This window comes from Quercus suber, unplaced genomic scaffold (assembly GCF_002906115.3).
Source record: "Quercus suber isolate HL8 unplaced genomic scaffold, Cork oak 2.0 scaffold_65, whole genome shotgun sequence".
Classification (NCBI taxonomy): Eukaryota; Viridiplantae; Streptophyta; class Magnoliopsida; order Fagales; family Fagaceae; genus Quercus; species Quercus suber.
The window spans coordinates 1,342,850-1,413,968 of record NW_027069530.1 but is presented as its reverse complement, the minus strand read 5'-3'; the positions used below and the strand labels follow the sequence as shown (position 1 = coordinate 1,413,968).

At 35.1% G+C, this 71,119-nt stretch overlaps 6 protein-coding genes across 20 annotated transcripts; all 6 read right to left on the bottom strand.

The window, feature by feature from the left end:
• Nucleotides 1–2,551: 2,551 nt before the first annotated feature.
• Nucleotides 2,552–7,284, bottom strand: LOC112022385 (myrcene synthase, chloroplastic). Of its 3 annotated transcripts, none has more exons than XM_065772845.1 (7): nucleotides 7,006–7,284; nucleotides 6,653–6,926; nucleotides 5,981–6,356; nucleotides 5,626–5,844; nucleotides 5,404–5,542; nucleotides 5,044–5,292; nucleotides 2,552–3,122 (listed from the first exon to the last, which is right to left on the bottom strand). In XM_065772845.1, the coding sequence occupies exons 1-7, from the start codon at nucleotides 7,237–7,239 to the stop codon at nucleotides 3,081–3,083; spliced, it is 1,533 nt and encodes a 510-aa protein (XP_065628917.1). In that variant the 5' UTR covers nucleotides 7,240–7,284; the 3' UTR covers nucleotides 2,552–3,080. The 3 variants fall into 3 exon arrangements, with proteins under 3 accessions (XP_065628917.1, XP_065628918.1, XP_023910743.1); XM_065772846.1 differs by lacking the exon at nucleotides 2,552–3,122 and adding an exon at nucleotides 3,139–3,222; XM_024054975.2 differs by lacking the exon at nucleotides 2,552–3,122 and adding an exon at nucleotides 4,296–4,799.
• A 3,985-nt stretch (nucleotides 7,285–11,269) lies between these two features.
• On the bottom strand, nucleotides 11,270–11,863 carry LOC136067273 (uncharacterized). Its single transcript, XM_065772875.1, has one exon. It carries the CDS (start codon nucleotides 11,861–11,863, stop codon nucleotides 11,270–11,272), a length of 594 nt encoding a protein of 197 aa, XP_065628947.1.
• A 5,639-nt stretch (nucleotides 11,864–17,502) lies between these two features.
• On the bottom strand, nucleotides 17,503–18,096 carry LOC136067272 (uncharacterized). The gene has a single exon (XM_065772874.1). The coding sequence runs from the start codon at nucleotides 18,094–18,096 to the stop codon at nucleotides 17,503–17,505; it is 594 nt and encodes a 197-aa protein (XP_065628946.1).
• Nucleotides 18,097–31,383: 13,287 nt separating this feature from the next.
• On the bottom strand, nucleotides 31,384–35,742 carry LOC136067271 (uncharacterized). The gene is made up of 7 exons (XM_065772873.1): nucleotides 35,689–35,742; nucleotides 34,444–34,465; nucleotides 34,248–34,336; nucleotides 33,144–33,283; nucleotides 32,320–33,084; nucleotides 31,531–31,900; nucleotides 31,384–31,392 (listed from the first exon to the last, which is right to left on the bottom strand). Exons 1-7 carry the CDS (start codon nucleotides 35,740–35,742, stop codon nucleotides 31,384–31,386), a joined length of 1,449 nt encoding a protein of 482 aa, XP_065628945.1.
• Nucleotides 35,743–38,778: 3,036 nt separating this feature from the next.
• Nucleotides 38,779–46,578, bottom strand: LOC112000243 (uncharacterized). Of its 4 annotated transcripts, none has more exons than XM_065772842.1 (8): nucleotides 46,427–46,578; nucleotides 45,993–46,096; nucleotides 43,485–43,893; nucleotides 43,255–43,331; nucleotides 43,129–43,165; nucleotides 41,346–41,553; nucleotides 39,928–40,393; nucleotides 38,779–39,271 (listed from the first exon to the last, which is right to left on the bottom strand). In XM_065772842.1, the coding sequence occupies exons 3-8, from the start codon at nucleotides 43,828–43,830 to the stop codon at nucleotides 39,128–39,130; spliced, it is 1,278 nt and encodes a 425-aa protein (XP_065628914.1). In that variant the 5' UTR covers nucleotides 43,831–43,893; nucleotides 45,993–46,096; nucleotides 46,427–46,578; the 3' UTR covers nucleotides 38,779–39,127. The 4 variants fall into 4 exon arrangements, with proteins under 4 accessions (XP_065628914.1, XP_065628915.1, XP_065628916.1 ...); XM_065772843.1 differs by having other exon boundaries at nucleotides 45,993–46,087; XM_065772844.1 differs by lacking the exon at nucleotides 45,993–46,096.
• A 15,962-nt stretch (nucleotides 46,579–62,540) lies between these two features.
• LOC112000265 (plant cysteine oxidase 4) lies at nucleotides 62,541–68,340 on the bottom strand. 10 transcript variants are annotated; one of them, XM_024032362.2, is made up of 7 exons: nucleotides 68,237–68,340; nucleotides 67,960–68,136; nucleotides 67,326–67,663; nucleotides 67,028–67,191; nucleotides 66,723–66,870; nucleotides 63,035–63,238; nucleotides 62,541–62,940 (listed from the first exon to the last, which is right to left on the bottom strand). In XM_024032362.2, the coding sequence occupies exons 3-7, from the start codon at nucleotides 67,423–67,425 to the stop codon at nucleotides 62,822–62,824; spliced, it is 735 nt and encodes a 244-aa protein (XP_023888130.1). In that variant the 5' UTR covers nucleotides 67,426–67,663; nucleotides 67,960–68,136; nucleotides 68,237–68,340; the 3' UTR covers nucleotides 62,541–62,821. The 10 variants fall into 10 exon arrangements, with proteins under 10 accessions (XP_023888130.1, XP_065628912.1, XP_065628911.1 ...); XM_065772840.1 differs by having other exon boundaries at nucleotides 68,063–68,136; XM_065772839.1 differs by having other exon boundaries at nucleotides 68,242–68,265.
• Between the last annotated feature and the right edge of the window lie 2,779 nt (nucleotides 68,341–71,119).

Here is a 71,119-nt window from a genome sequence, read left to right as displayed (position 1 = left end):
TCAGTAATTTTTTCATTAAAACTAGGTTCCACGACACTATTCACACATTTAAAAATTATTTTGTTACAGTATTTTTAGTTTTCAGTAAAATAAGTTCTAGTCAAACAGATCCTAAGTATAAGTTTTTTGAACCAAATTGCTAAAATTAATACCTATATATGCTAATATTTTAAAAAAAAAAAATTTGAGGGGGTGTTGGTTGTCCCCCAAAGCCTACAAATAGCTCTGCCCCTGAGCACATAAGTAAACATAATTAACTGCACATGATTTCATGATACGTTTAAGATTATGGGACAAAATTCTATATATCGAAAATCTATTAACAAAAAAGCAGTATACGTAACAATTACGTAAGTTATCTACTTGACATAACCGTGGCTGTAAGGACTTAATTTTTATTGCATGGTATATGATATAGATTATTAATAGTCTGTCCCACGCAATGTGTGTGCATGCTATAATTTCATTTTGAAAAATTCAATAAAAATTATTTTTATGACTCATGTATAATATTTAGTTTGTATTATAATATTTTGACAATTAATTTCAATTATATTACATATCATTGAAAATAAAAGAATATAAATTGTTAAGAATAATATGGTTAATATTCACTATAGTATATTGTCCTTTAAACGTGGGGGGTACGTGGACTCCACAAATATGGTACCCACTTAGTACTAAAGAGGCGCCTGCATGGCTGCATGCTTTTTTGTGTGTTGTGATTTTGTCTCAAATCAATCATATTTTTAATGAAGTAAATATTTACTTTTTAATTGTACAGAAATAAATCCGCCGTACTTTAGCAGCATATGATGTAATAGTGAGAACTGTGAAGTGTTCAAAAACAGTTAGCTTAACTAGTAAAGTTTTTTATGGTTTCAATCTCTACTTACATAAAAAATTGATTATTGTAATGGTCTGATGATGAAGATGTATCATTAGGAGTGAATGATATAGCTTAGAACTCTCTCTAAAAAAGAAAAATGAAAAAAGTAAAAAAGAGAAGAGTTCAATTGAGTGAACCAAATTGGACTGCATGGCACTGAAGTAGACCTAATTGGATGGAATGGGACCAACATAGACCTAATTAATTGGACCAAATAGAAATTGTTTAATTTTTAAGGAGAAAAAATTATATATTTTCAACAAATTTTAGAGAAAAAAATTATATATTATATTATAATTACAAAATAATTATTTATTCCTATACATTGCGTGGTTTTGTGACTAGTGTTCAAAAAATCGGGTTTCAGTTAGCTTAATTGGTAAAGTCTTTGATGGTTTCAATCCCTTCCTACACTAAAAACTGATTGTTGTCATGGTCTAAAAAAAAAAAAAAAAAAAGAAAAGAAAGGAGAAGTGTTCAATTGAGTGGACCAAATTGGACCACATGGCACTAAAGTAGACCTAATTGGATGGAATGGGACCAACGTAGGCCTAATTAATTGGACCAAATAGAAATTGTTTAATTTTTAAGGAGAACAAATTATTTTCAACAAAATTTAGAGAAAAAAAATTATACATTATATTATAATTACGAAATAATTTTTTATTCCCACGCATTGTGTGGTTCTGCAACTAGCTTTGATAAAATAAAGGGGGCATATCTTCGAAGTTGGACTTTAAGGGGAATCATCTGTTTCAAGGCAGCTTGACCTCCTATTCCTTGAATTCTTGGGGCAACAAACCATTCATTTCTTTGTTGACAATCATGTTCAACGAGTTCAAAGCCTCCTCACTGAGATCCGGATTAGAGGAACTGGAAATATTTCTGCAATATTTGTTGAATATGCTTGAATAGATACTGAAGAGAGAAACATAAAATAGGAACACAAGAACACCAAGGCTATGTGGTTCAGCCTTATGGCTTACATCTACAGAGAAAACCCTTAAAGGCTATATCTTTATTATATAAGAGTGTAGTACAAAACTTGTGTTACAATAAACCATAAGATGGTTATATATCGTAAATTAAACCATAAACTAATAAACTTCTAAGACAAGTAAAAGACTTGGCTTGCACGCAAAGTAAAATTAGACCTTGGACCTATGCTAATGGGATAATATATATATATATATATATATAACACCTCCTCTTAAACTCAAGATGGAACTTTGATGAAACCTTGAGAATTGATAAGGTTGAGAAGATCCCTTGAATGAAATTTGGCTTTGTGACGGTGGTCTAACGGAGGCAATGGTCTTGTAGTGTTAATGCGACTTCTAACGGTGGCCTGAATATACTAGAGAGTTTTGACAGCAATAGTGGGAAGATGAACGCAACAAAAAAACACCGAGGAAGACAAGGATTGCTCTTAAACACACTGTAGGGACACAAAACCATGCCACAAGAAGGTGGCTTTGATACTATGTTGAATATTAGCTATGATATATTCCATATTGAATATGCTTGAATAGATGCAGAAAAGAGAAGCATAAAATAGGAACACAAAAATATTAGGGTTACGTGGTTCAGCCTTATGGCATACATTCACTAAGGAAGCCCTTAAAGGCTAAATTTTTATTATATAAGAGTGTAGTACAAAACCTGTGTTATAATAAACCATAACATAGTTATATATAGTATACTAAATTTCAGACTAATAAACTTCTAGTATAAGTAGAAGACTTGACTTACAGACAAAGTAAAATTAGACATTGAGCCTATGCTAATAGGCTAATATATCTCAAAAATTTCATAAGAGCACTAGCAATCTCCACTGGATTTGAACACCAAGTGCTTGAGGAATTGAAAATTTACCAGAAGTTTTGTTTCTTGGTGACATTGAGTTGCTCTACTGTGAAAATATTTGGCGTTTTTATCTCCCCCGACATGCCAAAGAGATTTTGAACGCTGCTTCCATAACCAGTTTTCCTGGTCCATCAGCTCATTGACTTCAACACTTAGTTCCCTCACACAAAAATTACTGCAAGAGGAAATGGCAACTTGTTCAGCTTGAGCTAGTAATCTCTTTTTCTCCACCAAAATCTTCTAATATTCCCAAAGTTCCTCCTATTCCATTTCGTTAATTCCTTTGCACACTTGTCCACCTTTTTTTATCACCATGTGCTCGGGTTCAAGAGTTTCCTTCACTCTCCACACAGCTTCGACAGTAGCACTGCAACCATCATCAGACAACCAGACTTCTTCAAAACCAAAAGGTCTTTGAGGATGGGGAGGATCAATACCATCAGGAATTATCCAAAGGGAGAGGTGATCTGAAGAATTGTGGGATTTGATGTGCTTCAATATGTAGTAATTAGCTATTGTTAATTAAGGCTATGTTTCATGTGATAGTAAAGTGGGGAAATTGAAGATATTATTAACTAGGGTAGTCAACTAGAAAGAAGAAATAATATTTTCCTTTATATGTATTTTTTGTTTTCTTTGTTTTTAAATGATATTCTTTAAACTTTCATTCACAAAAGCACTGTATGAATTACATTATTTGGCAAAAATAGCCAAATAGCATCTTTTTGTAAACTATGTTACAATCTACTACTGTTTCGAAATATGTAGGGATTTACCACTTTTTGAGTACTCGAGGGTGGCGAAATCGAGTTGTCTATGGTACTCGAATTTATGGAACTCAAGTACCATGGAAAAATTTTGAAAAATTTTTGGAAAAAATTTTCAAAATTTTTCCGAGTACATTTTTTCAAAGAACTCAAGTTTTTGGAACTTGAGTTTCACGACAAACTCGAGTTTTAAAAAATGTGGTAGATCTCTACATATTTTCAAAATAGTGGTATATTGCTAATTTTTTCTGGAAACAGTGGTAGTGGGCCATTTTCGCCTACATTGTTTTGCATATAGGATGTTAGAAAAGTAGAAAGTAGACATGACAAAATTAGACTTGACCCAAATTCGAAGGAAAATACTTGGCTTGAACTCAAATTTTTTGACCTGAAGCAAAAATAGATTGATCTGTTTCCTAGGGTCAACCCGACTTTTTTTTTTTTAATTATTTTCTAAAAAAATTTATACCTGGCAGTGCACAGCTAAAAATTATATGTCATGCCACTGCCAGCCCTATTGTGCTAGCAGCATGGCTAGTCACAACATTATTCTAAAAAAATAAAAAAATAAATTAATAATAATAATAATAATAAAACTAAGCCAAAGCTACATGTAAACTCTGCCCTATCCCTGAAGTTCATATCTCACTCATTTTGAATATAAATTAGGTAAAATTTGTGTGCGTTTTGAAATTCTGGATATGTCTACTTTCAAATGAAGCAAGTCTCACTAAGAACTTCATTATTATAAAGAAAAAGATATTGACTTAAACTCAATTCCAACCCAATTTTATTGATGCAACCCTACTATAACATATTTTTACACTAAAATTTGACAACACATCTTTAAACTAGCAAATACATCATCCAAAGGAAAAGGGCAAAAAACATTAACAATACGTTCAGATAATATATAGTACAATTAATAGTTTAAACTTCAAATCTGTATCTTTATATATCAATAATTAAACTCATTGATCTTTATATGGTGGAATGGGCTGAATAAGTAATGAAAATACACGGTCCTTAGTTTCATGGTTCCCAGCACCATGTCCATCTCCATGTTGGTACATGCATTGAGCCATCCTTGCAAGGTTCAATGCAATTTCAATAAATGTTTCAGAGAAGGGAGAACTTGCAGCTCGGTCTTCGTTCATCTTTTTCCATGTTGCACTAATCAAAAACCTTATGTGCTCACGAGCTTCTTCTTCACTAGCACCAGTTTCATTCATGTAACATTGGATTGATTTGGGGACATCGCCTCTTTTTAGCTCATCCTAAGTTTCCATATATACATATATATATATATATATATATATAAATGGATGTTAGCCTATGAAGTATTCGGAGCATTCAAAATGAAATGTAGATGGTCCATTTTATGATCGAAATTTTATTTTTTGTATCTAATAATTTACATGCTACTGTGTTATTCAAAATTTGAAATGACCTGACATTGGATATAATTTTGTAATATTTAATTTGAAGTATGAAATGAATTCATTTAAAAAGTTTACATACCGTAGATGTTCCAAGATCATCTGCAAGTCGTAAAATCATTGATGACCAACGAATTATGTTGGGGTACTCTTCCAAACAATCCAAGGCCTCCTTTGTTATTGGATTTGTGACAAAAAAATAAGCATGCACCAGTATAGTTGGTGCTGATATCGAAATCCATGCATTCTCAATGTATTCTTGAAGGCTCGGTTTATATCCGCTATTGTACCACTTTGCCTCTAACAAATAAGATCTACATAGATCTGCCCACTGAAAAATTTATGATGGAAACAATGAATTAAAGTTAGTATAACACATCATGTGTTTAGGAAAAAAATGTTAGAGGATTAATATAGATGAATTTAGAAGTCAAGTCCATACTGCTTTTTTAAAATATCGAATGACATGGAATCCTTGTTCCTTGAGTGTATCAAACGCCATTTCATTAATTGAATTGTGTAGAGCAATGAAACATAGCTTCATATAATCTGGGAGTTCGTCTATTGCATTGATATCCCATCTGGAATTACAAAGAGTACCGTCACAAGTCTATATGTCAAAGATAGCTTGAAGTAGTTAAGGTGTAGTGTCATTAATACCAACCTCTCAACAGCACCTGTGAAGAGCTCAAGTTCATCCAAGGTGCCATACACATCGTAAACATCATCTATTGTTGTTATTAGTGCATTGACCTTTGTTAACATTCTCCTACAATATCCAAACTGAGGCTGAAATATTACTCCCACTGTCCATAAGAAATTCTCCATTAGTCTATCCCTCGCAAAGCTCAAATTCTCTGCAAGACCTGTGCTCTTCCACCACCTTTGTATGAATCAAAGAAGAATATACGAATGTTAGAATTACAGAAATTTCTGCACTTTGATCAAAAGTTTAAATTTTTAGACTATAGGCTATTTAATATTTATTTTCTCATGTTTCCTTGAGGTTTGGTTTTTACCTTGACACTTGCTTTAGATCTTCTTGGTGGGCTGCTTGTACAATGTTGAAATTCAATTCTGCAAGCTCAAGTAAGATAGGGTTCATGTCTTGTTTGCTTCTATATATGTCAATGAACCATCTTGCTTCCGACCTCAGCATCCTCCAATGCAGTGGGAGCTCCAAGGAATGACTTATTATAGTAGCAAAATTTTTATCTTTATTCTGCTTGACGTATTCTTCTAGATGTTTGGTTGAGAAATCTCTTACTTCGTCTAAGATATTTTCACCTTCTATTGAAAGGAATGAGGCTTCATACAAGGATAGCATACCCTTGGTATCCTCACAAAGGCATGCCTTGAACTTCCCTCTCTCATCCTTGAAACTATTGAAAACATCTACAATGAATAACACAAAACATGATAGTCGACAGTCATTAAATATATATGACATGTTTGTATATAGCAAAACTTAGGTACAATTCCTTATCTTAAGTTTTCCAATTAAGATAAGGAACTATGTAAACAATGTTACATAGTGATATGTAAACAATGTTACTTAATTATTAACCAACACAACTATTTGGTTGAATTAAATTGGAAAATCTAAGGAGTAAGGAAGTGTACTTGACTTTACCCTTAGATACAAATATCCACTAGTAAAATCCTACTTTTTTTTTTTTTTCATTTAATACCTTGAGACACACTGTATCCATGTTGTCTTAGTAGTCTAAATTTAAGAGCGGTGGCATATAAATTCTTCATCTTCCATGTATCAGTGTCACCACCATGATCATTGCTGTATAGAGCTTCTAATATTCTCTTCAGTTCTGCCTCGAAGTGATAAGATAATCCTAGCCTTTGCAAGACATCTATCAGCTCAAGTTGCACTAAAGGGTCCCCCACTTTGTGAAGCATCATCCTCACTTGTTCTACCAACACATTAACTTGTCTAGTGCACGATTCCTCCTGCGTCACAATTTTATGATTAAAAGGGTCTAATAGCGCTGGTAAAATTAACAAATGAAAACAATAACCAAAAATGTACCACATATTCACTCCTCAGTGACTGAATGTAATCATATTGCCAAATGGGAGGTTGGTAATTTGCCGATCGCCGTGAAATTTCGGGACTACTTGAAATTTTGCTGGCATGCATGCATTGGACAGAGAAAGGAACGGTACCACTTCTGGGTGTTACAAGTGAGAAAGGATCTTTACACGGGACAGGTACTCTAGCGAAATTGCGGATTGGGAGTGAGGAAAGTAGGGTATGAGCCATTGACAAAGGTATTTGGTAATTGAAACTACTAGTTTTAGAGTGGAATGAGTTACAACTTGGACAACATATGGGCCTTTATATAGATCTTTTGGAATGTTCATATCCAGCCACGTGAAATTCGTGATCATATTAAAGAAGAATATCTCAGACATTTTATTGTAATAATTCATGTCACTTTTTTTTCCCGTGACAAGGATGGGGCCAGTCGCTCGCATTATTAGACTTTATTTATTTATTTATTTTTAGAAGTGACATTTGACAAATGCTTTTATATTGGTAGTTTAGATTTTGGCTAAATTACATTATGGTAGATCTAGCTTGCGTCGAAGTTGCCGAAAAGGAAGCTTACCTGCCAATATTGGTGAGTTTGGGGGCTAAAATGGGCATTTATCCCTTTTGCTCAAAAGATGTAGCAAAATGCTAATATTTTGAAACTCAATTTTTAGAAAATCAAATTTCAATGTAAAACTCGATTTGATGAAAATCAAGTTATTTGGAAAATTCATATGGAACTCGAGTTCCAAAATTTATTTTATTTTTAAGTTTGATTGCCTATAACTCGATTTTCCAAAAATTGAGTTTTAGATTTTCCAAAAATCGAGTTTCAAAACAATGGTATTTTGCTAGATTGTTTCATAATAGGGGCATTTTGTTACATTTTTTGGGCGAAAGGGGCAAAAATCCATTTTTGCCTGAGTTTGGGCTTTGGATAAGATAATTTAATCTTCGAAAGCTAATTAAGAATAAATCTAGCTAGCTCCCAATCAAGCTCTATGATTAATTAATTAATTTGTTAGATTTGGTTTGTGATTTTTGGTGCGGATCCAGAAATGAGTGGCAGCCATGAAGCAGAACAATATAAATGTGAATAAATAGCTTTCATTAGCCGTGGGACCTATTTTTAATGAAAAAAGTTGCTGAAAAATGAAATTTGTGGGTCTCGTGCACTGTTCACGGGACCCACAGAACAGATAAAAATATTGAAAAGTCAACAAAATATGGCTACTGTTCATGAACAGTAGCCATTTGTCCCCCAAACTTATGTGCAGCAGTAGAACAAAAAAAAGAAATAAAAAAGAAATAAAAAGGAAGAAAACATGAAATAGAAAATGCAGATGCCAGATTAATTGCTATCCAAACACATACATAATGTTTTTTTTCCGGTTGATAAACGTGGCTTTTGAATTAAGGAACCTGTAGATTTGATTGAAGTTTCCTTACCAACCTTTAATTGTTCACCAAGATCTCTCTCTCTCTCTCTCTCTCTCTCTCTCTCACATATAATATTTTAAAATTTCAATGGTTAGAGTTGGAGTACAAGTTCTCTTTGTTCTTATAATACATATGCCAAATTTCCTTACAATTTGATGGTTTTTACGATTCGATTTATAAATTTATTTTTTATATTTTATACATGATTTTAAAATGCAAAATTTTAAAATTTAAATAGTTTATAGATGAGATATATCAATCTTAGATTATCTTGAAATTTTGCAAGTCTAGAGAGTTGAAAGTTCACATAGCGTTGAAAACACTATGAACGTTTAGACCCCCAAAATAGAAATTACCAATTCAAGTTTTATATCAAACAATGTATGTGCGGAAAATGATTATAAACTTATACAAGAATTGATAAACAATCTAAACCAAATAAAATCACATCCACAGCAGAAATTAAATAGCAAAGATTAAGGGAATAGAGATGCAAACACAAGGACAATACAGCGATGTGTTATCGAAGAGGAAACCGATGGTCAGACATTGCACTTTGCACCTTTTGCACACACCTTGCCACCCTTGTCATGCATTGGTCTATACCTTGTTTCTTCATCCTAACATGTCATGTTTACCTTATGCTTTGTAGCATTTTGTTTTGTCTTAGGTTTGAGCTTCATTTTCTCTTTCATCTCGCACCCCTTATGCATCATTGTCCTTGTTCATATCTCATCTCTTGCCTTCGTTTCTTCTTGACCCTTTGTCTATTTCTAACAAAAAGAGGGAGAGTATACTCTAATAAGTATACCGGAGAGTTTTTGTCATGACCCTTGTGCACATTCTTAGGAGGAGAAATTCTATTTCTCATGCACATTTGTAGGGGTAGAGATATTGCATAGGGGAGATGCATATACCAAAGGGGAGAAGACATTAAGTTAATAAGAAAAATTTGTTTTGTTTGTGCGTTGAACATGCTTACGTTCTTGCTATTGTGCTTCATTGGTTGCATGTTCGGATGATCTTTTGCTTTGCTTTATGATCATTGTAGTCATTTCCATATGACTGGCATTTGTTTGATCAAGTTGCTCATATGTTTCATAACTTGTTTACTAGATCGCTTTTTACTTGTTACATTATATTTGTCCTTTTATTACTTACTTTACCTTGAGGGTCTAATGTGTTTTGTGCAAGTGTTTCAGGTTACAGGTATATATGTTCCAAGTCCATCACAACTCCTATGATTCATGATAGGGGGAGTAATATGATAAGGGAAGTACTTTATAGTTTATACCTGTTGCTTTTGTACGCTTTTAAGGTTTATGTACTCATGCTTTGTAGCTTTAGTACTTACTATTAAATGTCATGCATTTTCTTTAAGTACGTCACTCTTGTGCACTTTGTTGGATTTTATATCCTTAATGCAATTTTCTAATGTTGTTGCATTGGTTGAGTGTAGGACATACAAACGATAATTTGCAATTTAGTTTATTAGCTTGCATGTCCGGATGTTCATTCCATGTGTGAATGAGCATTGTGATCACTGTTTATAGTGATTGTTCGTTTTTGGTCAAGCCTTGGTTTATTACTTATTTCCATTATGCTTAATCGCATTGTGCTTGCTCCATATGCATTCCAAGTTTTCTACATACAATGATCATAGTGTGTTGCTGTGTTTCAAGAGATACTTATGCTTATGGTTTAAGAGTTTCACAGATTCTAGAATTAGATGTGAGTGAGTTTTGATCAATTGTTCCCAACTCACATGTTAAGTCTAGAGTTTGTCGTAGGATTTTGTCACAGAATAGCCAAAGGGGGAGATTGTAAGGTTGAATTTAATCAACTATTGTATTGGCTTTATTTCGTGCCAAATTTGCTTGTAATTTAGCAATTAGTAACCCTGTATTTAGGTGGGAATGATGTAAGGGTAGTAAGTGAAAGAGTGTGAAGAAATGCTCAAGTTTGTGCAAGACGCAGGGATTCGCAGATGATTCGCGACTGGCAAGCTGCCAAATGCAGCACATGAGTGAAGCGTGTGAGAAGATAAATAGTCGTGCCAGCTGGAGCACTACAAGACAAAAAGTCCAGCTTGGCTGTTCTATTATCTTGCGGCTTGAACTCGCAACTCAGTCAAGTACCGAGACTAAGCCGCCAGACCACCCTGTTTGGGAAAAACTGACTTTTCGCATTCCCTTCTTACCCAAGTATAAATACCCCTTAAACCCATGAAATATAGAGAGGTTCCAGAGAGAATTTTGAGAGAGAAACCCTAGAGAAAAATAAGATTAATTCATCCACAATCTTCACATAGAAACTCTTCAAATTCCTTTACTCTCATCCTCTCCATTGTTACATCCTTGAGAGGCTCTTACCCAAATCCTTTTCTCACCATATCCATATCTGTGAGAAAGCTATTTGGTGCTTTGGGAAGCAGTTAAGAATGGACCAACGGTACTTGGAATCCGATAAGCTAGAAAAGACAAAGGTTCGGCGTAACCTCATTAGAGCAAGAAGCTTGGAGGGCTTAGGTATCTGGGTAGATTAGGCTTGGAGGGTCTATTGTTGCTCATGTATCCCAACTTCATTTTCTAATGGATTATTGGCCGCTTGGAGTGCGGTCGAGAGGTTTACGCGAAGGGTTTCGGTTTCCTCTTTGATAACACATTGTTGTGTTGTCCTTATGTTTGCATCTCTCTTTTCTTAATTTTTGCCATTTAATTTCTATTGTGGATGTGATTTAATTTGGTTTAGATTATTTATCAATTCTTATATAAGCTTATAATCATTTTCCACACATACATTGAAGAATCATTCTTGTCTAATCGTTGATAGTTCCCAATGGAGGCTTTGAAGAATCATTCCTCTGGGGTTCAGAGTTCATCTGACCTCCTCGGCCACTAGAGTGATGCAAGAGGTGCCTCAATTTACCTTCGCGGACCAGTTGGTCCAAATGATCCCACAAACTCCTGCAATCTTCTGTGGTATTCCCATGATCTTGGTGGTATTGGCAATAGAGATTATGGTTACGCCTTTCAGGGTTCCCTACCATCTTGTTCGGCCACTTGAAGAATGGTTCATTCTTAACTTTTTTCAAAACCTGGTGCACTGGCCCTTTGAATACAGTGTTAACTGTTTGAAGGTTTGTTGATCCTGACTGCCCAGTGAAATCTCTCCGTGGTTTGTTGTTATTGTAACGGTTCAACCTGAAATCCCTCCTCTCTTGGGGGATAACCTTATCCTTTCCTTTCCCTTGCTGTTGATCTTCTTCAACTCTTTTATATTTTTCGATACGGTCCATGAGCTGACGCATGTTAGTTACTGGTTTGCCAGTTAAGGACTTCCTCAAACCATGGTCAGTGGGGAGGCCGAGCTTAAACGTGCTAAGGGCCATGCCATCAAAATTTCCCTCCATATCATTACACATCTCCTAGTACCTATCTGAATACGTTTTCAAGGTCTCACCCACTTGCATGCTCAAGGATAAAAGTGAAGACAGGGGCCTGGCCACTCTTCTACATGTGATAAAACGGGAACCAAATGCCTGAGTAAGCCCTCTGAAGGAGTCGATAGATTCTGCTTCTAGGCTGTCAAACCATCTCATTGCAGCCAGTCCAAGACTGGAAGGGAAAACTTTGCACATCAGAGCCTCATCTCTAGAATAGACAGCCATCCTTTGATTAAAGTGACTCACATGTTCCACAGGGTCTGTTTTACCATTATAAATGGTGAAGGTTGGCTGGTTAAAACGCCGAAGAAGTCTCGCTCCTTCAATCCTGTGCATGAAGGGTGACTTGGAGATTTGATTCAAGGCTTTGCTCATAGCATCGTTCCCCACACCTCCACGTGATGGGCTTCGAGGTTTCCTCTTGCGATGGTGCTCCTCTTCATAGGAAAAGGATTCACTGATTGGTGTCCGAGATCTCTGCTCGTAAGTGACATCTTGCTCATCACCGAAATCTTCATCAGAATGCGAAGAAATCCATTTCCTCTTTGCATGGCGCAACTCCCTCTTTAGCCTCTCAATTTCCAGTTGCATGTTGTGGTTCTTCTCTACATGAGACACGTGACTTCCTCCATGTGGTTGGCTTCGCTCAAGGTGCATAGTATGCACACTGCCTTCACGATCTTGTCTCTGCTACAAATTGAGAAAATTGTCTATGTGTTGGGACGCCCTAGATTTTGCTGGTTGTTGCCTTGGTTCAGCCATTATCAACTATTGCTTCCGCTTTCGCTCAAGCTCTCCCCATAGACGGCGCCAATTGTAGGGTCTATTTTTGTGGCCTAAGCCCAAAAGGTTTGGAATATGAGCCCAATGAACCCAGAACAATGAATTTGTAGAGAATTGGTGAAAGAGCTAGGCTGATTGTGGACTAAACAATAGTTAATTATGGTGTACAAGAAGGAACTGATATAAAAAAACGCACTTCCAAGCTTTTTCAATTTGATGTCCGAAGAGGAATATTATTGAATGAAAAATCAATACAACTCTCCAGAACCTCCCTTTTTCCTCCAAAGGCTTTTCTTTTATATAGCATCCTCTCTCACCATCTTCATCGTCCACTTGTTCTTCATCTAAGTGTCCACTTAAGTATGTGTCACGTCAGATCTCTTCCTTAGCTTTTTGTGAGTGGTGGTAGCTGGATTGACACTGTTCAGGGGTCTTCTCCACATTAATGCGGCCAGAAAAGCAGATGCAATGTATTTAATATGGTGATGGTAGCTTTTCCCTTCAGATATTTCTCCATTCTTCTTATCTCCAGGCCTATCCAAAGCTTATCCAGATCGCTGAAGTCATTAGTAAGATCATTCGAACCCCCTAGATATTTGCTTGACCAAGAATCTTTACATCCGAGGAGAATGATCTCTTCGGAATGCTGGTGCTCTCTTCAGACTGATCTTCTTCACTCCCAGGCATCTTTCTTTCATGCGGACTCCTTCTCAACAATTTTCGCCTCTTTGGGTATACAGTAACCTTCAAATAGGGCTTTGGGCTCAATACATAAGCTTGAGTTTCTACCCCCCACAATAATCATTCAAATTTGTAACTCGTTCAATCCGTTACAAAAAAATAATCGTTAATTTCATTTTTTCTAAAAATAATGGATAACAAGAGAAATACCGTGGTCATGAGTTCTCCTTGACGAAGCTGGCAACTATGCTATTTTTAGTTTTGTAGTCGCAACAATTTTTCTCTCTTTAGTAGCTCGGGTCAATTGTAACAAGTATTATTTCTCTCTCTCGATCTCTCGATCTCTCTCTCCATTTTTTTCTTCTCCATTATCATTTCATACTCTCTCACTTCTCAATTTCCGTTTTATCTCTTATAAATCATTTTTTTCCTTCTTCTCTTTGTTAGTAGAAGGAAATTGTAATGGTTTATTTATTTGCATTCTTTTGTGACGTTAATAGATTTAAGTTATCTCTTTATTAAATTTTTTATCATTTAATTGTTTTAGTGACCATTCTAAAAAACATTTCTAGAGCTGCCACTAATTATAAAAAAAATTAAATTAGTATAAATTTTTTATAATTATTTTAAAACAATAAAATCATTTTTTGAAAAAATAAATTTAAATAAGGACGGAATATAAATTTAATTTTTAGAAAAAGAAACTAAACAGTTTTTTTTTCCTCAGTTTCTCTTACTTACCTACCAAAAAAATAAAATAAAATAAAATACACACCCAAAAAAAAAGAAAAAAAATTCTTATCACCAACCAAATAGAACAAATGATTAGAAAAACTAAAATAAAATTTTCTTTCACTTGCTTAGATTTTCTCCCTTACCATGGAAGTTCATGGCCATGGTAAAGGTGAAACTTGATTTTATGTGATACTTGAGGGTTTCAAACTTTTTTATAATTGTCGTGGAAAATTCATAGGGTGGTCAAACAAACTCAGCTAGAAAAACAACTTTACTGTCAACACAGAAAATGAAAATCACGCTTAAACTCACAAGTCACAACCATACCCTCAAATAATCCAAATTATTTGGGCTATAGACTATAGACTTAAAAGGCACATAAAATCAAGGTTCACCTTTACCATGGCCATGGAGTCATCTTCCTTGATCTGGCTTGTTTGGTTAAGGAGAAAATGTGACTAAGTGAAAGAAAACTTTATTTTGTTTCTAGTCATTTGTATCTATATATTGGTGAGAATAAAATTGTATAGGGTAATGTTCCATTCACAAAAAAATTTAGGTGGCAAGTTATTACTAATAAGTAAAAAAATGATTTTATTGGTGGGCTTAAATTAAAACTAATAACATTTTTTTTTAAGAAAAAAAAAAAAATCTATCCACTACGATTTGTTAAAAAAGAATTGTAGACGTAGTGTTACTAAATTATATATTATTTTTGGTGGTTTATTTGTTTTAATCAGTGAGCAAGTATGAGAAATTGGGGGAAAATTTGTATTTTTATCTGTTACTAAAAAGGACAAAAAAAGCTTAATGGAAGGACCAGCTAACAAGGTTGTAACGCCAAGGCTATGAGGTCATGTTTATGTTTTCTCTTTTTTGTAAATAAACAAACGTGTCCTACTGTCTTGAATTGATTAATACACACACACACACACACACACACATATATATATATATATAANCAAACAATGTATGTGCGGAAAATGATTATAAACTTATACAAGAATTGATAAACAATCTAAACCAAATAAAATCACATCCACAGCAGAAATTAAATAGCAAAGATTAAGGGAATAGAGATGCAAACACAAGGACAATACAGCGATGTGTTATCGAAGAGGAAACCGATGGTCAGACATTGCACTTTGCACCTTTTGCACACACCTTGCCACCCTTGTCATGCATTGGTCTATACCTTGTTTCTTCATCCTAACATGTCATGTTTACCTTATGCTTTGTAGCATTTTGTTTTGTCTTAGGTTTGAGCTTCATTTTCTCTTTCATCTCGCACCCCTTATGCATCATTGTCCTTGTTCATATCTCATCTCTTGCCTTCGTTTCTTCTTGACCCTTTGTCTATTTCTAACAAAAAGAGGGAGAGTATACTCTAATAAGTATACCGGAGAGTTTTTGTCATGACCCTTGTGCACATTCTTAGGAGGAGAAATTCTATTTCTCATGCACATTTGTAGGGGTAGAGATATTGCATAGGGGAGATGCATATACCAAAGGGGAGAAGACATTAAGTTAATAAGAAAAATTTGTTTTGTTTGTGCGTTGAACATGCTTACGTTCTTGCTATTGTGCTTCATTGGTTGCATGTTCGGATGATCTTTTGCTTTGCTTTATGATCATTGTAGTCATTTCCATATGACTGGCATTTGTTTGATCAAGTTGCTCATATGTTTCATAACTTGTTTACTAGATCGCTTTTTACTTGTTACATTATATTTGTCCTTTTATTACTTACTTTACCTTGAGGGTCTAATGTGTTTTGTGCAAGTGTTTCAGGTTACAGGTATATATGTTCCAAGTCCATCACAACTCCTATGATTCATGATAGGGGGAGTAATATGATAAGGGAAGTACTTTATAGTTTATACCTGTTGCTTTTGTACGCTTTTAAGGTTTATGTACTCATGCTTTGTAGCTTTAGTACTTACTATTAAATGTCATGCATTTTCTTTAAGTACGTCACTCTTGTGCACTTTGTTGGATTTTATATCCTTAATGCAATTTTCTAATGTTGTTGCATTGGTTGAGTGTAGGACATACAAACGATAATTTGCAATTTAGTTTATTAGCTTGCATGTCCGGATGTTCATTCCATGTGTGAATGAGCATTGTGATCACTGTTTATAGTGATTGTTCGTTTTTGGTCAAGCCTTGGTTTATTACTTATTTCCATTATGCTTAATCGCATTGTGCTTGCTCCATATGCATTCCAAGTTTTCTACATACAATGATCATAGTGTGTTGCTGTGTTTCAAGAGATACTTATGCTTATGGTTTAAGAGTTTCACAGATTCTAGAATTAGATGTGAGTGAGTTTTGATCAATTGTTCCCAACTCACATGTTAAGTCTAGAGTTTGTCGTAGGGTTTTGTCACAGAATAGCCAAAGGGGGAGATTGTAAGGTTGAATTTAATCAACTATTGTATTGGCTTTATTTCGTGCCAAATTTGCTTGTAATTTAGCAATTAGTAACCCTGTATTTAGGTGGGAATGATGTAAGGGTAGTAAGTGAAAGAGTGTGAAGAAATGCTCAAGTTTGTGCAAGACGCAGGGATTCGCAGATGATTCGCGACTGGCAAGCTGCCAAATGCAGCACATGAGTGAAGCGTGTGAGAAGATAAACAGTCGTGCCAGCTGGAGCACTACAAGACAAAAAGTCCAGCTTGGCTGTTCTATTATCTTGCGGCTTGAACTCGCAACTCAGTCAAGTACCGAGACTAAGCCGCCAGACCACCCTGTTTGGGAAAAACTGACTTTTCGCATTCCCTTCTTACCCAAGTATAAATACCCCTTAAACCCATGAAATATAGAGAGGTTCCAGAGAGAATTTTGAGAGAGAAACCCTAGAGAAAAATAAGATTAATTCATCCACAATCTTCACATAGAAACTCTTCAAATTCCTTTACTCTCATCCTCTCCATTGTTACATCCTTGAGAGGCTCTTACCCAAATCCTTTTCTCACCATATCCATATCTGTGAGAAGGCTATTTGGTGCTTTGGGAAGCAGTTAAGAATGGACCAACGGTACTTGGAATCCGATAAGCTAGAAAAGACAAAGGTTCGGCGTAACCTCATTAGAGCAAGAAGCTTGGAGGGCTTAGGTATCTGGGTAGATTAGGCTTGGAGGGTCTATTGTTGCTCATGTATCCCAACTTCATTTTCTAATGGATTATTGGCCGCTTGGAGTGCGGTCGAGAGGTTTACGCGAAGGGTTTCGGTTTCCTCTTTGATAACACATTGTTGTGTTGTCCTTATGTTTGCATCTCTCTTTTCTTAATTTTTGCCATTTAATTTCTATTGTGGATGTGATTTAATTTGGTTTAGATTATTTATCAATTCTTATATAAGCTTATAATCATTTTCCACACATACATTGAAGAATCATTCTTGTCTAATCGTTGATAGTTCCCAATGGAGGCTTTGAAGAATCATTCCTCTGGGGTTCAGAGTTCATCTGACCTCCTCGGCCACTAGAGTGATGCAAGAGGTGCCTCAATTTACCTTCGCGGACCAGTTGGTCCAAATGATCCCACAAACTCCTGCAATCTTCTGTGGTATTCCCATGATCTTGGTGGTATTGGCAATAGAGATTATGGTTACGCCTTTCAGGGTTCCCTACCATCTTGTTCGGCCACTTGAAGAATGGTTCATTCTTAACTTTTTTCAAAACCTGGTGCACTGGCCCTTTGAATACAGTGTTAACTGTTTGAAGGTTTGTTGATCCTGACTGCCCAGTGAAATCTCTCCGTGGTTTGTTGTTATTGTAACGGTTCAACCTGAAATCCCTCCTCTCTTGGGGGATAACCTTATCCTTTCCTTTCCCTTGCTGTTGATCTTCTTCAACTCTTTTATATTTTTCGATACGGTCCATGAGCTGACGCATGTTAGTTACTGGTTTGCCAGTTAAGGACTTCCTCAAACCATGGTCAGTGGGGAGGCCGAGCTTAAACGTGCTAAGGGCCATGCCATCAAAATTTCCCTCCATATCATTACACATCTCCTAGTACCTATCTGAATACGTTTTCAAGGTCTCACCCACTTGCATGCTCAAGGATAAAAGTGAAGACAGGGGCCTGGCCACTCTTCTACATGTGATAAAACGGGAACCAAATGCCTGAGTAAGCCCTCTGAAGGAGTCGATAGATTCTGCTTCTAGGCTGTCAAACCATCTCATTGCAGCCAGTCCAAGACTGGAAGGGAAAACTTTGCACATCAGAGCCTCATCTCTAGAATAGACAGCCATCCTTTGATTAAAGTGACTCACATGTTCCACAGGGTCTGTTTTACCATTATAAATGGTGAAGGTTGGCTGGTTAAAACGCCGAAGAAGTCTCGCTCCTTCAATCCTGTGCATGAAGGGTGACTTGGAGATTTGATTCAAGGCTTTGCTCATAGCATCGTTCCCCACACCTCCACGTGATGGGCTTCGAGGTTTCCTCTTGCGATGGTGCTCCTCTTCATAGGAAAAGGATTCACTGATTGGTGTCCGAGATCTCTGCTCGTAAGTGACATCTTGCTCATCACCGAAATCTTCATCAGAATGCGAAGAAATCCATTTCCTCTTTGCATGGCGCAACTCCCTCTTTAGCCTCTCAATTTCCAGTTGCATGTTGTGGTTCTTCTCTACATGAGACACGTGACTTCCTCCATGTGGTTGGCTTCGCTCAAGGTGCATAGTATGCACACTGCCTTCACGATCTTGTCTCTGCTACAAATTGAGAAAATTGTCTATGTGTTGGGACGCCCTAGATTTTGCTGGTTGTTGCCTTGGTTCAGCCATTATCAACTATTGCTTCCGCTTTCGCTCAAGCTCTCCCCATAGACGGCGCCAATTGTAGGGTCTATTTTTGTGGCCTAAGCCCAAAAGGTTTGGAATATGAGCCCAATGAACCCAGAACAATGAATTTGTAGAGAATTGGTGAAAGAGCTAGGCTGATTGTGGACTAAACAATAGTTAATTATGGTGTACAAGAAGGAACTGATATAAAAAAACGCACTTTCAAGCTTTTTCAATTTGATGTCCGAAGAGGAATATTATTGAATGAAAAATCAATACAACTCTCCAGAACCTCCCTTTTTCCTCCAAAGGCTTTTCTTTTATATAGCATCCTCTCTCACCATCTTCATCGTCCACTTGTTCTTCATCTAAGTGTCCACTTAAGTATGTGTCACGTCAGATCTCTTCCTTAGCTTTTTGTGAGTGGTGGTAGCTGGATTGACACTGTTCAGGGGTCTTCTCCACATTAATGCGGCCAGAAAAGCAGATGCAATGTATTTAATATGGTGATGGTAGCTTTTCCCTTCAGATATTTCTCCATTCTTCTTATCTCCAGGCCTATCCAAAGCTTATCCAGATCGCTGAAGTCATTAGTAAGATCATTCGAACCCCCTAGATATTTGCTTGACCAAGAATCTTTACATCCGAGGAGAATGATCTCTTCGGAATGCTGGTGCTCTCTTCGGACTGATCTTCTTCACTCCCAGGCATCTTTCTTTCATGCGGACTCCTTCTCAACAATTTTCGCCTCTTTGGGTATACAGTAACCTTCAAATAGGGCTTTGGGCTCAATACATAAGCTTGAGTTTCTACCCCCCACAATAATCATTCAAATTTGTAACTCGTTCAATCCGTTACAAAAAAATAATCGTTAATTTCATTTTTTCTAAAAATAATGGATAACAAGAGAAATACCGTGGTCATGAGTTCTCCTTGACGAAGCTGGCAACTATGCTATTTTTAGTTTTGTAGTCGCAACAATTTTTCTCTCTTTAGTAGCTCGGGTCAATTGTAACAAGTATTATTTCTCTCTCTCGATCTCTCGATCTCTCTCTCCATTTTTTTCTTCTCCATTATCATTTCATACTCTCTCACTTCTCAATTTCCGTTTTATCTCTTATAAATCATTTTTTTCCTTCTTCTCTTTGTTAGTAGAAGGAAATTGTAATGGTTTATTTATTTGCATTCTTTTGTGACGTTAATAGATTTAAGTTATCTCTTTATTAAATTTTTTATCATTTAATTGTTTTAGTGACCATTCTAAAAAACATTTCTAGAGCTGCCACTAATTATAAAAAAAATTAAATTAGTATAAATTTTTTATAATTATTTTAAAACAATAAAATCATTTTTTGAAAAAATAAATTTAAATAAGGACGGAATATAAATTTAATTTTTAGAAAAAGAAACTAAACAGTTTTTTTTTCCTCAGTTTCTCTTACTTACCTACCAAAAAAATAGAATAAAATAAAATACACACCCAAAAAAAAAGAAAAAAAATTCTTATCACCAACCAAATAGAACAAATGATTAGAAAAACTAAAATAAAATTTTCTTTCACTTGCTTAGATTTTCTCCCTTACCATGGAAGTTCATGGCCATGGTAAAGGTGAAACTTGATTTTATGTGATACTTGAGGGTTTCAAACTTTTTTATAATTGTCGTGGAAAATTCATAGGGTGGTCAAACAAACTCAGCTAGAAAAACAACTTTACTGTCAACACAGAAAATGAAAATCACGCTTAAACTCACAAGTCACAACCATACCCTCAAATAATCCAAATTATTTGGGCTATAGACTATAGACTTAAAAGGCACATAAAATCAAGGTTCACCTTTACCATGGCCATGGAGTCATCTTCCTTGATCTGGCTTGTTTGGTTAAGGAGAAAATGTGACTAAGTGAAAGAAAACTTTATTTTGTTTCTAGTCATTTGTATCTATATATTGGTGAGAATAAAATTGTATAGGGTAATGTTCCATTCACAAAAAAATTTAGGTGGCAAGTTATTACTAATAAGTAAAAAAATGATTTTATTGGTGGGCTTAAATTAAAACTAATAACATTTTTTTTTAAGAAAAAAAAAAAAATCTATCCACTACGATTTGTTAAAAAAGAATTGTAGACGTAGTGTTACTAAATTATATATTATTTTTGGTGGTTTATTTGTTTTAATCAGTGAGCAAGTATGAGAAATTGGGGGAAAATTTGTATTTTTATCTGTTACTAAAAAGGACAAAAAAAGCTTAATGGAAGGACCAGCTAACAAGGTTGTAACGCCAAGGCTATGAGGTCATGTTTATGTTTTCTCTTTTTTGTAAATAAACAAACGTGTCCTACTGTCTTGAATTGATTAATACACACACACACACACACACACATATATATATATATATATAAATAAATTTTGAGGGGATTCTAGCATTTTTCTCTTATTTTAAAAAAAAAAAAATTAGCAATATGTCCAAGTTTTGAAACTATTTAAGTCCATGCCCTTGTTTTGAAACTCAATTTGTAGAAAATCGAGTATGGGGCGATCAAACTTAATAATAATAATAATAATAATAATAATTTGCATAGAACTTGAGTTCATGAAGCTCAAGTTCCATTTAAAATGCCACTATAGGACTCCCTGAACGCAGCTAAAGGTATGGGACAATAAAAAATTTAAAAAATTAAAAAAAAAAATCTTGCATAAAACTCGAGTTCATTAAGCTTGAGTTCCATTTAAAACACCACTATAGCACTTCCTGAACGCAGTTATAGGTTTAGGGTGATCAAACTTAAATATATATATATATATATATATATATTGCATGGAAATCGAGTTCATAGAACTCAAGTTTCATCTAAAACGCCACTATAGGTCTCCCTGAACACAACTATAGATATGGAACTCGAGTTCCATACAAGTTTATTTATTTATTTATTTTTAAGTTTGATCAGGCATAACTCAATTTTAAACAATTGAAACTTGATTTTAATCAAGGTATTAACACCATCAGGAATACCTCGACCAATACGTTCCTCAAAAATAGGCAAACCTTCATCATTCTTTTTAATAGCATGTTTAATACAGTCTCTGGAATCTTCTATGAGATATGAATCCCACCATCCACGAAGAGTACCAGAAAAACCAGTAGCAAGCAAGTCAACAATTTCAGGTTGATCAAGATCATGATTATTTTGATAAGCAATACCAACCATGGACATATGTCCCATTTTGTTAATAATTTCTTGTTCAGAAAAACCATCAATATTCCATTCATAAATTTTATCAGCAGAAACAGAGAACTGAGTTTGAAAAGGTCTTTCTTCAAACTGAATATCAGGAGGAGTAGGTTTTGAATACCAATTTTTTGTAAGAAACATGGGTTTGGAAGAACTTCCGACAAATCTTTTAATTTCTGGAAAATCATTATCAAAACCTTTTTAGCAGAAACAGAAGAAACAGTATCAGAATCTGTATTTTCATCATAAACAATTTTTTTTTCATTTCTTCAAATAGTGCAAGCAGCATGAGTACTTGTAGAAGTACCCTCAGTTTTAACTTTTAAATCAGCAAGCATTTTTTCAACAGTGTCCAGAGTTTTGGATTGAGAAGTTTTAAACTTGAATTTGTTATCAAAAGTGGGTAAATTAATCAAAGGCTTCTCAGTTTTAATACAAATAGGTTTTTCAACAGAAGCAGACTTTTCAACAGTTTTTTCAACAATTTTTTCTTCAATACGGTCAAGCTGTTGACCGATAACATGCAAAGATTCATTAGTAAAATTGTTTTGTTCAATAAGACTAACAATAGGAGTTTGATCATCAGCAATTTTGAAAGAAGAAGCTTTAACATCAGTTTTGCCAGTATTTATCAAAATAGTTTCAAGAGGAGGATGGCTAGTCCTAACAATGGTCTTGTCACTTTTAACAAAATTTGACTTTTTTATTACATTCAAATGATTTTTTGAAACTTCATCTTTTGAAACATAATAATTTTCAAGAAAATCAAAAAATAAAATATGCTTTTTCAATTGAAGCATTTTTTTCTTCCATTTTCTTTTAACACAGTCTTTTTCAGACTGAGCAAAATTATTTTGGAAATATTTCCTTTTAGGTCTATTTTTTGAAAGCATGAACTCATTGAACAAAGAAACCATATCAATTTCAAAATCTTCATTTAAAACAGTCAAAACTCTTAATTGGTTAACATTATTTTCAATAGGAGGAAAATTAGAATCAGATGGACAAACAGATCTAGTATCATCATCTTCTTCATTGGCAGGTTTGCCATATGAAGAGGAAGGTTCAGGTTTAGTAGAATAGTAAACAGAGCTGATTTGAGATTTATCACTTGAAACACTTTTTAATTTTAAATCAAAGGGTTTTTCAAAATTCTTTTGTAAAAAATCATTGAGATCTTGATCTCTTTTCGAAATACTTTCAGATCCAGCAAAGGAATGTCTTCCTTCGTTGATCCTCAAAGGTGGTTGAATATTTTGAAAACTTATTTTAACAGTACCATCAAGATATTGTTGAATATTTGTGAGATTTAGCTCATCAAAAACAGGTTTAGAAATAGGGGATTCTTGTTCCAACAACCATTCAGTGGGAAGCTTGACATCTTGCCATTGAATCATTTTTGGAACTTGAACTTTAGCATCAGGAGTTGAACATTGAATTAACATAGTTTTACCAGAAGGTTCTCGGTGATTTAAACAACCAGGATTTAACTGAGTACCCAACAATCTATAATAAATACGGTAAATCAAAGCAAAAGGTTTACTACCTTCATCCATGATATAACCAGAAGAAGCAATATTCAGAGTCAGAGCTTTAAGAATATTTGGATCATCCAAAGCAAGAGTAAGATTAGGATAACAATTGAAATAAACAGGACCATCATACAAGGAAGCAGTAATCATACCAAGAATGCTATCTTTAAAGTACTTAAATCTAGCATCTCAAAAACACATGAGAATAGAAGCATTGATACCCTTTCGGGTGAGTGGTTTAATAGTAACTTGAACCATACCAATATGCAAATAACTTTGTTTTTTAGCAATAAAATCATTAATATTTCTTTTGGAAAACAAGCAACATTTTGCATGAATTTTTGAAATAGAAAATATTTGTTCAACAGTTCTCACTTTGTAAATGGGATGAAAAGTGGTTTCAGCCCAACTAGTTTTGTAAATGGTTTTAGTATCAACTTTGGGAATGTTCCATTTTCGAAAATCTGGAAGCTCATTATCTTCAACAGTTGATAATAATTTGAGATGTCCTACTATGTCTGATTATAGATGGTATCAAGATGTTTTCCTTTCCAGAGTAATGCAGCGGAAAGACTGTTACAAACCTTATTGGAAAGAAAAGTTTATTGACGATCTGCCTCCTATCTTTGCTCATAAGGTAAAACAAGAATTAATTGGTAAAAATGATTCTATTGATTATGATAATTTAACCTATGGTGATATTTTAAGTACTATTAAAAAAACTTGGTATTAATATGTGCAATGATGAAAAACTGTTAAAATACCAATTAAAAAATAAAAGAAAAGCTAAATATGGAATGGGTAATTTTTGTGAACAATATGGTTTGCCCCCGATTGCTCCTTCTCGGCAAAAGGGCAAAAAACATGATAAAAGTCACAAAAAATATAAAAAATACAAAACTAATTTCGATAATTTCTATGCTAAAAAGAAAAATGTTTCTAATAAACATGTTAACCAAAAATCAGGTAAATGTAAATGTTTCAACTGTGGAAAACCTGGTCATTTTAGTAAAGACTGTACACAAAAACTTGGTAAGTTAAAAAATAAGTTTAGCATGTTAAAAATTGATAATAATGATCAAGAAGAATTATTCAGAATCCTTGAATCAAACAATTCATCTGATTCCTTGGAAGATGATTTTTCTTCTTCAACTAATTCTTGCTACCATTTTGCTGATGAATCTTCTGATTCTCTTAATATTAAACTTGGTTGCAAAGATTCTTGTTGCAATGTTGTTAAATCTGTTAATACTCTCACTAAAAGTGAAGAAAATGAAAATTTGTTGATTAAATTGATAAGTCAAATTGAAAACCTTGATTTACAAAAAGATTATTTGGATAAATTTAAGAAAAGTTTGTTAAAAGAAGAAACTTGTAAAAAACTTAAATCAACTATAAGTTTTGAAGAAACTTTGCAAAGATTTAATAAAACGAAATCCAAAGATTTAACTGTTAATGATCTTCAACATGAAATTAATATTGTTAAACAAGAGATAAGTGAATTAAAAAATGAATTTACAAAAATGAAAAGTGATAACCATAATCTTAAACAAGAATTGTTAATGTTAAAAATTGATCAAAATATTGATCAAAATAAATCTGATAATGAACAAGATGAGCACATAGATGGAGATGAATCCAGTCAACAGACTCTTCTTTCTGATAAAGGTAATATTAATGATTCTCAACTTGGTCTTGTTAATGATATACTTCCTCCAAAATGGTTCACAAAAGTGAAAATTGTTGTTTCCAATGATTATTGTTTCACTGTTATTGCTATGATTGATTCTGGTGTTGATAAGAATTGTATTTAGGAAGGATTGATTCCTCCTAAATATTTTGAAAAATCAACCGAAAGAATGGTTTCTGCTAATGGTTCTCAAATGAAGATAAAATATGAACTGAATGAGACTCATATTTGTCATAATGATGTTTGTTTCAAAATTCCTTCTGTTCTCGTCAAAAATATGACTGACAAAGTGATTCTTGGTTTGTCATTTATAAATGCTTTGTATCCCTTTCTTGTTGAACATGATAGAATTACTGCTGATCCTTTTGGACAGAAAGTAAAATTCAAATTTGTTTCGAAACTTGAAATTGACATTAATAATGCTTTAGATTTGTCTTATGATAAACCTGTTCATGAACCACAGATGAGTTTGTATTTCACAGAATATTTTCAAGGTAATACTAGTGGTGCCAAATTATCAACCATTGCTGATCACCCTAATATTCTTAATGATTCTTTGCAGGAATCAGGCAATGTTGCGTGGATAAATACCACTAATAAGTGGGATAATAATTATATTTATACCACTATAAGTGGATTATTATGGCTCCCTCATCCTCCAAGAGAAAAAACAAGGGAAAAGCTCCTATACAGGACTATTCCCAAAGTAAAAGGCTCCCAGTGGGACGACCTTTTAAAATGCATGAAGGCGCATCTTCTGGGGTAAAATCCAGCCGATCAACATCCCTTCAGGGATTTGTCCCGGCAACGGTGACATATTCCAGTGGTGATATAATAATTGCTTTGCAGGAAGTTTTATCTAAAAGATCACAATTCCACAATGGAATCTATTCAGGACTTCCTGAGCCTATTAAATTTATTCTTGATAATCTTCAAGCCTCCTTTATCGGAAACCACCATAACCTGTTTAAATGAACCCTTCAAGCCCTCGAAATTCACCTTGTTAACCTTGCTGTCCAAAATGAGGCTTGTGTAAGATACCATGCCGACCCTATTTCAGAAATTGACCTTATTACAAAAAGTACTCCTGTTTCAGAAAATAAGGCTCTTAGGATTCGCCTTGAAGCCTACATTAGTCAACTCTTTGGCAAAGAGGATATCCATTCAAAGGATAAAATGACTTTAATGGGCACTAATTATGCTAGATTGAGTATTAAAACCCAATCTCTATTAAGAAGTTCTGTTGCCAACTTGGCAACAGATATACAATCTCGTATTCTGGAAAGCAAGGCAATGTTTGGGTCTTTTGACCTATGGTTGAAATATTTCGAAAAACTTGTTACTGCCACTATTCCTGATTCTGATGATGATAATGATAATGTCCTTATCCAGCCAGAATGGAAAGAACACTTTGGAAACAGTCTCAGAGTGTATGAGCAAATGCATCCATTTCCAAGACTTCTTGTTAATTATGGGAATGGAACAGAAGATGATAATGATGACAGAGACCCTAGTTGGCTATCCCAGATGTTTGAATTTGGTTTTATTAGGCTCATCAAGTTAACAAGTCATAATCAAATTAGCCAGTTCCCACAAATAATTCAAAAAGCTGTTAAAAAACTTGCTAGCCCTTTTGTTTCCATCAGATGTTGGAGCACTTTACCAAACTGGGTCCGAGATGATTGGATGGAAGTCCAACCCTCAAAACATCTCATTCTCATTAACGGTTTCACTCATCAAGGGCAATGGTATGAAGGAAATTCTTTCCTTTCATTCGAAAATCCTATTGCTCTTGCAACATGCTTGAGAAGTTATTTCAATAATCAAATTCTTGATGTTATCCAAGAATTATGGAGAGACTACCATTTCATAGGAAATACAAATAGAATTCATGTTTTTGGTATTAAACCTTATGTCTCTGCTATCCGTCATTTAGAAAGAGCTGGTCATATTGATCCAAGAAAGTTCCTTACTAAAAATCCTGTTTTCGAGCCACTTCTATACTGTGGATTTTGTAACCAGTATGCTATCTACCATGAGCATGAATATGTTGAGGATTCTTCACAAGATGATTGATTTCTCTATTTGTCTAGCCTGCACAATGGCTAAAAATGTTACAATATTCAAGTGCTTCTGCTATGAAATCACTGTGTATTCCCATGCGCCTATGGCAAATCACTGTGTATTCCCATGCGCCTGCAATAAAGCCCCATGCGTACCATATTCCCTTTTTTATATTTTGTCTTGCCATGCTCTTTCTGACAATATCTACTCTCTTAAATCTTCACAATATTCTTGGAGGATTCTTTATGTACCTTTTGGACTAAAGTTTCAAGTGTTCCAAGACTGTTTTGGACTAGAGTTTAAAGTGTTTCAAAGCTATTTTCTGCATGATTTGGACAAGCAAAGGACAAGCTCCTTGCTACGGAAGATTGGAAGACAATAATGAGAATTTTACTATTCACCTGTCACTATTCACCTGTTACTGTTCATGACACTGTTCACTCCGAATTTTGCCTATTTAAGGGGGGTTGTCCCTTAAGTTAAAATCAGAATTTTCTTGTTAGAATTCTCCTCAGAATTTTCTTGAGGATTCTCATAATTTTCTTGAGAGAACTTCCCTTCTAGAGAGAGTTTTCCTCCTTAGAAGCTTTCTTTGAGAAAATTCCTTATTTCCACTACTACCTTGTTTATTACTTTGTTCCTACTACTATACCGGGTAGCCCCCGTGGTCAGAGTTCTCACGTCCCTGACGGAGATTAAGGAACGGCTCTTGTATGACCAGCGCTTTTACGCGTGATATAGTAGGGTATTAGGTTAGATCCTCCATTGGCATGAGCCCCAAAGGCAGTGTTGCAAAACAGGGTCATGGACCTAAATAGTTTCAAAACAGGAACATATTGCTAAATTTTTTTTTAAAATAAGGGCAAAATGCTAGAATCCCCTATATTCTGGACACAGACTAGGCCTTTTTTTTACTGTCCTCTTCCATAATTGCTTCACGTCTATCAATTCTCAACCTTATATATTCAGAGTGAAAACGCCTTGCTTGCCACCTTCATTGTGGTTGAATTATGATGATGAATATAATTAAAACTCAATAAATACAAGAATTTGAAATGCAATTACTATTAGGTTAAAATGTTATTTTTTAAATAGAATTAAAATGATGGAGTTCAATTAATATTGAGTATGTTTGATAGAGTTGACTTTTTTTTTTTTTTAAATAGAATTTCGACCTATGACACCCTCTTCTGATAACTGTGTTCTTCATCATTAAATTAAGACACCAATCAATTTTTGGTGTAGATAGAAGTTGAACTCCAAATCTCTTATTCAACCATTAAAGATTTTACCAATTGATACAATCGAATTGAATGCACTAGTATATGTCCACTTGTTTCAACAAAATAAATAAGAGCAAAACTTAGACCCGGTACCTCTCATATATGTACTGAATTAATTGCAATGATGACAAATCTAGCCACCAAGGACAATGGAAATATCAGATGTCGGTTTGAGTAGTAGCAAATGGCATCCAGCAAATGAGATGATTTAAATTGTATCTTTGATCTTGACTTTAAAGGTCCAAGTCCTTGGAGATATATATATATATATATATATTTGTCTTCTTATTTTTTCGTATCCTAATTCATTAGATATGATTTGTTGGGTTTTAAGGAGAAATGAGTGACAACCTTGGATAGCATTGCAATTAACTGTCAATGTTAGTGAGTCCTTAAGAGCAAATTATCCTTGATGAATAGTTTGCAGGACAGGGTCCTTAAAAGAAAAGAAGTACCCTAATAAATAATATATCCTTACAAAAGAACTAAAAGGCTTAATGGACAGACCAGCTACCAAGGTTGTGACGCCAAGGCTATGCAATCTGATCAAAACTAAAATTGTCATTTTTTTGTTAATAAACATACGTGTTGAAAATTAGATACAAACAAACGAAATTGTAATGCTTTATGTTTTCTCTTACTTTCTTACTAACCTATAAGAAAATACAAACCACTAAAACAAACAAAATTTCTTCTCACCAATCAATTGGATACAAATGATTATATATATTTTACATTCTTAGATTTCTTCCCAACCAAGGAAGATGATTCCATGGCCATGTTAAGGTGAAACTAGATTTTATATGCAACCTAAGTCCAAACTTGATTTTTCCATAACAGTTTTTTATGGTTGTTATGGGAGAGAGGCGTTGAGTAAGAGTAATCACCTTTATGTTGTAGGAAGAACATGAAATAAATGGGAGAGAGTTGCAGAGGAAATGGTAAGAAATTTATAAGGAAAAGAAGAAGAAAAAGAAGTTTTAGAAAAGGGAGATGAAAATTTGGAGAAAGACTAACAGAAAGGTGAAGAATTATAGAGAAGAAGATGAGTTAAAAAATGGTGAAGAATGGTTGGAAGAATTACGAGGGGAAGAAAAGCCATGAAATTAAAATTGATTACTAAACCTCCATTATTATATATTTTATAGATATTATTATTTCTTTATATATAGTATTAAAAAATATGTTAGGAAAAAAAATTGATGTGGCTAAAGATGTGTCACAATAGGATTTTTGCAAAATTTAATGCAACCTTCTATTATTATAAAGAAAAATAAAAAATGATAGGAAAAATAAGTGAGGTGACTAAAAAGTCCAAATCTTCTAATTGACTATAACTATAAGTAACTATCTATCACTTTCAAATAAAGTCATATTTTTTTTTCCACCATTCACAGTTATGTCAAGACAAAAATTATGTCCACAAGTAAAGATTTCTGTTTCGAAGGTTAGAAATAGCCAAATAGGTAGGTTCATGGCGAACTAGGAGATAGATACATTGAATCAAATTGTGCACTTAGGCTGCGTTTGAATCGGGTGAAAAGCATTTCCGGAAATGCTTTTCAGTATTTACGGGTGTTTGGTTGCGCACGGAAAATCAATTTTCCGGAAATTAATTTCCGTTGACCAGTGGTCAAGGGTGAAAATGAATTCAGCTTCTATTTTCACTTCAAATCTTATTTTTCGGAAAACTGAGAATCAGAGAGCACGAAGGGAGAAAGGGAGAAAGAAAGAGAGAGCCCAGCGCCATCGCCAATCCAAGCCCAGCGCCTATCGCCGGCGGCCACGAACCCACAAACTGCTGATCCAAGTCGAAAGACCATCGCCGGTGACCATGAACCCACGAACCCAGTCCCCATCCCCTCACCGCAATGAGCAGATCCAGTCGCACCTTCGATCGCACCGCGCCACGCCGTCGACCGTCGATCTCCTTCGAACCCAGAACCCAACGCTCTTCGCACCGGCGAGTCGATCGCTTCCTCTTCCTCGATCGCTTCCTCTTCCTCGATCTCTCCGTTTTTTTTTTTAAGTTTGATTGTTGTTGTTGTTGAAAAAAAAAAAAAAATTTTTTGATGAGCTGATTTTTGTTGTTGTTGTTGTTGTTGTTGTTGTTGTGTTGTTGTTGCCGGAATTTGCTGTTGTTGTTGTGTTATTGTTGCCAGAATTTGTTGCCGAAAATTGTGAAAAAATTTAGGAAAATAGCATTTTCCTAATAGAACCAAACACATGAAAATATTTTCCACAACAATTTTCATAATACAACCAAACACTTAAAAATATTTTCCTTTTCCGGAAAATAGCATTTCCAGAAAATACTTATTTTCCGGAAAATATTTTACGGGAACCAAACGGACCCTTAGACTCAGTTGATATTTTACTAAAGCACATGGCATAATCAGAGGACGGGTGTTTCTTTCACACAAATTGTACACACTGTATTAAAGAGTTTCAACAACTAGCTAGCTTTCATGTACAGTACTACAGTGGATCACAACCAATGAAAGTCACCACCACCTCTGGACTGATATAAAGTTAATGTGAATGGTGCTATTTTTTCACTAGAACGTCAGGTGTGGGGTTAGTCATTTGCAATATATAAGGATAATTGGGGATGAGCAGAGTACTTTTTCAAGGATGTGGCTTTCAGTGGCAGCTCCAGGAAATTTTTTCAGGGTGTTCCTCAACAAACATAAATTACACAATCTAATAAAAAGAAAATTTTATATATTAACAACAACAATCAAAAAATACGCAAATACATAAAATTTACAATTGCCTTCTACGAGTTTTCATATTTTGAAATCGTTGCATAATAGTCTCATTATCAATGGTACAAGCTACATCTTTTTCAATATACACAACTAAGCAATCATTCATCCATTGATCTCCCATTCGATTGCGCAGTTCATTCTTTACATATTTCATTGCTGAAAAACTTCTTTCTACTGTTGCAGTAGCAACTGGAAGGGTCAAAGCTAGCTTCACAAGTAAGTAGACTAATGGATAAGTCTCGTGTTTCCTTGTGCTCACTAACTTCTCAGCAAGTTCACTAACTCCTTGAAGCTCTAAAAAGAAGTCATTGCTGCGCATATCAAAAATGTAATTCTGCAGTTGAGAGTCAAGTGCCAAAATATCTGTCCCAAGAAAATCAGAAGGATAGAACTTAGCTAGACGTATCAACTTTTCCTTATCGAAAGCCACAAATGAATTACTTGGATTCAAGCAAGCCATACAAAGTAGCAAATCGGTATTCGCCTCAGAAAAGCGATTGTTAAGCTCTTGAAGTTGCATATCTATGACTGTGTAAAATAGCTCAACATGATAATGATGTAAATTTAATTTTTTTGGGTGTTGCGTCGCGGCCTCCCACTAACTACAAATATCGCTTCCATGTCCAAGATAGGAATATCATGTGAGGTACAAAATAAAGATACTTCAGCTAATAAAGATGCCCATTCATCATCTCTCATCACTTGCAACCGTTGCTTAGACACTTTAACAAGATCCATAGCATTTACTATATCTTGATTTTTTTTTTTTTTTTGTAATGCTATTGATAACTCATTTGTGATCCCTAAAATATTTTTCATCAAGTGTAAAGCAAAGACAAATTCAAAAGAGAGAATTGACCTCATAATAGATCGAGCTTCAACTTTTTGGTCGGAGAGGCCATCTTCTTCAATAATCTCTAATACATCAACAACAGCAGAGAACATCAAAATCAAGTTGAGAATAGTCCCATAATATGATCCCCAACGTGTATCACCAGGACGTTTAAGATTTGTCTCTTGATTCAAACCTTGCCCACTTCTACATACACCATTTTCTAAATCTTCTTTAATTTTGGCAAATTGTATATCTCGAAGAGCATCTCGTCTCTTACAAGAGCCTCCAATAACAGTTACTAAATTACTAACCACATAAAAAAATTCAGCAATGTTAATGTGATTTTTAGCAATAGCAACAAGTGTCAATTGAAGTTGATGAGCAAAACAATGGACATAAAATGCTGACTTGTTCTCTTTCAAAATCAAAGTTTTGAGACCATTAATATCACCTTGCATATTACTAGCCCCGTCATAACCTTGCCCACATAGATTCGATAAACTCAAATTATGTTCACAAAGTAAACATTCAATAGCATGTTTGAGTGACAAAGCGGTAGTACTTGCTACATGTACAATACCAAGGAATCGCTCTATAATAATTCCTTCTTTGTTCACATAACGAAGAACGAGGGCCATTTGTTCTTTCACTGAGATATCACGTGACTCATCAACTAATATTGAAAAGAACCCATTGTCAAGATCCTTGATGATGGCTTTGGATGTTTCACGTGCAATTGCATTCACAATGTCCTTTTGAATATCATGGTGGGTAAGCTTGCAATTTTTCGGAGCTTTTTGCAACACTTCATTGATAGATTCATTGTGATCCCCCAAAATTGTACAAGCTCAAGGAAATTTCCTTTATCACTTGAACCTTGAGATATATCGTGACCACGAAATGCTAATCCTCGGCATAAAAGGAATCTTATGCAATCAACTATTGCATTTAATTGAACCCGATATTCAATTTTATCTTGACTTGATTGCTTAACAAAAACACTTTGAATGTGTTGCTTTTCCTTCAATAAATCTACACTCTTCTGGACAGCTTGGTTATGAGCACTATTAACTCCTCCAACATGGGAATGCAACTTATCTTANGAATCCCTTCGTTACAAAAGTCTCACCTCTTCTTTACTTACCAACATCTTGCCGCCCAAATAGGTAGCAATAAAAACAAAATGCCGCATCCTTGTCTATACTATATTCCAACCACTTTCTATTTACATACCATTCGGATCTAAATCGATGGGGCTTTTCAGGAAAATATGATACAGGGTAATCATGAAGAACAGGTTGACAAGAGCCTTTTGTTAAATAATGTCTTCTTATTCAATCATGATTATTAGGATGATAAGATGATATCTTTTGTCGTAGCCCAGGATCTAAAGGAAGATTTTCTAAGTTAAAGTCAACATGAATTCGCTTAAAAGATGAAGATGAATCTTGCACAGGAGATGAATCTTGCATAGGAGATGAATCTTGAGTATGTGGTTTTCTTATCAAATATTTGTCCATAATTCTAGCAAAAGAATAAACAATAAACTATAAGTTTATTTGAAATATTAATAAAATTATTAATTATTGTTGTTTAGTTGTTTCATTAATTTGTTTGTCTTTTATAAACTATAATTTATTATATTGTTATTTCATTAATTATAAAATTATTAATTATTATTTAGCCTAACATAATTTAATTTATTTGTCTTTTATAATGTACTGGTTAATTATACAGCTTTAGTTATTGTTGTTTAGCGTAACAATAAACTATATTGTTTTAATTTGTTTGTCATTAATTATACTATTAATTATACTGCTTTAATTTGTTATATTGTTTAGCCTCTTATGCAAATTACACTAAAAAAGCCTGACATTACACATCCCATGTGCAGCACAATAATTAAAGCAGTGTAATGTGCAGCACATTACACTGCTTTAATTATTGTTTACCCAGCCCCATGTGCTTATCAGCCCATCTACCCCCACCTCACTCAATAGACAAGGATAAGCCTCATGCTTAATGCCCCAATCACAATAGCCTGCCAATCAGAAAATTTCACAATCATAGATTCACAAATCACAATACACATTATATTAAAAGACAATTAATATCTCACCAACACTAACACAGTGAACACACACTGACCAACACCAACGAATAAGATAAACTGATAAAGCCAAATTCAAAAAGATAAAAAACAGGAAAAAGCAAAATATAAAATAAAGCCCATTCATTCGGCCAGCCAATCAGAGAGAGAGAGAGAGAGAGAGAGAGAGAGAGAGAGAGTTATTGAGTTAATTTAGTCTTAAAGAATAAAGACTAAAGAGAGAGAGAGACATTCATTATTTTAGTTTTCATTTCAGACTTTCAGTGAGATAAAGAGAGAGAGACTGAGAGAAAGTCAAAGAGAAAAAGAGAGAGAAATACCTTGAGGGAGGGAGCACCGAGCATTGAGCACTAAGCATTGGAGCAAAGCGATTTGCGATCTGCGATGAGGGCGCGAGTGATGAGCAATAAGCGACGAGCGACGAGGACAAGGGGCGAGTGAGCAAGCGAGCGAGGACAACGAGGAGCAAGCTACGGTGACGACGAGCGAGTATTGGGTTTTTTTGGTTTGGTTTTGGTACATAGGCTCTATATCGGGTTTTTTTTTTTTTTTTTTTTTTTTGATAAACACAATATTGGAGTTTGTTTTGGGGTTTGGTTTTCTCTGTATAGACTGTATTAGGGTTTGGTTTTATCTGCTTTCTCTGCCAATGATGTGACTGTGGGTACATTGGGTTTGATTTTTGATTCTCTGTGTTTTTTTTTTTCTTTTTTTTTGGAGAATTCGTGTGTAGGTTTGCTCTGTTGGGCTCGCTGTGGGCTTGGCTCTGTTACAATTTTTTTTTTTTTTTTTACTTGAAAGTTAAACAGATAATTTTGGCTCGGCTCTGATACAATTTATTTATTTATTTATTTTTCTTCAGATTTTAGTTCAAATTTTTTTTAGGCTTTTTTTTTTTTTTTTTTTTTGCTTCAAACTTGAACATATATATATATATATATATATATTAATTTGAGGGTGTTCCTAATACAGCTTAAATATATATATTTTTTTATTTTTTTTTTTTAGGTCAGGGTGATCCTGGGAACACCCTGACTTGTACATGGCATCGCCACTGTTACCTACATTAATTGCTTGATTTCCATGTTGATAAATCTCCACACATTGATGCAATTTTGAAATGTTTTGTTATAATATATATCATGGGTATGCTACCTATGAATGAAAATTCCATAAGAAAAATCATCAAGAACTTGGTAAATTAATATAATGAAATTTAGATCAAACGCAAAGGTATAGGGGTAACTTATAATAAGTCCTCTCTGAGAGTCTCCCAAACTCACCATTAAAGTCTCTCTTGGAGTCTCCACAAGCTGTTTCCTCCCTAATATGTTCATCGCAAACTGAAAATTGAAAACACTATAGTAAAATAATTTTTAAATGTGTAAATAGTATTATGGGACCCATTTTTAATTAAGATTTGGTGAAAAAATATGTTTATGGGTCCCGTGAATAATGCATGGGACCCACTGACAGTGCCTTTCCAGTGAAATGTGTGGATGTTCAAAAGGGTAGTGGGTCCCGTGCACAATGTACGGGACCCACTAGCAAGTCTGTGTCCCGCGTGAAATCAACTTTTGGTAAAAAAAAAAAAAAAAAAAGGAAACATGAAAAAACGTAGACGTGAAACTTCTGAATCCAAACGCTCACTACATGACAGCTCAATGACTTATAAAACCGTTCACATGTATCATTTAAAAAGAAGTAACGTATTTGACTTATTAAATAGTTTAAAGTACACGTAGATGGTTTTATAAATCACCATATATTAAGTTTGAGGAATATTTTTCTCTAAACTGGTTAGAAATTCCAAATTTTAGTATCCATTTATAAACTGTTATTATTTATGGCTCTCTTACTCGCATATAACTAGTAACCCTCCTTTCTCCAAAAAAAAAAAAAAAAAAACTAGTAACCCTCCGTTTATAATCCAGCTACAATCCGTATACTTATATTGTTATTATTTATGGCTCTCTTAATCGCAAATAACTAGTAACCCTCCGTCTTCTAAAAAAAAAAAACCTAGTAACCCTCCGTTTAATCCAGCTACTTAACAGGTGACGTCGTCATGGGATCATAATTCCAGTATTCAACTATAACTCGTACACTTCACGGTAGGCTTTTATGGCTTGATATCCTTGCCATTAAATTACCATTAATTCTTACCTAGCTAGAGCTATACATCTATAATTCTCCAGCTCAAGAAGTTATGTCCGTCGGATTTTGTAGCATACACTTGCATCTATTGGTTAATATTCATTTGTATTTCAAAAATGAACACAAAAGTCAAGGACAAAATGGGCTTTTGTCCTTTTCGGACAAATTAATTAGTTTTATATTCTTTTTCTCAAACTAAATAGAGAAATGCTACTCTTTTAAAACTCGATTTATGATAAATCGGGTTAGGCCCTATAGTGGTGTTTTAATAAGCCTATAGTGACGTTTTTTAAGATCTATAGTGACGTTTTTTAACTCGACTTCAATGAAATCGAGTTATAGGTAAAAAAATTGCCTATAACTTGATTTTATTGAAGTCGAGTTAAAAAACGCCACTATAAGTTTTAAAAACGTCACTATAGGTTCATTAAAATGCCACTATAAGGCTTCAGATTTTTTTGCTCCTAGCTCGATTTATCATAAATCAAGTTTTAAAAGATGGGCATTTCCTGCTTAGTTTGGAAAATGAGATATAAAACTAATTAATTTGTCCAAAAATGGCAAAAGCTCATGTTATCCCAAAAGTCAGGGATAAACTAAGAAAGGCTTGGTTTATAGTGTACACTTGGCACTAGCAAATCCAATTTCCATTTTAGAATCTATTTGAAGGTGACCTCACACATTCATTATATGCACCTTGTAGGTGTTATCAAAAAAAGAAAAAGCGCAGAGAGAGAGAGAGAGAGAGAGAGAGAGAGAGAGAGAGAGAGAGAGAGAGAGAGAGAGAGAGAGAGAGAGAGAGAGAGAGAGAGAGAGAGAGAGAGAGAGAGAGAGAGAGAGAGAGAGAGAGAGAGAGAGAGCAAAAATAAATCATATAATTTGATCAATTTATCCTTATCTATTTTTTAAGGTGACCTGACACATTCATTATATGCACCTTGTAGTTACCAAAAAAAGAAAAAGCACCTAGTAGGCCTGAGAGAGAAAATCATATAATTTGATCAATTTTTCCTCATCTATTTGAAGGTGACCTCACACGTTCATTATATGCACCTTGTAGGTGTTACCAAAAAAAGAAAAAGCACCTAGTAGGCCTGAGAGAGAGGGGGGGTGCAAAAATAAATCATATAATTTGATCAATTTATCCTTACTAATCTTTAATTATTAACAGTACTCTTATAGTTCAATTGGCATAATTGAAACTTCCAAATAGTTCAAATCTTTCTTCCTCCAACTATTAAATTAATTTTTTTTAAATTCTTTAATTAATATTTAGATGTATAATGATAATGCAATACAAAATAAAGGATGGAAAATTAAATAAGAAGAAATAGTTCCTACCTTTTATCCTTTCATTTCTCTGACCTTCTTACCAAACACCTAGAATGGAAATTTAGTATTCTTTGCACCTTCTCATTTTTCTCTCTCTCTTCATTGTTCACCCTTCCCCCACCAAATGGTGTCTAGAATGCATTAGACCTTTGAAACCTTCAGATGCTCGGTTATAGGTCAAAAACAGAACTATTTCTGCTTTGTGCTTTGTGCTTGCTTGTGTCCTAATTTAGGAGCTCATATCTCCTTATCAGGACTTCAAAATCATTAGTTGAGATAAAATTTTCTTCATAAACGGATGATACTAATTGAAGTAAACAAAGTCCAAATTTTTTATTCTATATTATAGAATATAAATATAGATATGCATATAAATATCACAAACTGGCATGGGAAGATAAACCTTATACACAAGATTTATGCAAGTAAGTTTTCTTGTAATTTATTTAAGTCATTCATTTTTTATTTATTTTTTAATCTGAAAGTTATAATAGAAGGGGAAAGATTTGAGCCATACAGGATATCTCAATTTGAAATATATCTCAATTTGAAATATCACGAGGTGTTAGTTAAGTTACAAAACCCTTAACAATTATTCAATTTTGATTAAAAATGATTTCTCACTAGAAAATTAAATAGACTCTCAAAAGTCTTATTACTTTAATAAAAAGACTTTTATTGGTTAGTAAAGGCCATGCAATCTTTGCTAATTATATTGATCTCCCAAATATGAATACTACTATACTAAATTGAGTCCTTAGATCTTTGCCTGACACAGTTGGGGTCATTCAAGATGCAATCTGTTGCCTTTTCCTGTTATCCTGTGAACATTTTCTAAATATTCTTTTTCCTTCTTCCTTTTTTCTTTGAAGAGGAGAGAAAAATAAAAACAAAACAAAACAAACAATCTCGTAGCACACAAGTCAGAGCACTTTTTACACCAAACTTAGTCATCAAAAAACATGACTAGACAAAGACTCATTGTCCTTTACAATTTGATGTTGAGTTTACCTTTATGCAAAACTGATATAGACCAAGGAATCAACAAAAGCATTAGTATGCTTGTAATGGCTTTAAGACAAGCACTTAGAACGATCTAACTCTAAGGTGGTTTTCCTTTTTCTTTTTACATATTCAGATCCTTAGTACTCAGCCTCAAGTTTGGCCTTGTTATGTGTCTGAATCTGTATGAATTTGTAACTAGATTGTGCAAGTTTCCTCGATGAATATGAGCTAAGAAAGAGAAAGCTTGGTGCTAATTTCATGCGTGCTTTTGCCTTTGTCATGAGCGTCTTCATCCTCCTTCCCGACTCTATGGCTAAGTCTAAGTTGCAAATCAGGCAACCGTTCTTTGTCCAACATTTTCTCTTGATTCAACTGCATTTTAAAGATAAATAAGTTATATAGAAGCAATGCCTAAAATAAAAATATAATATACACAAATAGGATTAGGAGTAAGTTAAACTTAGTGTAATTACATAAGTTCATAAAGTTTTTATATGATTAAAATTTTGAAACTATTGAATTATATATATTTTCATTGCTCTTAATATTTACACCAAATGTCTTATTAATTAGATATTATTTATTCTCTAATCCACAAACTTAATTATATTTTGTGTATAAGTTTGTGGATTAAAATTTAATTACCAAATGTCTTATTACAATGTTTTGGTAATTATTTTAACATTTTACAAGCAAGTAAGCTATGCAATCTAATGGTTAATTCTCGTCAATATATTCTTTCAATGAAAAGCAATAGAATGATGTAATATTGCTAAGTTGTTTTAGGACAACAAACTTAGTCACACTCTTTTCTACAACTATCCTATATGGTAAAATGTGACTAATTGCTTACCAGTTTTATATGGCCTCATAACTTTTTCTCTACTATTCATAGTCAGTCACATGAGATAGCTGTGGCTAAGTTTATTGTCCTAAAATTTTTGAATATCACAGAGTTACTGTAGATATGTAACTTGATCCTGTCAGTCAACATATGTCAAACAATATTTCTTAAATTAAGAAGTTACCTCAAGCCGAAATGGGGGTGCAAACTCTGGTTTAAAGCTATTGGAATTGCTGACAAGATCATCTGAAGTTGATAGGAGTTGCCTAACTCTCGTGTTATTTCCAAGGTTCCATTCAGTAGGCCTTGTAGCACTGTAGGTTTCCCCAATAAACTTGCCGCCAGTAGTACGATGCCCTAGTGACTGGGTGCTAGTACTGTCCCACGTATTGGAAGTTCTGTTTACTTTCCATTGACTATTATTAATCATATCGATTGGAGGCCATCTCTTTTCCTCAAGAAATCGGCTTGGTCTCATGGGTCCAATTCGCATGTTAATATCCATTGCATGAATTTGGTTTGAAGCTGTTGTCTTGGCTTGAGTTTGGAAGGTTGTGGAACTCATCAAACCCTTTTCTCGTCCAAGATCATTGTTTGTTAGATAAAATGGCCTTGTTATGACATGCTGATTAGTAGGCCACTGCTGCTGTCTGGAGAGAGAGAGAGAGAGAGAGAGAGAGATATAATTAAAATTAACAATAAAATTAGAGACAATAACTCTTTATGATACATAATAAAAATAATGAAAGACTTACATACAATACTTAAGTATTATTTTTTAAGTTTCTATTATAAAATTCTGTCATGTGAATTTTTTCTCATTGGATGAAAGAGTTTTTTTTTAATTAAGTAACCATATGACTGAATCTTAAAAGGAGAATTTAAGGAACAACACCTAAGGTATTGTACTTAAGTTTTGTTCATAAAAATAATGTTAGTGCTAAATTATATTGTTTTAATCACAATTTACCACCATAAGAGTACTCGCATCAGTACTTGTATAATAGAAAAAGTAACATATTTTAGCTAATTAAGACCAAAAATCACTCATATAAGATAATGCAAAGTTATGTAATAATAAATGATTGTTGTAGTAATCACGTAAAATTACACTGACATTATTCATTTTACATTTAGTTTCTTATTCTTTCTTTACGTATCTCAAGAGTGAAATAGAAGAATTGATGGTGATTATTGTGTAAGAAAAAAGATAAAAATTTATTAAAAAAATATAAAAATTTGATATTTAATAAAATGTAAAAATTAATAATTTAATGTGGGGTGTTTTGAAAAATAAGTGTGTAAAATAAATAAAAAAAGTAGGGTCTTCTATAATAACATAAATAGGAATTTTTGTAAAAACTTATGTACATTGCTCTAAAATCAATTCATTCCTTTCCTAGTATGCCACTAGCAAATGTCAGAAAATTTATTAGGTATAATTAATATTATGCCAATGGAAAGTTTTTCTTTAATTTCAAAAGGTAAAGATGATCACCAACTTTTAACCCTTAATCATCATATCATACTATATCAGTAATTAAAGGGGAGCAGGTAAACATATGTATTAATTCTAAGAACTTTTGTAGTGATATTAGTTACCTTGGGAAGCCAGCTTTGAAATCTACTGGCAGCTTTTGGGAGTGTAGAGATGGCAAAAGACCATGAGCAACATTGTAGTCGTCAGAATGTCTCGCCAGAACTATTCCACCATTCGCCATTCTGAAGTGTCGATGAGTACTGCTTGTATGGTTGGACATTACATGAACACTATTTCTTCCATGAAATGGTCTGTAGATTTGACCTAGTACTGTAATAAGAATAAACACAATTCATCATTTATGAGTTATATAACTAGGCTTGATTTTCATAACCTAAATCATTAGTAACTTTTTCTTTTTCTTTTTTTTGAATTGAACAAAAGTAATACATAGAGTTTTTAAAAAGTAATATATAGAATTTTTTAAATAGGCTTATAATACATTACATAATTAGAGTACTACTACAAAATGACCTAACTTTTGTAGTAATAGCCTAGAGTTATAAAGACTGAAACTCAAATACACACAATCGATGTGGGATAGACATCCTTTTATATATATATATATATATTTTGTTGAGGAATTTACTTGTAACTATGTATACATAGTTACATGTAAAATGTGTCATGCTTGATTATATATGATCTTTTAGAGTTCTTATAATAACTCCCCAATAGAGTTATTAAATCCTATTAATCCATTCGGAGATTAATACATAAAATTAATTTTGTCAAAGCATCAATAACTTAAAAATAAAAAAATACTATTTTAGTATCTATTTAAATTATTAATTATATAAAAAAAAAATCCATTTTACTCATTTCCTTATAAATTTATAAGATTTAAAGAATGTAATAATAATGTTAATCTAAAAACATTAAAGGATCTTAATCTGTTATTTGTAAAATTATTTTTAATGTTTTTTTGACAAAAGATGATGAGCACATTGGAGGATGAATTATACAGGAAGTGACACAGTTTCGCCATCATCTTAGTAAGAAAAATTAAGCATAGAAATTAACCCGTGAAAACGGTTTACATTGCAGTTTTCTCATGTCAATGATTTTGAATCCTTTATAATATATGTTGGCGTTTTCAATTTGAGGGTCATTTGATTCTTTTTAGTTATCTGATAACTTTTAAATGCCTGTGAACAAGTTCTTTAAATGCCAACCAACAAGCTGGAAACTACTGAAATGTGCACATGCAAGGAATTGAAACATCACAACACTTATAACAAAAATCATATTGCATCCGTTACAACATGAAGCTGGAAGGTTTTCTTAGTTTTGATTGATATCATTTTATTCTTATTCTAGATTTATCAAGAACAACTAATTTACAAATTTTACATATACTATTTATATAATTATAACATGATAATTACCCTAGTAATAAGGTTCAGTAATTTGTGCTCATCTAGTTTTTTTCCTTTGCCACTCTATTATTTCTCTTCTTCTTCTTTTTTTCTCCTCTCTTAGTTCTACCAACAAGTTATAGAGGGCCTTCAAACCAAGTGGTTCACATAAAGAGAATTGCAGAATACCATTAAGTCAAAGGCTCTTTGCTTGCCACTCTCCATTTCAATATTAAACTTCACATCTTTTTTGATTATTTTGAAACTAATGTAGGTGAATTATTAGTGTATATAGCGTCTTCAAGGCTGAATATAGAAATATTCTAACATAGCACTCAGAGAAGCACCTGATTAGTTATGCATTATTTCTTTTATTTTAGCCAATGTTATTCTTCAAGGTTGAAGGATCTTTATTTAATTCCCCTAGACCATTACAACTTACAACTATGTCATAATATATCATTAGTTAAATATCATAAAACTTTACCTTGCCCGGCCTCGTCAAGCTTCTTACTTCTGTACATCTGAAATAGAAACATTTATGATTAGTATAAGAGAACTAGCAAAAGAAAATTACCAAGATAATCATAAATCGCTGCATGTTTCACAGTACCTGCAAGTGACTCTTTACATGGGCAATACTAAGTCCTCTCACGTTCATTAGCTGAAGAACTAACTTGGGAGTTGCTCCTGCACCAATTGAAGAAGAGTACTAAGTAAATGGATTAGGAAAAACATATATCATATCCTTTATCAACATCATATAGAGGAAAAGAAAAGAGGTATTATGAATATCATTGTTGAAATAATAAAAATCTTGTTATCTATATAATTGAAACTCACTCTCTTGTCCTCCAAGCCTTTCAACAGCATGAACAAAAGACAGATGGAGGTCAGGAGTCCATCGAAGCCGAGGCATTTTGGATCTAACGTACTGCCTAACTCTAGCCCTCTTTTCATTTCCTTCACCGGAGGTATCATTATTGGCTGAATTCCCATCTGTTCCATTCACATCATCTTCAATGCTGAGTTCACCTACCTTGGCAATATTATCATCATCTTGACTACTGGCTTCTTCATTTAAGTCAAAAGATGAACACATTTGTGAAGACACTACAGATGTGTTTTCGGCATGTTCCTCGCTTCTATCACTCTTTTCTTCCTCATAAGCTTCTAATCCTTCTGTCATGGCTACTTCAATGTTCTCTATATCACTTTCCAGAATTGAGTTTCTTCTTCAGTTGTTCTATTGCTGAAAGAAAAGAGAGAAGAAAGAGGGTTTCAAGTGATGTAAACTTGCTTGAGGCCATAAATATTTAGGATAATTTCATGATGCAAAAGAATAAAGAATTACTCCTAATGATTGTTTTATGTATTTGCTTTAAACAAATTTGCTTTAAACTTAAAGATCTCATCTTTTTTATAATCTACTATAATATTATACGCAGGAACATAACAATTAATTGCAACTTAATTATGACTAGTGAGATTAGTTATTGCCAGATGTTTGATTAACATCATTGTCTTTCAGTATTTCTCCCTAACATACACACTGATTTAAAATGTTTTAAATATTACACCAAGGATTTGGTTTTAGAGGACATTATTTTAGGTGATGGCTAACTGTGGAAACTTATTGCAGAAATCATTTAATAGTGAATTCTTAGACAAGCTGTTTCATCCACCTTTATAAATGCAAAGTAGTTTTGAATTTAAAGAATTTCAATTTTTAGAGAATGGTGTCAATTTAAGATTTTGCTTGCACAAAAAAAAAAAACACAATTCTTCTTTCTTTTTTTTTAGTCCAGATCATCCAGAAATAGAATGAATAAAAGTTTGCACCAAACATCCATAAAGAAATACGCACTGATGTACATGCATTCGTACTTACTAAAAGAGTTGACTATTGTGAGGACGTGTTCATGAGAGGAAAAAAAGGAAAAGAAACTTTCGTTAAGAAGATTGGAAATAAAAATGGACCAAAGGTCCAAACAAATTGAAAAAACTGGGACGCTAAAATGAGATAATTTAACATGTTTATCTCATTGCTACAAGAGAGACTAGGTCCCAACCACTCCTTAACATACTAATAATCTCTAGTTATTTTGCAAAGTTGGTCAGATGCCTTAAAAAAATTTAGAGTTGAAAACAGTATTAAGTTTATTAAGAAGTTACTTTTAAAAGGGTACTATATGGTAATCGAAAATTTAATATTTGCCAATCATATGAGTATTTTAAGAAACATGATGAATGGAAAGAGAGAAGATAATACCTCTGATCTAGCTTTGTACGGATAGGTATATAATAGGTATCATAGATGAATACAACGAGAATAGGTATTCATAGATGAATAGGTATCATAGATTGAATGAGATATATACATAAGAATACAACGAGAAAACATAATAGTTATCATAGATTGATGTTCTTCCAATGCTCATCAGTGCATGATAATTCCATTTTATGACCTAATCAATATTTGGAGGACATGTGATCAAATTAAAAACAATCGAGGCTATATGAAAATCTCGGTCAGTGGATGCAGTGAGAGAGAGAGAGAGAGAGAGAGAGAGAGAGAGAGAGACAGATCATCTCTTTCTTTTTCTTCTTATAGCATCTTAATAATTAGCATAATATCTGTAATTCCATGCACATGGTGAACATTAATTTGTATCTTTTTAGTTGATAGGCATATAAATATGAGTAAGTAATGGTAATTAAAGAAAATATTTGTCCATTTAAGATACACAGCTGTGTCCATTGAGTTGTTCTTCAACAAGATGACCAATTAAAGGAGAAAAAAGCAATATTAATGGCGTAGCTATATATAATTATATGCTTATTGTCTAACTTCATGATTTTCTTAACTTTCTCTCAGATTATGGATTTTAGGTCAAGCGAGAAAAAAAAAAAAAAAAAAGAATTACAAAAGAACAGTAATTACGGGTTTTTTCAAGAATCATAAGATGCTGTATGAGTTGGCAAACTAGTCATGTTGGGAAAACAAAAAATAATTACAAAATAACAGTAATTAAGGGTTTTTTCAAGAATCATGAGAAGTTGTATATATGAGAGTCCGCAAACTAACTAGTCTTGTTTCATACTTCCCAAACCTCTGGAAAAACCATTCAGAATCATAAGAAGCTAGGAAAACCCCAGAAAAGGAAGAAGTACATCCAAAGTGACAGACTCAATATTGAAAGCATAAGATCTTGAGTTCATCTATAGCATATAAACTACCAAAAAGACAGTAACTACACACACACACACACACACATACATATATATATATATATCATAGAAAGAAGACCACCTTTATTTGATTTTTCATTTTCCTAATTAAATACAAACCATTGATGATGGAGGTGCCTCAATCCTCCCCCTTCCATGTAGCCGATCATTGAAATACTCTAACATGTCTCTGAGATGATCCTCACAGAAGCCTCCTATATAAACTGTATACTTTTAAGGAACATATTGAAGAGGACCTAGCTAGTCCTTGAACACTGATCATATGAGAGAAAGAGAGATTAAAGTTGAAGTGGACTTAGTCCATGGACGCTTTGATCATATGTGAACAAAGATAGAGAGAGAGAGAGAGAGAGAGAGAGGAACAAAGGTTTGTTTAGGGATGTTTTTGTTTCATCCGGCATTGGAATTAAAGTGATCAAAGTTATAATATTCTAATACTTTCATGGGATTTATTTTTTTAATTTTTAATTTTATAAATCAATGATATTTCAGACACACACCAGTTGTTCTCTTTAAATTGCAATAATACTCACATTATGGATACAGATGCGTCTGGTCCCTTGGGCTGTTGGAAATCATGTGACTGCTCCCAACCTTTTCTATTTCCCCTCTTCTTTGACAGTTGTCTTTCTCTCTCTCTCTCGCTCTCTCGTGATTATCTTAATTGTTGACCTGTGTTAGAGACTCCACCCATTTCTATTATGATTTACAATTTTTGTTTTTCTCATTAAGTTTATTTAATCTCAACATGGGTGTAAGAAAAGTGTGGGCCATTTCCTTCATCAACCTTTCAATTTCTCCCACCTAAACTAAGACTTTCTTCCCCATATATAAACACCTGTTTTCCTGATACCCTGTGTTGTTGTTGTTGTTGTTGTTGTTGTTAGTTTTCCACGGCTATATTTTATTTTGCATATGCGGCTATGACTTTTAATTTATTGATCCAATTCAAAAAAATAATAAAATTTTATAAGAAAAAATAATATGGGCCCTTGAATAACCAAGCCTGAATTATGTGGGGGAGAGTAAGATCTAGAAGTACTGGTCAATATTAGTGGGTCAATTAGGAACTAAAACAATTGACATGGATCATTTTCCGAACCGTGTTTATTAAAAATATATTATATTGTTTTCACACATGCACATTTGAGTGAACAAGCTGGGACTGAAACCTCAACTTCAACTTCGAGACTTACTGGGGAAGAACATTAAAAAATACTATATATTAAACTCTTTATCGTTACATTCCAATGATACATAATCCAAATAGAAATGAAATTCCAGGCGTTATATATGTAGTCAAATTAATATTGGTGATACTTAATGCAGACTAGACTCGCTAATAATGGAAGCAAGAATTTCGTTTTTTTGACCCTTAAGATGCTGAATTAGAGGGGAGCTAGCTAGGGAGATTTAATCACCTACCTATTTGACTAAAGTGCACTTTCTTCTATAAGCAGCTTTAGGGGCCCAAAGTTCATTTTCAACGTTGACAACTTTATCCAACCCAGTTTGGTTTTTCAAGTAGCTTTAATTGATTTTTAATTTCTCACAATATCTTCAATCTGTGGGATGGTATCCAAGAAAAGATACGTCCCATATAGCTAGTTGGGAAATGCTCAATTATACATCATTGTGGCATCATTATATAGCATCGTTATCATCCTCTTAATTTGGAGGAATTTAATTAGTACAATTAGTAAGTTGGAACAATATTAAGTCTCAAAAGAAGAATCTAACCTATATATGTCTCCAATATCGGTATAATCTATAGATTAGAAGTGAACAAGGTTAATCATTAATTATCGTTGCCATTATAACCACCTTGTGGGGAACCAAGACAGTGGTGAAAGTAAAACACACATCAAGTGCATTCCCTCATGGTTAATTAAGAAATCAGAATGCATTTTGTATATTAAAATATTTTTACTAGAAAAACAAAAGAGAGAATACATATGGATAGAACTTGGAGATAGAGAAGGGTGGGGATGGTGGAAGCAAGATTAGAGACACTTGTCCCCCATATCATATTCTCAAATTGCACCTATATATTTAACTTTTTCCGCACCATATACTTGTAAAGGTTTGCTTTCCAGGAAAGCCAAGGGAGAATTTGGCTTGTCCTCACATGACAATCAAGGCCTCCTCATATATAGTCTTTGGGAAAGAAGAGGAATCATAACTTCAAGGATTAGGTCTGGCTAAAAGACACCCAAAACTGGCTCGTTATGCGTGACATGTGCATATTTTGTTGCTATAGAGACAGAAAGAAAGGTGAGATATATTCGAAGGATTAAACTAAGAAAGTAGCAGAGAAAACTATGTGGAAGAGAAGATAATTGGGGTATATTAAGCATAAGAAAATGGGGGACTCCCAACCCTACGTACCTAGAAAATGCTTGGAAGTTTTGTCTTCTCGTGTGCATGGGAGTTGACATTTTATTATTTTTATAGCTCCTAGGAATCTTTCAAAGAATTACTTGTTTTTTTATGTATTATTTGATGGATGCAAACGTCCAAGTTAGCATCACAATATCATGGTCTTCAACATTTCGTAGTGGGAACATTTTTTTTTTCTTCTTATTTTAAATTAAGCATAAAGGAGAATCATGTCTGATTACTGTATTAAGATAATTCAACACCAATCTGAGCCTGCTATTGCTTTGTTTGTTTCTTATTATTCTTGCAGATCATCCAAACTCTTTTCATTTTCTACTGATTTGGACCATAGTGTTAAATTCATCGGATTGGAGTTATATATATATATATATATAAAAGCCTTAGGATTTAATCGGCTGACCAAAACGTTATTGTCTTTAGATGCCTGTTTCCCACACAATTCTTCATATAAGGATGGCGGTGTGTCTAAACTCTAAATGTGGACACAAGAATAAAAGTTTTTAAGAAACTATAAGAAAGACATTATTAAGGCATTTTTTTTTTTTTTTGCCTAGCGTTTTACACATGTTGTGATTTATAACTGCAATATAGCTGAAAAGGTGATTTAAAGTCATGTTTTTAAGTTATAAAAACATAGTGTATGTAAAACAAATACCGCACTTATTTTTTTTTTCTTTTTTTTGTTTTTGTTTTTGGAGAGGGGAGGGGGAGTTTATTATAATCCTTTTTTTAGCAAGGTTTTTATGTAACATGGGTTGCGGGAATTTTTATGCAACCAATTAAGTGATAGATTAAAAAAGCATCTATGTGTATTTGTAATTACGTGACATTTATAATGAGTTATGTAACTTACTTAAATAATACACATTGATAATTTTTTCAACTACTACTAAGTGGTTTGCATAAAAATTCATGCAACCTAGGTTGTATAAAAACCTTGTCTCCCCCCCCCCCCCCTTTTTTTTTTTTGTTAAAAGTCTTATAACTTAACAATTTTTTTTTAGTAAAAGTTTTGTAGCCAAGTGGCATTGTTTGATTTCTCTCTTTGAGATAAAGAAATCTATGATCAAATCTTGCCCTCCACTTAAATGATAAAGCTTGGCTACAATTCTCACTAAAAAAATTAACATGACTACATATATATGTATGTTCCTAATGTTCTTAACACGCATATTAAATTTTGTGTCAATCAGATGTTATTTATTATTCTATCCATAAACTTATTTTTTTATACTTAATTTTATACTAAAAAATCTTGAAATTTAAACATTTGATCATTGATATTAAAAAGAAAATGTAATCCTATAATAAATTTCTTAAAATTTACATCTAATAAAAAGATATTGAATAGAGTTATAACCAAAGTTTGAAAAAAAAAATCAAATTTGGAATCTTCTCTCATTTGTTGTAAAATAAATAAATAAGGATAAATTGCAAAGTACATCCCTAACGTTTGGGAGTGATTGAATTTTATACCTCAACGTTTTGAAACTTTGATTTTACACCCTAACATTTGATTCCGTTAGCAAATCACTCCCCCAAAAACAAAGACAATCACAAGTAACACCAAAGGCATTTTGATACTGTTGATTGGGACAAATTTTTTAAAAGATTGGAACTCAGAGTGTGCTTTAGGATTTTGAGATTTTTTGTTTGGTGGGGAACGGTGAAGCTGCATTTTTTTTTCTCTATCTCTTTGTTCAAACGGCACCGTTGGAGTATAAAATCCAATAACCCTCAAACGTTTGGAGTATACTTTGCAATTTATCCAATAAATAAAGCATCATTTTCCCTCTCTCAAATACTCAGATTAAGTTATTCAATAAATAAATAAATAAATAAAACCCTCATATTCGAGTTCAAGCCCAACCAATATCTAAGAGGATCGAATATGTTACGAAGGCTTCAGCCCAGTTATGACGAGATTCATGCTATGGGCTAGCACCGATGGATGTAGAGGCCATTGAACAGCGAGAAGCGATCAAGTACTGGACTCATCTTTAAATCAGAGGCTGGATTATATAAAGAACCATTTTTTTTTTTTTTTAATAGAAGAATAAAGAATTTAAACTTTAAAGGAATAAAAAGCTCAAACAACCCCAAGGGCCCAGACAGACCTTGCTGCAAACCTCTAAATTGGTCCCTTTGATATGCATTATTAAGTTAGATCCGAACCCATCAATAAAATATTTGTTTTACTGCAAGATTACATATAAAAAAAGAGAATAAAATAATCGAAAATGTATATGAAAACAATAAGTATAAGACAGAATCTATCTCTTTATATCTGTGAAGTCCGCAAACATAGGCACCTTATGCTATCTTTGAGAGAGGGAGAAAGAGAGATTGCCAGAGAGAGACAGAATTGACTGCTGACGCTCAAGTTGCAAATACTTGTTTTCTGGTTTTCATTTTCAATAAGTTAATGACAATTTTTTATTTATTACAATATATATATATATATATAATATAAGTGATAATAGTCATAAGAATGTGAAAGAAAACTTTAAAATTTTGTATTTATAGCATAACATTGCTAATTCTTGCTTGGGTCAAGTTAACAAGTGTCCAAGCGCATTAGTTAAGATTGAGTTCTTTCTTGTAGCCTGAAGAGGAAAAATATAGGTAGACAGATCCTAGTGAAGTGGGCCGGACGATTCCTTATCCATAGGCCAAAGAAGGATGGGTCCATTGTGTGCAAGACCTGTTGAGGATGGATCCATTATGAACGGATACAACATAGATGGATCAATTGGCCATGTTTCAGAAAGAAACCCTAGATGAGAATACTTGCAGTGCGCACCATAGAGTCTTAAGGTAAATAGAATCCTAGCGCAAAGAGGATTCCAGAATCTGCGCGCATTAGTGAAGATTTTCTTTATAAGGAAAAGACTTGTCCATCACGTTTAGGACTTCTCAAGAAGATTCCTATAAGGAAAGGACTTCGACTCCAAGGAAAAGAGGTCAACCTTCGACTACTATAAAAGTCTCAATACCCTCACAAACCGAGGTACGCATAATTAACCCTCTCTAGCATTCTAGAGTTGTAACAGTTCTAACTTGACCTTCGGAGGGTATTTGGCCGGCACCACACTGGTGCTCTCTCAGAAGGTCTTTCTTTTTCTTGCTGTGCAGGTATTGTTCCGAGTGCGCGAGTACCACGTGGCTCACTGCTGATTTTTTCGGCTTCATTAGTTGGCGCCGTTTGTGGGAATAGGTCATTTTCTGCGATTTATAAGCCACATTATCGCTTCTCGGATGAAAGAGTTGCATGGTGCTTACTCGTTCAATGGCAACCACCAATGACATCCAAGGAGAGGAACCACCCACAACTGCCTCGAGAGACAGGTCCAAACTCACGCTGCAGCTGTGGAGCATCTCACCAAACAAAACCGTGACCTAGAAGAGCAGCTGCGCCAGAAAAATGCAGCACCGAACAATCAGAAAAAGGACCAAGAAGGTACTAGCGCCATACGAAGAGATCGAGAGGGGCCTGAAGGTAGCAACGCCCTAAGCAGACCAGAAAGGCAAAACATGAGCCTCTCATCCCTCATGGATACGGTCCACCTCCTATTGTTGCAGAGATGCAGGCGATGAAGGAACAAATGGAGGTCATGATGAACGCTCTCAAGGGACGAGTGTCCAACGATCTTGACGAACTAGTCAATCGGACTGACTCCCCGTTTACTGCCCCCGTCAATTCCTTTCCCTTACCACATAAGTTCTGCATGCCACAAATAGAAAGCTATGATGAAGTCAATGACCCTCTAGATCACCTAGAGACCTTTAAAACCTTGATGCAACTTCAAGGGGTAGTAGACGAAATCATGTGTAGGGCCTTCCCTACAACGCTGAAGGGCCCGGCCAGGATATGGTTCAGTCGACTGACGCCAAACTACATCAACACTTTCAAGGAACTAAGCGCTCAGTTTACTTTGCACTTTATCAAGGGACACAGGTATAAGAAGTCCATGGTGTGCTTGATAAGCATAAAGCAGCGAGAGGAAGAGACGTTAAGATCCTACATAACTCGCTTCAATAAGAAAGCACTTTCGATCGATGAAGCCAACGATAAAATATTGGTAGCAACCTTCACGAATGGGTTGCGAAAGGGTAAATTTTTGTTCTCTCTATACAAAACGACCTAAGACCATATCAGAAGTACTCTACAGGGCCACCAAGTATATGAATGCGGAAGACGCACTACTGGCTCGGGAAGAAAAGCCCAGGAAGAGAGAGAGACAAGAAAGCTGAAGAGTGGTCCAAACAAGCAATCTAGAGACAAGTATTGCTGCTTCCACCGTGATCATAGTCACGACACCGCCAATTGCTACGACTTAAAGTAACAGATTAAAGCCCTCATCAGACAAGGAAAGTTGCAGAAATTCGTCAGTAAGGAGAAAACGGATCCAAATCCTCAAGAGTAGGCCCCTCTACGGGATAATGAGCGTCAAAGACCCCATTGGAGACATAAGGATGATTGTAGGGGGAATTGCGACTACTGGCTCATCCACAAAGGCTCGAAAGACCTACTTTAGGATGATCTAGAGCGTCCAACTAATAAGCTCTATACCGAAGATAGCGCGAAGGGAAAGCCTCATCATTGGGTTCTCGGAAGAAGATGCAAGACGTCTTCGCTACCCTCACGACAACGCACTTGTTGTCAGCATATGTGTGGGGGACTACAATGTGCACTGAGTGTTGGTCGACAACGGCAGCTCAGCTGACATCCTATACTACCCAACGTTCCAATAAATAGGGATTAACAGAACACGATTGATGCCAATGAATGCTCTGCTGGTCAGTTTTGGAGGAACAAGGGTATTCCCGTTAGGCGCGGTCACGCTCTCGGTGGCGGCGAGAGATTATCCTCAGCAGATAACGAAGGATGTAACATTTCTTGTGGTCGATTGCTCGTCCGCTTATAATGGTATCCTTAAATGACCCACACTTAACTCGTGGAAAGTAGTAACATCAACATTCCACATAATGATCAAGTTCCCTACAAATTATGAGATTGGGGAGTTGCGAGGGGACCAGGTGGCCGCCCACGAATGCTACATTGCCATGCTAGAGATGGAGGATCACCAGCAGACCATGTGTATAGAATAGCAACGGACTATAGCGGAGTCGGTTAAAGAATTAGGAGAGATAACCCTTGATGAATCAAGGCCTGAACGGATGATTAGGATGGGACATTGGCCAGCTAACCAATACGTCAAGCCCTCGCAGCGTTTCTCAGGATAAATCAAGATGCGTTCGCGTGGAGCCACAAGGACATACCCGGGATTGATCCCTCAGTCATGGTTCATAGGCTGAACGTGAACTCCGCATCCTCACTCATCTGACAGAAAAAATGAGTGTTCACTCAAGAGCAAGATAAAGCGATAACAGAAGAGGTTAGGAAGCTACTAGAAGCAGGTTTTATTCGGGAAGTATACTACCCTGACTAGTTAACAAATGTAGTTATAGTCAAGAAGGCCAATGGGAAGTGGAGAATGTGTGTCAATTTCACTGACCTCAACAGGGCGTGCCCAAAGGACAGCTACCCGCTCCCTCGGACAGACACCTTGGTAGACTCGACAACGAGACACTAGCTCTTGAGCTTCATGGATGCATTTCAGGATACAATTAAATCAAGATGGAGGAGGCAGATCAAGAGAAAACTTCCTTTGTTACTAGCTAAGGACTCTTTTGCTATAAGGTAATGCCGTGCGAGGGCGACGTACTAGAGACTAATGAACAAAATGTTCACGTACCAGATTGGGAGGAACATACAAGTCTATGTTAATGACATGTTGGTAAAGAGCCTGCGCGAAAATGACCACCTAGATGACCTCCAAGAGACGTTCGACACCCTACGCTCATATAACATAAAGCCAAATCCAAGCAAGTGCGTGTTTGGAGTAACAGCGAAGAAATTCTTGGGCTTCATGGTATCCCAAAGAGGTATAGAGGTCAACCTGGAGAAGATACGGGCCATAATGGAGTTAGAGCCACTGAGGACGGTGAAAGAGGTGTAAAGTTTGAATGGCAAAATTGCAGCCTTAAACAGGTTCGTCTCTAAAACGACGGACAAATGTTTGCCATTCTTCTGCACCCTGAGAAAATCGTTCGAATGGACGGACGAGTGCCAGAAGGCATTTGAAGACTTGAAGAAATACCTTTCATCTCCACCATTGCTCAGTCCGTCCAAACTAGGAGAACTCTACCTCTACTTAGCAGTTTCACAAGCAGTGGTCAGCGCAGCCTTACTAAGAAAGGAAGAGGGATCTCAACAACCCATCTATTTTATAAGTAGGGCATTTCGAGGGGTAGAAGAGAGGTACCCCCTGTTGGAGAAGTTAGCCTTCGCACTGGTAACTGCAACACGAAAGCTCAAGCCATACTTCCAATCTCATATCATCATAGTATTGACGGATCAGCCCCTAAAAAGAGCCATGAATAGCCCTGAGGCTACCAGACGAATGGCTCTATGGGCAATAGAGCTGAGCGAATTTGATATATGATACCACCCACGAACTGCGATAAAGGGGCAAGTTGTGGCGGACTTCATCACTGAATATACTTAGTTAGAAGGTAAGAGGGCAGAAGTCCTCGGACAATGGAGAATCCACACGGATGGATCTTCAAACAAATAAGCCGGAAGTGCTGGTGTGGTGATCCAAACCCCGGAGGGAGATAAAATCGAATATGATCCGATTGGACTTCCCCATGGCCAACAACGAAGTCGAGTATGAAGCCTTGGTGGCAAGGTTAGACCTTGCAAAGGCAGCAGGTGCTAAAAATATGGTCGTACATTGTGATTCCCAGGTAATAACAAGTTAGATTAATGGCGTCTACGAGTGAAAAAAATGAAAGGATGAAGAAGTGAAGAATCGGATCGGCAGCCTCGAGGTCAGATTCGTTCAAATCCCAAGGGAGGAGAACGAGAGTGCTGACCGTCTTGCAAAAGCAGCCTCTGTAAAATTATGCTTATCCCCGAACAGGTATTGTCGTTTGTCCAAATCTCCTCGCTTATTAATGACGAAACAAATATGCATGAAGTGGATTTTGAGAACAATTGGACTATGCCATTAATAGCATACCTAAGATCTAGCATTCTACCAAACGGGAAAGACGCCGCTAGGAAGTTGAAAGTCCAAGCCTCATAATTTGTGCTGATCAGAGATGTCTTATCCAAAAGAAGATTCTCTCGACCGTACCTGAGGTGTTTGAACCACGAGGAAGCAAACTACGTGATGAGAGAGGTCCACGAGGGTATCTGTGAAAACCACTTAGGGGCACGGTCATTAGTGCACAAGTTAATCCGAGCAGGATACTATTGGCCTACTATGTTAAAGGACGCCCAAGCTTACGTTAAGACCTACGACAAATGTCAGAGGTTCAGTAATCTAATCTAGCAATTGTCTGAGGAGTTGACATCCATGACAGCCCCTTGGCCATTCGCCCAATGGGGACTAGACATCATGGGTCCCTTCCCAACGGCAGTAAGGCAGCTAAAATTTCTGGTAGTTGGTATCGACTACTTCACTAAGTGGATGAAAGCAGAAGCCCTAGCCACTATCACGAAGAAAAACATCTGAAATTTTGTATGGAGAAATATCATATGCAAGTACGAGATACCCAGAATGCTCGTCTCCGACAACAGAAAGCAATTCGACAATAACGCATTTAGGGACTTCTATTCGGAGCCAGGTATTAAGAATCACTACTCGTCGCCTGCACACCCACAAGCCAATGGGCAAGTCGAAGTCACGAACCAGTCCTTGCTCAAGATCATCAAGACCTGGCTCGATAGGGCAAAGGGCATCTAGCCTGACGAACTACCAAGCGTCCTATGGGCATATTGTACTACAGCAAGAACACCCATTAGAGAAATGCCATTTCGACTAGTATACAGAAGTGATGCTATCACCCCAGCAGAGGTAGGGCTTACAAGCTATCGAGTGGAGAACTACAACAAGGACAAGAACGAAGAGACCTTGCGTCTTCAGCTAGACCTGGTGGACGAGGTCCAAGCAACAGCAGAACAGAGGTTAACGCGGTACCAAAATCTCATGGCAAAATACTACAACTCCAATATCATACATAGAGACTTTCAGATTGGAGATCTTGTACTAGGAAGGTAATGGGTGCTGCTAGAGATCCTTCACAAGGAAAGCTCGGCTTCAACTGGAAAGGACCATACAGGATCTCATCACGGCAGAGGAAGGGGACCTATCACCTCAAAACTCTGGACGGACGGAAGCTGCAGCACCAATGGAACACAGAGCACCTACAGAAATACTACCAGTAGAGACGATATGAAGAGCATCGACATTCCCCAATTTCCTAGTTTATTATTTAGTTTTACTATTACTAGTTTTTACTTTGAATAATTCTTTCTACAAGTGCCTTTTTAAGCCCAAAGGGGCAGGTACTTTTCTACAAATGCATGGTTTTCTTTTTAATTAATAAGAGGAATATTCAGACACGACTATATTTTTTCTACTTAAATTCTAAGTCCAAAAGTGGACAGATATAATCTAAAATGGACGATCGTTCAAAAATGGATGGGTGTAAACTTTGTCCACAATCTGGATGAATAACACTAAGAAGAAAAAATTCTAAGTACAAAAGTGGACAGGTGTAATCCCAATCCACAAGATGGACGGATCATCCCAATATGATGAAAATTCTAAGTCCAAAAGCAGATGGGTACAAACTAAGTCCACAAGCTAGATGGATCGTCCCAAGAGGATAAAAATCCTAAGTCCCAAAGTGGACGGGTACAACCTAAGCCCATTAGCTGGACGGATCGTCCCAAGAGGATAAAAATCCTAAGTCCCAAAGTGGACGGGTACAACCTAAGTCCATTAGTTGGACGGATCATCCTAAGAGGATGAAAAATTAAAGTCAAAAAATGGACGAGTATCAGCTAAAAGCCCACAAACTAGACAGATTATCCAAATAAGAAAAACTTTTACAAAAAGTTACAATATGGATGGAGTCTATCAAAGAATTGATAAAATCCAAAGTCCACGAAAAACAAAAACATGTTTAAATAAAGTAGACAGATGCATTCCACAAACAAAATATCAAAAAGGTCGACGGACCAAGCAAAGTTTAACAAATAAATAAAAAGCCCTCGAAGGGAAATGTCTGCATAGCCCTAAAACATGACGAGAAAACCATAAATTGTTCTCCTAAAATTTTTACATAAAAAAGAAAGAAATAATGGTAAAAATAAATAATTTAGTCTGCAGCAGGGGTTTTGGTCTCCTCAACATGATGGGCCTAACCATCTTTTGGTTCACTATCAACAACCGTTGGGTCTACAGGGACATTACTGACGGGGGCATCATCTCCAAAAAGCTCATTTGTATCCTTAGATTGGGCAGGCTAGACGGACGTTTGTTCTGGGACATTGATGGTGACGGTTGATAGGTCAAGCTCTGGGTACAAAGTCTTCACTTGACGGAGCGCGTCATCGAAACCGTCGTTGTATGAAATCCCCAGCTTTGACAAAAGGGCTTCGGAGTCACGGTACTCTTGTACTTCCATCTCTTTAGCTTGACAAAGTTCTTTTTCCTTGTCCTCTAGAACTTTCTTCAGACCCTCTGTCATTTGGTAATACTCATCCCTGGCCTCTTCTGTCAGTTTGAGTTTCTGCTCCACTGTCACCTTCCAGTTCTTCAACTCAATAAGCTCGTCCTCTGTCAGCCTGGCCTTATCACGAACACGGCCTAAGGTCGTTTCATGGTTGAGACACTGTCCCATCAACCCCTTCATCATGACCATGGCCTGAAAAAGGACATAAATTAATTTCAAACCAAAACAAAGACAAAAAAGAAGACGACGGATAAGATACCTGAGCGATGCTAAAGAGGCCCGTCTCCCCTATAGCCTCCGTCGAGTGGTTACCCAAGTCCTCATAATCCTCAGAAGTTATGATGGACGAGAGCCTCTCCAAGGCATATTTGGAGTCCTCGCAGAGCAAGACAGGTGGCTTCTTTTGGCTACCGGACGGACCAATCATGAGTCCTTTGCCGGCCCCATGCTTTGCTGGGGTGACCATCTTTACACCCTCAGCCATCAAGCCTACGACGGGCTCCAAAGAAACCTTGGGCTTTTTGGGTGCATGGTCCCCTCTAGACAGCTGTTTCCTCTTGATTGACGGTTTGCTTGAACCCGTCCCCATGGCATCTGCCCTGGCCTCTTTCTTCTTTGCAGCCTGTAGTCTAATCGCTACCCTTTTCTTAGCGTCATCCATCTTTGTAAATTAGACAAACTTTTTAAGACAAAACACAAACTATTTGAACAAAGTAAGAACAATGGACATACGTTGGCGAATTCACTCTTCGTATCTGATTGTTGCTGGTGTTGGCTATGGACCATCACAATACTAGTGAACGGTGTTAAGGCTGACTAACTTGGCCCAAGTACGTTCCTCTGACTTGGACTTGTCAAAAATTCTCTCAAGGAAAAATTGAACTCCTCGAGATCAATCTGTGGGCGCCATCGAATTGCAAAAAGGAATACAGTCATTAAAAGCACTGAAGTGTTTTAAATAAACTGGATGGTTATTAAAACTTTCACATATTCTATGACGAGTGTATACTGGATGGATTTAATATCCCCCAAATCTTGTCGACGGGCATGTGCTCCGTCTCCCCTGGATGACACATCCAACCGTCGTCCTCTAGGAAGAAATAACGGCTCTTCCAGTCCCTATTAGAGTCTGGGGTTTCATAAATAACCTTCAGCACAGGGCTCCTGGTTACAAAGCTATACATTCTCCTTGATTTGTCTATCTTATCTAGATGGTAGCAAAGGAGGAATTCCCGTACCGTCAGTGTTCTAGCAACTTTTGACATGGCTCCGTACAGGACCTCCATTGCTATAAAAACCCTTAAGGCGTTTAGGGATACCTGGCTGACGGACAAGCCCAGATATTTGAGAAGTTCACAGTGGAGGAAGCTTAATGGGAACCTAAGGTCTGCCTTAAGCATCTATTCGTACACTCCGACACCGTCTACCCCTTCATAGTAGCACTTTTCTGACTTATAGGGTAGACGGATGGGGATGTAGTTTGGGATTTGGTAATTGGCCCTAAGATTATTGAAATGTGACTCCTTGATGGTGGACGTAAAAGCTTTCACCATCCACTCTGGTAGCACGATGAACTCCCTAAGTCCATCAGCACTCATGACAAACTTAACTTTTTGGTCTTCACCGTCATCAAAACCCTCCTCTGGCTTGGCCATCTCCATATCCTCATTTGTTGAGGACAGGGAAGATGCAGATGGACTCCTCTCCTCGCTCAAGTCGTCTTGGTCTTTGTGACCTAACGGGTATTCCTCTTCGTAGTCCACCTCGTCACGAAAGACTGACTGGTTACTTGACGCACTAGACATTGCCTACACGTAACGACAAAACCTAAGACTCTAACGGGTTTTCGAAAGGGTGACGGAGGCATAAAGTCTAAAGGACAATAAAGAGTACCATAAGGTAAATGAGAATTAAAAAGAAGACGAAAAAAAATTTACTTACCGAGTTAAAGAATGAATGGATGAAGGTGTTGACAACAGATGCAGGAACTGGACGGACTGGTCTTTGACAATTATGACAGACGTGCTTTGACAATATGTTTCTACGGAAAGTAGAGAAATAAGAGGAGAAGGGAGCGATATTTATAGAAGAAGTGCAAGGAAGACAAAGCGACGCTTCAATCTGAGACAACAACCAGTAGAAGAGTGACACGCGTCATAAGTCATAAATGTGTTCCGGACAACCTATCAGGATACGAGCATAGTTCACGAAGTTTTATATTAAAGCCGTCGACCCACGGGATTTTGAATTGTCATTCTAGTCTTGAATTGTCACCCCACAGGTCCTTTTACTCAAAGATGACGAACCCATGGGGTGAGGGGGCAACTAAAGAGGAAAAATATAGGTAGACGGATCCCAGTGAAGTGGGCCGGATGATTCTTCATCCATGGGCCGAAGAAGGACGGGTCCATTATGTGCAAAACCTGTTAAGGATGGATCCATCATGAACGGACACAACATAGACGGATTAATTGGCCACGTTTCAGACAGAAACCCTAGATGGGAATACTTGCGGCACACACCATAGAGTCTTAAGGTAAATAGAATCCTAGCGCAAAGAGGATTCTGGAAGCTACGTGCATTAATGAAGATCTTATCTATAAGGAAAAGACTTGTCCATCACGTTTAGGACTTCTCAAGAAGATTCCTATAAGGAAATGACTTCAACTCCAAGGAAAAGAGATCAACATTCGACTACTATAAAACCCCAATACCCTCACAAATCGAGGTACACATAATTAACCCTCTCTAGCACTCTGGAGTCGTAAGAGATTCTAACTTGACCTTTGGAGGGTATTTGGCCGGCACTACACCGGTGCTCCCTCAGAAGGTCTTTCTTTTTCTTGCTGTGCAGGTTTTGTTCCGAGTGCGCGAGAACCACGTGTCTCACTAAGTTAGATCCGAAACCATCAATAAAATATTTGTTTTATTGCAAGATTACATATAAAAAAGAGAATAAAATAATCGAAAATGTATATGAAAACAATAAGTATAAGACAGAATCTATCTCTTTATATCTATGAAGTCCGCAAACATAGGCACCTTATGCTATCTTTGAGAGAGGGAGAAAGAGAGATTGCTAGAGAGAGACAGAATTGACTGCTGAAGCCCAAGTTGCAAATACTTGTTTTCTGGTTTTCATTTTCAATAAGTTAATGACAATTTTTTATTTATTACAATATATATATATATATATATAATATAAGTGATAATAGCCATATGAATGTGAAAGAAAACTTTAAAATTTTGTGTTTATAGCATAGCATTGCTAATTCTTGCTTGGGTCAAGTTAACCAGTGTCCAAGCGCATTAGTTAAGATTGAGTTCTTTCTTGTAGCCAATTAGCATTTTTTGGTAGTTGCATAACATTTAGTTAAATGGGTATTTGTTTATCAACTTTTACTACTATTCAATACAATTTTTGGCAGTTGGATTCAATTAAAAGGGTGTATGTTTATCAACTTTTACTGCTTCTCAATACAGTATGACCCCTTTATTCTGTCCTAGTGAGTATATACTTGATTCTTTCTTAGCGAATAAATTTGAACATGTTCTTTTTTTTTAACCATACACGCCAACCTCAGGATCTTCGTAAATTGTATTCTAACTTGCAAACGAGGGTAGGGTGGTAGCGTATGTTCTCGGTAGAATACTGCATGTCATTATAATTTGAAAACGATCTACACCATGCAATTCATAACTGAGATATGAACCTGGCCCAACAAGAAATCGATAATGAAGACTAGGAATGAGTAGATTGTGTATACAATACGATGGGGCCTAGTAGTTAATTATCGTTTTAGCTTTCCAAGATTATGATATGGTTTACCGTTTATCTTGAGATCTTAAGCAAAATTTAGTAATAGAAACAATTAAGGTCTCTCAGCTTCATTGCCCTTTTTTTTTCCGTAGTTTCTAAATCAACGGCTATGCCTAATTTTATGGCATTTTTGCTGATTGCTTTAGCTGAAACCTTTATATGGGGGGCCTTTGGAATATAGCCTAACTTCTTTTGTTGGTCCACTCTCTTATCTCAACTAGATTACTTGCTCTGCAAGTTAGTTCACGTGAACTAACTTGCAGAGCATTCTTCATTTTCAGAAATTTGGACAGGAGTTAGTTGCTTTTGTATTTAATTGGTATAATTATTGACCATTTTCATGAGTAGTTTAGTGATATTACCTCCTCTATAAGGAAAACCGTGAATCAAATCTCCTCTCCTATTGTGACTATCAAATTATCAAAAAAAAAGTAATAAGAAAATTGAGGTTTAAATAATCTCAACCTCTATCTCTTTTTTACTTTTACAAGAGGAATAAGTACCACTTGAGATAGGAAATATGGACGAAGTCAGTCTTTTGTTTCACCATGTTTCTGTTAGCACTTGGCTGTTTCCTCATGAAACCTAGTCATCCATAGAAACGACTTTACAAAAAAGGGATACATCCAAACAAGCCATGACACAGCCTTTCTGAATGACGACACAAGGGACCTCAAGACTGGAATTTTGAATTGTAGTTGAGAATAATATTCACAGACAGAAAACCAGATACAAGTTGGACTAAGAGCAGAAATCAAACAAAACATGCAAGCAACAACGCTTCCCCAAACTGAAATGGAACTCAAACAGAACTTTTCTGTGCAGTCAAGATCTTGAAGCAAGAAATAATATCTGAACACTGCTTATTACAATTAATGAAAAATCATAGCAAAGGGTATGTTGGGTACAAGATTTTTTGTCGGCATTCATTTCCAAGCCAATGCAGGAGAAATGTATGTACAATAAAATACCTCACAGTGGGAATGCCAGTCATTGTTGCCTGCATTCCAGCATTATTGTCATGGTGTTTAGCAGCTAATGTGCCAGCAATCACCTCATTGGCTCCTCATAACCAATTTGACTAATGTATGATACGTGTGGTTCAAAAACCCTTTCACCGTCTAATATTGGGGCCCCTGTACACCCCCCTCAGAACCACTAAGTTTTCAGGAGGTTGAATTTCTTCCAACCAAGCCACTTCAGATGGTTTCATACCACATAATTTAGCAATATCTTTAGGAGACCAACAAGGAGCAGAAATGTTAGTTCCCGAAATGAGAAGTAAATAAAAAAATTTCTCATCACACACAAGAGAAAGGGAAGATACCTGGAAGATCTCTCCTGGGGGATTTTCGAAAATAAGAGCAATGCCTTCCATCTTCTGAGGAGTAGGGGGGTGCAAGAATGTCAAAGAGTGCACAGGGAGTCGAGGCTTTGAAACAGTGAATATTGCCACCACTGTTTGGATAAAGAGTAGTTATACCACAAGGTGCACTCATCTCGCAATCTCTAACAAGTTTTGCGGGTCTGGCTGAAAATTCCCACCAATACAGTCAGTCTCTTTATTCTTCTTTTTTTTTTTTTTTCAAAAAAAAAAATTTCATATTAAATAAAGGGTTGGAAATTCATTCTTTTTAAGAGTTAAACCTTTATCCTAACAAGAATCAAGAAGATAAGATTGGGGAAAAAAAATACACAAACATAGTACTGCTGAAGACATATACAATACATGGAAAACAAACATGTGGTGGCAAGTATAAGAACTAAATAAACAAGTTTTAAGTGTTGGAGAGCATCAAACAGATTGGTTTCAGCATGGAATGGTCATAGCACACAAAACAGAAAATGTAGATGGAAAGCAAAGCATGAATCATTAATTTAAAGATAAGGACAGTGTTCATAATTTGCAAAGTATTGCTATTCTTTCATTCTACTACATTGACCAATATAATAAACTATACAGTGGTCACTACTTTAATAATCATTTCATCCCATTTCAAATTTTTATTCTCAAAAACATCAAAGGAGCAATAATTTAACTTAGACCCTACTCAACAAAAAAAGGGAAACATTGAAGAATCTAGACGATAAGAAAGGCATTATTAAACCTCTAGTAAGTTATATCCAATCTACTAGTTTCACTCATCATTTATCTAGGATACCCAATTAATTATCCATTTCAACGCCAGCAATAGCAATATTTTGACAAACCAAGCTATTTTCTTCAGACTTGACAGTTAAGCTGATTTAGTTTACCATCATGAGGTAAGAAATTGATCGTGCCATACATTTTTTTGGATTTTTTTAAAAGCTACAACACGTGGGTAATCCCTTCTCAGGGATGACACAAATTTCATGAAATAATCAATATTGTTGTATCCACTTCTACCTAGAAAACCGAGGAACAGCCATCAGTTACCAGGATAATATTTACCATAAAAGAAAATGTAATTAATAGATATTTGCACGCTTGAAAAGTCAAATCTTCAACAAACCAGAATTTTCATGTTAATTCCAGATACCTTCATAATGCTCTCAATATGTTCGCTGTAAACATGTTGAAAATGCTACTAAGTATAGGTAGGATAAAAATAGTGCAGGATTGGGCAAGGTAGTTAGAGATGGCAACGAGGGGGGCTTTTGGCAGGACCCCATTCCCCCACCCCTGCACCATTCAAAGAACCCATGCCCCAGCCCATGGGAATTTTTGAAATCCTGTTCCCCTTACTTTTTTAGAAAACCCCATACTTCAAATGCACGCCAAAATTACTTACAACTCAAGAAGAAGAAGAAGAAACATGACACAATCTCAATTAGAATCCATTCAAATATTGAATCAAATAACCAGAACACATAATAAATCTAAACTTAAAAACCATGCGGGAAAATCAACCAAAACATTATTAGGAGTCCTAGTCAAAATGGAAGTATCAATTATAGCGCATGAGGTACAAGTACTCGAAGCACAAGGTACAAGTAAAAGACTCACTTGAATGACAAAGAGGGCACAACAAAAAAAAAGGATCAAGGAAGGGAAGCCCATCTCAATGTAACAAAGCACGGGTAAAGCACACCACATAAGGACCAAGGAAGAAAATCACAAGATACAGCGGTGAATGCCGTAACAAGTCTTCTCTCGACAGCGGCGGTGGAGAAGGAGCAGTAGATCATAAATCATCATGACTGTGCTAAACGGCCCATCATAACCTATGCCAGCAACACTGACTTGGCTATTGGCTTGTTAGTGACATCTGATCTGACAAGGTTTATGAAGCTAAGTCAAGGACTGCAATGATGTAGAAGTGGGGGGCACTGGAGACTAACGTAGAGGCAAGACGAGTGGGAGATTCTAGAGTTTGGAATGAAGGGAGAAGGAAGGGAGGTGAATGGTGTTGGCTAAAGAAATTTAAGAAAAAGACCCCAAAGTTAGAAGTGAGGATATTTTTGAGATATTTTCAAATATTAAGAATATTTTTGTAAATATCCCCTTGGTTTTTGTATTTAGGGTAAATTACACTAACACCCCCCAAGGTATGGAAAAATTAGACTTGGTATACCCAATTTCCCAGAAATAACATGGTCCTCTGCTCAAAAAAAATTCAGGAAATAAGAAATTCTCCTAAATAAAAGTCCAGGCCCCAAAATATATTTTTAGTCATGCGTAGGGAATCCTAAATTATGACTTGGGGCTCATTTTACTAAAGCTTCCAAAGAGCTTTAGATACCATAACCATACACATCAGGCCAATGAGATCTAATCCAAATGGTGCTTCCTCCTCCCACAAAAATGAGGAAGAGTGAGGTTGTGGATTAAAAACCCCACTAAGTCCATATGCAACTTACCAGTAAAAAGAATACCAGTACATATCCGCCAATAGTGCCAACACAAGTATCATTTTAGTACATTGGACAAAAATGACAACAAAAAGGAATGGAAGATGCTTAGAAGTGACTTCCTTTCTAGGCAGAAAGAGCTAGGGAAGATTAAAAGAAAAAAAAAAAGCAATTGAATTGGCCGATATCAATATATCCAATAACAATACAAGTTTTATTCTAATTCTTCTAATTTTTCCCCATTTATTCCGAAACTGTCTTCTCCTTTCCCATTCTTTGATGACCTTAACAAAGACATATAGTGTACACAAGCTTGAAGCTACTCAAAACTTCTTAGACAAGGTATTTCTTATAGTTTAGGGGGCTGCCTTTCTAAAACTTTACTATCTAATAATAATTTACTGAATCTAACAAAATACAGAACACTGCCATTAAATAAAGTAAATGCAACAGATAAGCTTAAATAACTGCAAACAGTAGGTCATAAAATAAAACAGTCATATCTGTTAATTCTTTTCTGCCGAGCAGCTACCTAAGCGTTGAGACCAAGCAGGATTTTCCCTCCATGTTGAACATTGGTGAACACACCACAGACAGGTAACATGCAAAAGAAAGTAATAAAAAGAGGGAAAGAAGTGTAGTCATAAGGAGAAAATGTGAAACTTATCATCCTGAAGGAGATGACATGGATAGAAAGGATTCAATCAAGCTAGTGGTTCTGAGCAACCTTTGCACCATGGAGCAGAATGGGAGGGATCATGGTTGATGATAGCTTGAAGGCTAACTAGTTTACAAATAAAGAAATTAGACATAAATAAGGATTTAATTATGATACTGATTCAGGAGCTCTCCATTATTATATTTTTACTATGTTTAGGATTTGTCAAAGTGCAATAAGTGATATTTAATTGGTATCATCTGACACTATTAGCAAACTGGTGATACCCAATCAATATTAATACCGTAACCACTTTTAAATTTAGAAAACATATTGAGACTGTGTAGGTTCTGTTTCCACCATTGCTATTTGCTTCATAAAAGACCATACAAGTTTTGACATTCTAAAAAGTTATAAATAAATTAAATTAAAAAAATGCATATTTTGAAATATCAGTCTGAATCACCATCACAGTCCCATGATGTAATCTTGAAATATGCTAAGTTCAACAAAGATGGGGCACCTTGAGATAGATCGGCAGATCCAGGTATATCAAGCCAGTCATATGATCTCACATGTAATGAGCCATAAAGAAGCTTGCTCAACACAGTCATTCCAGGATGATTATGAAGTGGTATGATAGAGCCCGGTGGCATGCAGAAAATTCCTATCTGCAACGAAGTCCAAAAGTTTCCCAAGTACATGTTATGAATCCAACTTTGCAAATTTACAAATATGCAATCCACTCAACTGAAACCAAGGTGTAAGTCAGTCCAAAGAGAAAATCCAATAAATAAATGATGTCCTACAGAGATTTAATTTACTTACAGAGAATTTGTTACATTCGTGCAAGTGCAAATATGTAATCGGGGGTGGGTACTGATGACTGCCACTACGCCCTTTTTTTCCATTGGTAACATTCATGGAAACTTTCCATTGACGTGCCAATTGTGCCTCCTGGTCAAGACCCACATTAGAGGGCTTCAAATTATCTGGAACAGCATTATATGAAAGTGTTAAGACAAAGGAAGTACTCAAAATCAAAATGATTTTGACCAAGCGCAAGTAAATCACATCCAATGAGTACAATGAGACAAAAACATAGACATTTCTTAAAGCCTCTCACCTAAAATACCACGAACTTTTTGGAGAGAATCTTCTGAAATCGGACCATCAGTAGAGAAGGATGCCTTGCAGGCATCATATAGCTTTTGAACAACTGGCATGGTATGAAGAACTTAATAATCAAGCAACAGACCAATCCGAATAATGTAGTAGTAACTGAATTCTAATAATCAATCCGCAAAACTTGCGAGTGTCTTTCAACCATCTCTAGCTCCACTTCACAGAATAGCATTAAAAAACAACTTTCTTTCTTTGCAACAATTCCAAAACCCAGCTCTGCGTGAACCCAAGGGACAGCAATAGATATGCATGGTAATTAATCAACCCTGTCCACGGTAGCTTAAATCAACATAACAAATGCGTCAAATTAGAAAATTTCACAGAATAGTATACACACCTAATCCAATCGTCTCATTTTTTTTTTCTTTTACTCTTAAAGTGAAAATATATTTTCCTTTCCTCATATTTCTCAGCAACCAAACACAGAATAGTCCATTACAAATTAATTAATCAAACCCAAGAGTACAAACTAGTCTAATTACACGAAAAATACACAACTCAGCAAAATTAAACAAAACCCCATCAAATTAAAATAAAAAACAACATGAATTACAAAAAAGAAGAGAGAGAAATACCTTTCTTACATAATGAGTTGGGAGGAAAAAAAAATCAAAAAGGGTAAAAAGGCAGTGACTAGAGATAGAAATCAATTCCCAAATGAAAAGATCGCAGTCTCACATATTCAAAAAATTGGAAAGTTAAGACAGCATCGACGACAAAATATGTATGCACGCACGTGAGGAAGAGAGTACCTGAGACAGAAAGTGTGAGTGTGAGACAGAAAGTTAATGAAAAATTGTAAAGTTTTTGGGGAAAAAATATTAAGGATGTTGCAGCGAAATCGAACTGGACCTCACTTCTTGTTATAGTATCATTTATTTATGCTTTGCAACATCCCAAATGACCATGTACAATGTTTATTTTTTTAATCGGACTATGTACAATGTTTTGATTTTTTAGCGGAGTAGACAATGAGAGAGGGGTGGGGTTCTTTTTTAATAATAAATAAATAAAAATTCTTTAACTCTTCATCATTTCATTGGGCCGCGGCTATTATCGTTAAAGCGTCACTGCTTAAATCGTTTTAACTTTTGTTAGCTATTAAGTGAAGTAATACAATGACTTTTACCACAAAATCAAATCTCACATACGCGTCGTGTAAGACTCTTTTAAAACATGCCACCTGGTTAACCTTCATGATTATTATTTTAAGTAAAAGACTAGACCTTGATTCACATTCATTGAATCCTAATTGGTAATGACTTTTTCTTCCTTCTTTCCTTTTTTTTATTGTCAGCTGAGATTAGACGTTGGATTGTATGATTACTGCATATGTTAGGCAAATGGGAAACATAAAAAGGGAAAGTAATTTCTATCCCAAGATCATTAATTATATTGTATTGAAACACGGTTTAAGTGTTAGGATAATTCCCCTCAAAAAAAAAAAAAGTGTTTAGGATAATAGTATTGTGGAATTTTTTATTTTTTATTTTTATTTTTAAGACAATTTACTATAAAATTAGATTATAGTTATGCTTTATCACGTTCCACGTTAAAAATCTTGACTAACATTATTTTGATATCTATTATTGTTAAATGATAGAATTTTAAGAAATTTTTATTTTCTATCTATATTATTATTAAAATTAAAATATTTACCTTAAAGAAATTTAACTAGTTAGCTTAAAATTCTATTGCTTTGCAAGAAAAGATATATATTTAAACATTATGAAATTGAATTGTTTCTTGAATATATATATATATATATAAGTTTTGATTTTTGACAAGCTTACAATTTCTTTATAAAATTAAAATGATGTTGCCTTTCACGAATCTTTTCTCTCTCAATGTACGAAGTTTTGATTTTTGACAAGCTTACAATTTCTTTATAAAATTAAAATGATGTTGCCTTTGACGAATCTTTTCTCTCTCAATGTACGAATTACGATAACATATGTCTTCTTGCTAGAGTGCACCAAAAAGCTTTGTCTTAACCAAGCATGATTTTCTCCTCCATTTTATTCTCATCGATAGTAATGGTCCCAATGATCCAAGGGTGGCCCAAAGCATTTTGGGATCTAAGACAATGTTAAATTTAGGCATTTTATATATTTAAATTAAATTAAATATTTTTTTTTACTTAAAATGTATTCTTTTTATTTGTTTAGATGCCAAAAAAAAAAGTTTTTAAAATGAATATCTTGTTTATATGCAAATATTTCATCTAATTTTTTTATATTTATTTTAGAGATTTTTACCCTTTTTTATATTATATTGTGCTCATTGCTAGTAACAAATTATCTATAAAACCCTTTTGAGACTCAATTAATTTTTCATGAAACTTTTATTTTGTTAACAACTGGTATATATATAAAGCTACGAAAATTAGGGGAAGCTCCTAGGTAGTAATTTGTCATTGGTTTTAATTTGAGTTCATCATTAATATCACTTTTTTTACATATCAATAATAGATTACTAACCAAAATTTGTTGTGAAAATGTTGTGGATGTAGCATTACTCTAAACAATTTATTTTAAATAATGCTAGGACACAAAAATTTCACAACATTCCTAAACTAGTATAGCAAAAAATTTAAGTTAGAGATTGTGATGAGCTCATATGTGAGTTGGCATATTAATTTAGAAATATTATGATATTTTCAACATTTTGTTTACGTATCCATTGCTAGGCCAAATACCAGATATTTTTAATTGTGCAATTAAAATTGTTTATGAAAAAAGTGTGCATACTGGCCTTTTTACACTTAATTTAAGCATGTTGATAAACCAAAGTACAAGAAAATACACAAACTTTTATTGGCTACCACGAGCATAGATGCAGATAAAAAAATATTTAATGAAAATTTTGTCAGGTGTCTAGGTAAGTTGAATGGAGAAAAACTGAAATGTCCACTCACCCAGGTCATATCTATAGATGAGCTATTTATCTCTAGGTTTTGAGGTAAACTTCTAGAACCATGTGTGTGCAGTAGAAGGATGCCATACCATTGTATCTTTTCACGATTTCTAACAATGAACACGACTCCTATAGATTCAAGGAAGTTATTCTGTGTTTAGGAGCCAACTTGGTATGTAAACAAAAGAGAAAGCGCCAAGGAGGGAGATAGAAATTGCTAGAGTTTTGTCTCCAAAGTCCAATGTAGGGGTTGATTTCATGAATAACATTTCATAGGCTTTACACTTACATAAAGGATTCGTTTCAGAAAATAGACTATTTTTCTTTTGAGTTTCTTATATGGTTGAAATTAAACAATTGCATATCAATTGTATTCAATGAAAATGAAAATTCAAAGGAGATTCTTAAGTGACCCTTTGGTAAATCGATATAATAGACATAGACCAAATGAATATGTAAAGTCAAAAGGTGGTAATTTGAAATGACATTTAAAAATTAATCCAAATTGACAAAGAATATATAACAGATAACACCAAAGTCATTAAAATCAATAATAAAATATAGGATCGAGGGAAAAAGGTTTACAGGATGGATTGGCAATAAGAGGGAAGAAGGCGCTTGGATTGTTGCGTTATCTTTGTACTGTATATGTTTTCAAGTAGCCACATTTCAATTCTAGTAATATCTGATCTGTTTCCTAGAAACTGAAGAGGATTACCAAACCAAGTTGGAGGGGTGTACGAGGGTCGGATTAAGCGGGTAAAAGCTAATATTTTTATCTAATCCGCCACCGACCCACCAAAGTCTAAATCTAGCGGA

What these genes read in the sequence shown, in the direction of transcription:
- LOC136067272 (XM_065772874.1), bottom strand. Translation starts at nt 18,096, where the DNA reads ATGGAGGGAAATTTTGATGGCATGGCCCTTAGCACGTTTAAGCTCGGC.
- LOC136067273 (XM_065772875.1), bottom strand. Translation starts at nt 11,863, where the DNA reads ATGGAGGGAAATTTTGATGGCATGGCCCTTAGCACGTTTAAGCTCGGC.
- LOC112000243 (XM_065772842.1), bottom strand. Translation starts at nt 43,830, where the DNA reads ATGACAGAAGGATTAGAAGCTTATGAGGAAGAAAAGAGTGATAGAAGC. An exon ending in TTCAAAGCTGGCTTCCCAAG is followed by an intron (nt 40,394 to 41,345) that starts GTAACTAATATC and finishes CTCTCTCTCCAG; the next exon opens with ACAGCAGCAGTGGCCTACTA. An exon ending in CACCCCCATTTCGGCTTGAG is followed by an intron (nt 39,272 to 39,927) that starts GTAACTTCTTAA and finishes TTTAAAATGCAG; the next exon opens with TTGAATCAAGAGAAAATGTT.
- LOC112000265 (XM_024032362.2), bottom strand. Translation starts at nt 67,425, where the DNA reads ATGCCAGTTGTTCAAAAGCTATATGATGCCTGCAAGGCATCCTTCTCT. An exon ending in ATCTGCCGATCTATCTCAAG is followed by an intron (nt 63,239 to 66,722) that starts GTGCCCCATCTT and finishes GGGAATTTTCAG; the next exon opens with CCAGACCCGCAAAACTTGTT. An exon ending in CCCCAGGAGAGATCTTCCAG is followed by an intron (nt 62,941 to 63,034) that starts GTATCTTCCCTT and finishes GGTCTCCTAAAG; the next exon opens with ATATTGCTAAATTATGTGGT.
- LOC136067271 (XM_065772873.1), bottom strand. Translation starts at nt 35,742, where the DNA reads ATGAACATATTAGGGAGGAAACAGCTTGTGGAGACTCCAAGAGAGACT. An exon ending in CTCCAAGAGAGACTTTAATG is followed by an intron (nt 34,466 to 35,688) that starts GTGAGTTTGGGA and finishes TGGCTTTATCAG; the next exon opens with TTTATCTTATTCGTTGGTGT. An exon ending in GATAAAGGAAATTTCCTTGA is followed by an intron (nt 33,085 to 33,143) that starts GCTTGTACAATT and finishes GCAAAAAGCTCC; the next exon opens with GAAAAATTGCAAGCTTACCC.
- LOC112022385 (XM_024054975.2), bottom strand. Translation starts at nt 7,239, where the DNA reads ATGGCTCATACCCTACTTTCCTCACTCCCAATCCGCAATTTCGCTAGA. An exon ending in TGGATACAGTGTGTCTCAAG is followed by an intron (nt 6,357 to 6,652) that starts GTATTAAATGAA and finishes TATTCATTGTAG; the next exon opens with ATGTTTTCAATAGTTTCAAG. An exon ending in TTCACAGGTGCTGTTGAGAG is followed by an intron (nt 5,543 to 5,625) that starts GTTGGTATTAAT and finishes TTGTAATTCCAG; the next exon opens with ATGGGATATCAATGCAATAG.